The sequence below is a fragment of the Orcinus orca genome, chromosome 7 (assembly GCF_937001465.1).
Source record: "Orcinus orca chromosome 7, mOrcOrc1.1, whole genome shotgun sequence".
Classification (NCBI taxonomy): domain Eukaryota; kingdom Metazoa; phylum Chordata; class Mammalia; order Artiodactyla; family Delphinidae; genus Orcinus; species Orcinus orca.
In genome coordinates this window covers 59202367-59274049 of record NC_064565.1, presented here as the reverse complement: position 1 = coordinate 59274049, position 71683 = coordinate 59202367, and the positions used below count along the sequence as shown (strand labels likewise).

At 44.2% G+C, this 71683-nt stretch overlaps 1 protein-coding gene and 1 long non-coding RNA gene across 4 annotated transcripts; one reads left to right on the top strand and one right to left on the bottom strand.

The window, feature by feature from the left end:
- Positions 1–23209: 23209 nt before the first annotated feature.
- GAD1 (glutamate decarboxylase 1) lies at positions 23210–64257 on the bottom strand. Of its 3 annotated transcripts, none has more exons than XM_004267286.3 (17): positions 63414–64257; positions 61798–61942; positions 58371–58433; positions 52596–52754; positions 51014–51256; positions 46321–46411; positions 39425–39537; positions 38166–38281; positions 38006–38085; positions 37727–37781; positions 36318–36434; positions 35013–35077; positions 31505–31583; positions 30224–30373; positions 28010–28117; positions 26233–26322; positions 23210–24651 (listed from the first exon to the last, which is right to left on the bottom strand). In XM_004267286.3, the coding sequence occupies exons 2-17, from the start codon at positions 61877–61879 to the stop codon at positions 24478–24480; spliced, it is 1785 nt and encodes a 594-aa protein (XP_004267334.1). In that variant the 5' UTR covers positions 61880–61942; positions 63414–64257; the 3' UTR covers positions 23210–24477. The 3 variants fall into 3 exon arrangements, with proteins under 3 accessions (XP_004267334.1, XP_049568221.1, XP_049568223.1); XM_049712264.1 differs by lacking the exon at positions 63414–64257 and adding an exon at positions 63057–63188; XM_049712266.1 differs by lacking the exons at positions 61798–61942; positions 63414–64257 and adding an exon at positions 58805–58919.
- Positions 59341–61120, top strand: LOC125965002 (uncharacterized). The gene is made up of 2 exons (XR_007478419.1): positions 59341–59586; positions 61031–61120. It is a non-coding gene; the product is annotated as an uncharacterized LOC125965002 (long non-coding RNA).
- Positions 64258–71683: the final 7426 nt, after the last annotated feature.

Here is a 71683-nt window from a genome sequence, read left to right as displayed (position 1 = left end):
TACACACATATTAATAGTTGCAGGAAGGTAACTTGACATCAGATTTCAGAATTTCATGTGACCTCCCCCTGGTTGAAGTACTTTTAGATGGGGAAAGAATCTTTTATTCACTCCCTAGAGGTAAATGTACAGAGCAATTACCACGAATAAAGGTAGCACAGGGCCTGGCGCCAGAGACTATCATAAAAGCAAGCTTTGCTCAGATGTGCATTGAACGTATAAAGTTGAGAGGAGGAGCTTAATGGGACTGAAAGCAAACTTTAAATTCCTAACACTTTGGCCTGGGGTCAGTTTTGAATGAGAAGTGTGTTTCCTTGCATAAAAAAATGTCTGGGGATAAAACAGGTAAACAACAGGAACCTACTGTATAGCACAGGGAACTATATTCAATATCTTGTAATAACCTATAATGGAAAAGAATCTGAAAAAGAATATATATGTGTATATGTATAACTGAATCACTTTGCTGTATACCTGAAACATTGTAAATCAACCATACTTCAATAAAAAATGGAAATATATATATATAATAAAAACATATGCAAATAAAAAATATCTGGGGAGAGTCTATTACGGCCTAGTTTAAAAGGGAAAAAAGTAGAGAAGAAATATTGTTTTTGAGTACTTAAAAGTTAGAACTCTTTTAATGGGCCTCATCTATAGAAAATATTTTCTGAGATGTGGGCCGTAGTAATACATTCTAGTCTGGGGTCAGATAGCTGAAACGAAATGGTGGTGGTAAGGTGTGGGCACCATAGTCAAGGAACTTTGAAGGGAGGACAGGGCCAGGTTTGTTTGGGGTAAGGTAAGGGGAGCTGACTTAGTTTGAGTCATCTTTGTGGCCTCTTGTGCTTTCACACGATAAACACAATCTCAGAACTCTTCCCTTTAATTCCACTGATTGTTCATCTAATGCCATTCACGAGTCAAGGCAATCCATCTAAAGGTAAATGTACTTGTATAGGCAGATGTTCCCATTAGAGAAATAAAAAACAATGGAAGAGTGTGTTAATTTTCACAGCCAACAATATTGGCCCACATTATTGGACTATTATTATAGTTAGTTTGCTGTCTATTTATGTGTTGGTGACTTTTTTAAAAAAATGATAGCATCAAGTATAATTATCAAGTAATCTTCAGGGCATAAAAAGGAGCTTCATCCAACTCCTCAGTAATAACACTCACTACTGTACTCTCTAAAAACAATTGGCTAGCTACTTGCAGCTTCCAAAAAGCTCCCAAATCTGGAAAACTGCAAATTACATAGTAATGACTATTGAGGTTCTGTGGTAACTTCAGTCATAATTTCAATGTAACTGGTAGAGCACAAATGATTATGAATTATGTGATATATACAACCTATTTACAGGGAACTCACATAGTTATTTGTGGTATGAATAAAACAAAGCTTAAACTGAATGTTAATTTTAATAAAAATCACTTTTAAACTTCATTTTTTTTTTTTTTTTTGGCAGTACACGGGCCTCTCACTGTTGTGGCCTCTCCCGCCGCGGAGCACAGGCCCCGGACGCGCAGGCTCAGCGGCCATGGCCCACAGGCCCAGCCGCTCCGCGGCACGTGGGATCCTCCCAGACCGGGGCACGAACCCGTGTCCCCTGCAACGGCAGGCGGACTCTCAACCACTGCGCCACCAGGGAAGCCCATAAACTTCATTTTCATTTGAATGGATACCATCTGTTTCAAGGTACTAGCACAGAGCAAAATAAAAATGAACTTCAAAAATACAATTATTTGTTGTTTCCCACCTTCTCAAATCTAATGCTGAAAGCTCATGAATGAAACAGGAGATGTTGATCCAGCATCACTTTCCAGGGCAGGGGATTATCAAAGACATCAATAGGCATTCATTAAGAATATTAGGACAACAAAAAAGCAAACAACCCAATCAAAAAATGGGCAGAAGCCCTTAATAGACATTTCTCCAAAGAAGACATATAGATGGCCAGTAGGCACATGAAAAGATGCTCAACATCACTAATTATTAGAGAAATGAAAATCAAAACTATGATGAGATACCACCTCACACTGGTCAGAATGGCCATCATTAAAAAGTCAACAAAGAACAAATGCTGGAGAGGGTGTGGAGAAAAGGCAACCCTCCTACACTGTTGGTGGGAATGTAAGCTGGTGCAGCTACTATGGAAAACAGTGTGGAGGTTCCTCAGAAAACTAAAAATAGAATTACCATATGATCCAGCAATTCTACTCCTGGGCATATACCCAGACAAAACATAATTCAAAAAGATACGTGCACCCCTATGTTCACAGCAGCACTATTCACAATAGCCAAGACATGGAAACAACCTAAATGCCCATCAACAGATGAATGCATACAGAAGATGTGGTACCTATATGCAATGGAATACTACTCAACCATAAAAAAGAACAAAATAATGCCATTTGCAGCAACGTGGATGCAACTAGAGATTATCATACTAAGTGAAGTCAGAAGGAGAAAGACAAATACCAAATGATTATCACTTATATGTGGAATCTAAAATATGACACAAATGAACTTATCTCTGAAACAGAAACAGCCTTACAGACATAGAGAACACACTGGTGGTTGCCAAGGGGGAGGGGGTCAGGGAGGGGGTCAGGGAAGGTGTGGAGTGAGAAGTTGGGGTTAGTAGATGCAAATGATTATACATGGAATGGATAAACAACAAGGTCCTACTGTATAGCACAGAGAAGTATATTCAGTATCCAATGATAAACCATAATGGAAAATATCAATAATATAAAAAAGAATATATATATATGTATAACTGAATCACTTTGCTGTACAGCAGAAATTAACACAATATTATAAATCAACTATACTTCAATTAAAAAAATTAGAAAAAAAAGAATATCAGGACTTTTTCCTAAGCTTACTAAGTAAGAAAGCTCTTGAATTCCAGTTTAAGTTTTCAGATTTTCGGTCATTGTTTAGCTTTAGAATCATCTGAGCAAACTCGAGACTGAGGTTTGATCACAAGTAGTTTTCTTGTGAGGCAACTCCAGGAAACACCAGTGAGGGGCATGAGGTCAGGAGGGCAAGGAAGTGGGCAATTGGGGGTTGGTGCCACTGAGGCATCTGGAGATGACAAGGAAGGAACCTCAAAGTTGTCCCAAACAGGGGGCAAGGAAGTTGGGGTATTTATTCACTAACACCTTATCTGGACGTGTCTAAGGGATGCTTCCAGGGCATTAACTCTCCAGGCTTGCCTTGTGTAGAAGAGGACAAGCTGGCGAGATTGCTTCCTCAGACAGAGGATCCCATTCTCCAAAGCACCCCTAAACTGAATGTTGTTCATATGCAGCAGACTTTTTACTAACATTTTGGGGTAACAGAGGGGATTTATATCTAAATGAACATATTTATTCTAAATACACAGAACATTACAGTGAATATTAAATACTGCTATTCTTTTTTTTTTTTTTTTTGCGGTACGCGGGCCTCTCACTGCTGTGGCCTCTCCCGTTGCGGAGCACAGGCTCCGGACGCGCAGGCTCAGCGGCCATGGCTCACGGGTCCAGCCGCTCCGCGGCATGTGGGATCCTCCCGGACCGGGGCACGAACCCGCGTCCCCTACATCGGCAGGCGGACTCTCAACCACTGCGCCACCAGGGAAGCCCAATACTGCTATTCTTAAAGGTCCTTGTCATCCGTCCCCAGAGAATTTCTCACCAGCCATCCTTTTCCTTACCATTTGTTATATGTTGAATTGTGTCCCCCCCCCCAAAAAAAAAGACATGTTGGTGTCCTAATCCCCAGTACCTCAGAATGTAACCTTACTTGGAGATAATGTCTTTACAGAGTAAATCAAGTTGAGGTCATTGGGGTGGGTCCTAATCCAATATGTCTGGGTGCTTATAAGAAGGGGACATTTGGACACAGAGACAGATGCACACAGAGAGAAGATGATAAGAAGAGACACAGGCAGAAGATGACCATCTACAAGCTAAGGAGATAAGCCTGGAATGGACCCTTCCCTCAGAGCCCTCAGGAGGGACCAACACTGCCAGTGCCTTGATTTTGGACTTCAAGCCTCTAGAGCTGTGAGACAATCAATTTCTGTTGTTCAAGCCACTCAGTGTATGGTACTTTGTTAAGGCAGCCCTAGGAAACCAATACACCATGGTACCCAGATCCACCCTCTACCAAGACTGTTCTCTTTCTCTCCTATATTCCTGCAATCTTGCTCTTTTGCACAACAGAGGAAGATTCTAATTTTCTCTGATTTTACTGTGAAAAGCAACTGAATTCTCTTTAACTAACTCTTTCCCATCTAGGTTAATCTGCAAGGAGCCTACTTGTTCATAACCAATTCCATCCATCAGGCTGTTTTTGTAAAACAAAAGAGTAGTTCTCTTCCTACCAGTCAACTTCTGGCCTACCAGAATAAAGACTTCTCTTTGCACCTAGATTTGGCCATATAACTATGCTCTGCCCAGTGGAATATGAACAGAAGTGTCCTCTGGTAGCTTCCAGGAACTTTTCAAGGAAAATGACAGGAGGTATGAGCCCTCTCCCCTCTTCTTTGTCCTGTCTTCCTTCTTATTAGTTAGATTATAGACTTTGGCTGGACATGGAATTGTCATTGAGGACCAGGAGGAAACCATTCCTTGGGAATGGAGGCCATGCCTTCTAAAACAAGATCGAAGGAGCCTGGATCCCCGAGGACTTTATGGAGCAGAGCCTGGACTGCTCATTTGGGGACTTTTACATATGAGAAATAAACTTTTTTTTTTAAGTTGCTATTTACCCACCCCCCTCCCCGCCATTCACAACTCAACCCAATCCCAACTGATACATTCCTTTAGCTACAGCTCTATCACAAATTAGAAAATTATTTAGTGTTCGCCAGTTGGAATTTCTTAGAGAAAGATAGATCTGTCTAGCCCCCTCTTTTAATGCTTGCAGCAGAGGTGACTGGCTTCCACCAGAGATTTTGTTCCCTTTCCACTGTGTAGAGTTGTGGTTGGGAAGGAGCTGTACAGTCTGGACTTCGTTTCCTAGTCTACCTTGCATGTAAGTGAAGCTGTGTGTGTCACTTATGAACCAAAGCTCTTGGGAAGCACCTGTTCTCACTTCTGCATCCTTTCTTCCCCTGTGAACCAGACAGAAGAGAACTCAGGCCACCGGAGAGGGTAATTAAATGGGAGGAGACTGGTATCCTGAGTTACCATGTAGAAAGCTGCCTGCCAAATATCACATAGAATTGTAATATGTAAGAGAAATAATTAACACAAAATTGTAATCAACAATAAAATTTAAAAAGAAAAAGGAAGAGAAATAAGCATTCTTTGGGTTAAGCAAGTGAAATTGAGAGGTTTATCTGTTACAGCAGTTAGTGTTACCCTACCACAGTGCAAATCTGTACCTCAGGGTCCCCCGTCCTGACTATAGATTGGCTGCCTGTGGTAGACTATATCACTGTTTAGCAATATCTGGTTTCCTTCCCTAAGGAAGGATAATACTTCCCACCCTCTTGATTCCAGGCTTGGCCATGTGACCTGCTTTGGTCAATGAAATGTGAATAGAACTGATATGCTTAATATCCAGATGGAAACCTTTTTAAGAGTCAAAGCATGATTCATCACCAGAAAGGGAAAGATTAGCAGCTGGCCTGCAACCCATTCTCTTTCTCCTGGGGATACCAACAGGTAGTAGGGGGGATTCAAAGACAGAAACTATTCCTTGTAAATGTGCTAAGCACACCTCCTGATGGCAGATAATGGAGCGTCTTCACCTATAGAATGTTATTAGCAGGAGGGACTTGGTCTGCTTGGTTCCTTACGGTCAACAAATCTGGAATTTATGCATTCACGGGGCATGGCCCACTGGGAAACTCTCAGTCAGCTATGTCATGACTAGAGTATAAACTGGAGATATTTCCTAGCTGAAAGCCTCCCTTTTTCCAAGTGATGCCCTTCTTAAAACCTAGATTTAGATTTTAAATCTAAACAAGAATATTTTCTAATCCAGAAAGAAAGGGAGAAGTGCAGTGACAGTCCCAAATTTCTCCATGTTCACTTGTAACTTGGAATTGCCTATATCTATTTCTTTTTGAATTTTAGAATTTTATTTTATTTATTTTTTATACAGCAGCTTCTTATTAGTTACCTATTTTACACATATTAGTGTATATATGTCACTCCCAATCTCCCAGTTCATCACACCACCACACCCCGCACCACTTTCCCCCCTTGGTGTCCATACGTTTGTTCTCTACATCTGTGTCTCAATTTCTACCCTGCAAACTGGTTCATCTGTACCAGTTTTCTAGGTTCCACACATATGTGTTAATATACGATACTTGCTTTTCTCTTTCTGACTTACTTCACTCTGTAGGACAGTCTCTAGATCCATCCACATCTCTACAAATGACCCAATTTCATTCCTATTTATGGCTGAGTAATATTCCATTGTATATATATACCACATCTTCTTTATCCATTCATCTGTTGATGGGTATTTAGGTTGCTTCCATGACCTGGCTATTGTAAAGAGTGCTGCAATGAACATTGGGGTGCATGTGTCTTTTTGAATTATGGTTTGCGGTACACGGGCCACTGTTGTGGCCTCTCCCATCGTGGAGCACAGGCTCCAGATGCGCAGGCTCAGTGGCCATGGCTCACGGGCCTAGTCTCTCCATGGCATGTGGGATCTTCCCGGACTGGGGCAAGAACCCATGTCCCCTGCATCGGCAGGCGGACTCTCAACCACTGCGCCACCAGGGAAGCCCTGTTGGAAGATTTTTAATCACAGTTTCTATTTCATTACTTGTGATTGGTCTGTTCATATTTTCTATTTCTTCCTGGTTCAGTCTTGGAAGGTTATACCTTTCTAAGAATTTGTCCATTTCTTCCAGGCTGTCCATTTTATTGGCATAGAGTTGCTTGTAGTAGTCTCTTAGGATGCTTTGTATTTCTGTGGTGTCCGTTGTAACTTCTCCTTTTTCATTTCTAATTTTATTGATTTGAGTCCTCTTCCTCTTTTTCTTGATGAGTCTGGCTAAAGATTTATCAATTTTGTTTATCTTCTCAAAGAACCAGCTTTTAGTTTTATTGATCTTTGATATTCTTTTCTTTGTTTCTATTTCATTTATTTCTGCTCTGACCTTTATGATTTCTTTCCTTCTACTAACTTTGGGTTTTATTTGTTCTTCTTTCTCTAGTTTCTTTAGGTGTAAGGTTAGATTGTTTGAGATTTTTCTTGTTCCTTGAGGTAGCTTGTATTGCTATAAAGTTCCCTCTTAGAACTGCTTTTGCTGCATCCCATAGGTTTTGGATCATCGTGTTTTCATTGTAATTTGTCTCTAGGTGTTTTTTGATTTCCTCTTTGATTTCTTCAGTGGTCTCTTGGTTATTTAGTAACGTATTGTTTAGCCTCCATGTGTTTGTGTTTTTTATGTTTTTTTTTCCCTGTAATTGATTTCTAATCTCATACCACTGTGGTTGGAAAAGATGCTTGATATGATTTCAATTTTCTTAAATTTACTGAGGCTTGATTTGTGACCCAAGATGTGATCTATCCTGCAGAATGTTCCGTGTGCACTTGAGAAGAAAGTATAATCTGCTGTTTTCGGATGGAATGTCCTATAAGTATCAACTAAACCTATCTGGCCTATTGTGTCATTTAGAGCTTGTGTATCCCTATTAATTTTCTGTCTAGATGATCTGTCCATTGGTGTAAGTGAGGTGATAAAGTCCCCCACTATTATTGTGTTACTGTCGATTTCCTCTTTTACAGCTGTTAGCAGTTGCCTTATGTATTCAGGTGCTCCTATGTTGGGTGCATATATATTTATAATTGTTATACCTTCTTCTTGGATTGATCCCTTGATCGTTATGTAGTGTCCTTCCTTGTCTCTTGTAACATTCTTTAAAGTCGATTTTATCTGATATGAGTATTGCTACTCCAGCTTTCTTTTGATTTCCATTTGCATGGAATTTCTTTTTCCATCCCCTCATTTTCAGTCTCTGCGTGTACCTAGGTCTGAAGTGGGTCTCTTGTAGACAGCATATATATATGTCTTGTTTTTGTATCCATTCAGCGAGCCTGTGTCTTTTGGTTGGAGCATTTAATCCATTCACGTTTAAGGTAATTATTGATATGTGTGTTCCTATTACCATTTTCTTAATTGTTATGGGGTTTTTTTTGTAGGTCCTTTTCTTCTCTTGTGTTTCCCACTTAGAGAAGTGCCCTTAGCATTTGTTGTAGAGCTGGTTTGGTGGTGCTGAATTCTCTTAGCTTTTGCTTGTCTGTAAAGCTTTTGATTTCTCTGTCGAATCTGAATGAGATCCTTGCCCAGTAGAGTAATCTTGGTTGTAGGTTCTTCCCTTTCATCACTTTAAATATATCATGCCACTCCCTTCTGGCTTGTAGAGTTTCTGCTGAGAAATCAGCTGTTAATGTTATGGGAGTTCCCTTGTATGTTATTTGTTATTTTTCCCTTGTTGCTTTCAGTAATTTTTGTCTTTAACTTTTGTCAATTTGATTACTATGTGTCTCAGCATGTTTCTCCTTGGGTTCATCCTGCCTGGGACTCTCTGCATTTCCTGGACTTGGGTGGCTATTTCCTTTCCCATGTTAGGGAAGTTTTCAACTATAATCTATTCAAATATTTTCTTGGGTCCTTTCTCTCCCTCTTCTCCTTCTGGGAGCCCTATAATACAAATGTTGTTGCGTTTAATGTTGCCCCAGAGGTCTCTTAGGCTGTCTTCATTTCTTTTCATTCTTTTTTCTTTATTCTGTTCTGTGGCGGTGAATTCCACCATTCTGTCTTCCAGGTCACTTATCCAGTCTTCTGCCTCAGTTATTCTGCTATTGATTCCTTCTACTGTATTTTTCATTTCAGTTATTGTATTGTTCATCTGTTTGTTTGTTCTTTAATTCTTCTAGTTGTTCATTCTTTAATTCTTCTAGGTCTTTGTTAAACATTTCTTGCATCTTCTCGATCTTTGCCTCCATTCCTTTTCCGAGGTCCTGGATCATCTTCACTATCATTATTCTGAATTCTTTTTCTGGAAGGTTGCCTATCTCCACTTCATTTAGTTGTTTTTCTCGGGTTTTATCTTGTTCCTTCATCTGGTACATTGCCCTCTGCCTTTTCATCTTGTCTTTCTGTGAATGTGATTTTTGTTCCACAGGTTGCAGGACTGTAGTTCTTCTTGCTTCTGCTGTCTACCCTCTGGATGAGGCTATCTAAGTGGCTTGTGTAAGCTTCCTGATGGGAGGGACTGGTGGTGGGTAGAGCTGGGTGTTGCTCTGATGGGCAGAGCTCAGTAAGACTTTAATCCGCTTGTCTGCTGATGGGTAGGGCTGGGTTCCCTCCCTGTTGATTGTTTCGCCTGAGGTGACGCAGCACTGGATCCTACCCAGCTCTTTGGTGGAGCTAATGGCAGACTCTGGGAAGGCTCACGCCAGGGAGTACTTCCCAGAACTTCTGCTGCCAGTGTCCTTGCCCCCACGGTGAGTCACAGCCACCCACCGCCTCTGCAGGGGACCCTCCAACACTAGCAGGTAGGCCTGGTTCAGTCTCCTGTGGGGTCACTGCTCCTTCCCCCTGAGTCCCGATGTGCACACTACTTTGTGTGTGCCCTCCAAGAGTGGAGTCTCTGTTCCCCCCTGTCCTGTCAAAGTCCTACAGTCAAATCTCACTAGCCTTCAAAGTCTGATTCTCTAAGAATTCCTCCTCCCTTTGCCAGACCCCCAGGTTGGGAAGCCTGATGTGGGGCTCAGAACCTTCACTCCAGTGGGTGGACTTCTGTGGTATAAGTGTTCTCCAGATTGTGAATCACCCACCCAGCAGTTACAGGATTTGATTTTATTGTGATTGCGCCCCTCTTACCATCTCACTGTGGCTTCTCCTTTGTCTTTGGACGTGGGGTATCTTTTTTGTTGAGTTCCAGTGTCTTCCTGTTGATGACTGTTCAGCAGTTAGTTGTGATTCCAGTGCTCTCGCAAGAGGGAGTGACGTCCTTCTACTCTGTCATCTTGAACGTCCTTCTACTCTGTCCTTCTACTCTGTCCTTCTACTCTGTCCTTCTACTCTGTCATCTTGAACCCATCTTGGAATTGCCTATATCTTTTGAATTATTAATACATTTTAGTATCAGGTAGGATCTATAATCCCTGCGTGTTTGGTCTGACAATTCAACCCCTTGTATTATCTCAGCCATTTTCTTGTTTTTGTTTTTTTGGTTTTTGTTTTGTAGTGACCAGCAATGCTCCAGTAGGTGGTTGTCCCTTCAACCTCTCCTGGATTGAGGACAATCTGGAGAGGAACCCCCACCTGACATGTTATGGGCAGGGAGTATGATCCGGAAATAAGCCTATATTCTTCTCCCATCCCATGTTCTTTTAAGCCACTAATAACGTGGGTGTTGTTTCTTAAGGTAGCATAACCTAAACTATCTAGACTGTCCTGGTGTCAAGCACCTGCCCCTGGCCAAGTGCTGGGTTGGAATAACATGCTTAGGCCCATACCTTCATCAAGATTGTCTAGGCAGGACAGTCCCAGAGAAGGGGATGTGGGCAGGTAAGTATAGGTCATGTTTACTGCCTTACTGCCACTTTATTTCTGACCACTGGCACTCTCCAAAGTCTTCTGCAATAGGACTGAGCAGATGTATTAGTCAGAATTTTTTTGATTGTGAGTGTCATAAATTCAATTCAAATGAAACTGGACCACTATCTTACACCATACACAAAAATTAACTCAAAATGGATTAAATACTAATACATTAAATAATGTAAGAAACCATAAAACTCCTGGATGAAAATATGGGTGGTAAGCTCTCTGACATTGGTCTTGGTGAGGATTTTTCGTATCTGACACCGAAAGCAAAGGCAACAAAAGCAAACATAAACAAATGGGACTATATCAAACTAAAAGGCTTCTGCACAGCAAAGGAAACCATCAACAAAATGAAAAAGCACCCTACTGAGTGGGAGAAAATATTTGCAAATCGTGTATCTGATAGGGAATTAATATCCAAAGAAGTATAAAGAAGGCGTACAACTCAACAGCAGAAAAGCAAGCAAATTGATTAAAAAATGGACAGAAGATCTGAATAGACATTTTTCCAAAGAAGATACACAGATGACCAACAGACACATGAAAAGATGCTCAACAACACTCTTCGTCAGGGAAATGCAAATCAAAACCACAATGAGATATCACCTCATACCTGTGAGAACAGCTTTCATCAAAAAGATAAGAAGTAACAAGTGTTGGTGAGGATATGGCAAAAAGGGAACCTTTGTGCACTGTTGGTGGGAATGTAAATAGGTGCAGCCACTGTGGAGAGCAGTATGGAGGTTCCTCAAAAATTTAAAAATACAACTAACATATGATCTAGCAATTCCACTTCTGGGTACTTATCTGAAGAAAAGAAAACTAACTCAGAAAGATAAATACTCCCCCATGTTCACTGCAGCATTACAATAGTCAAGACATGGAAGCAACTTACACGTCCATTGATGGATGAATGGATAAAGAAAATGTGATATATATATGACTATTATTTAGCAATAAAAAGGAAGGAAATCTTTACATTTGCAACAAGGATGGATATTATGCAACATGAGGGCATTATGCTAAGTGAAATCAGCCAGAGATAAGTCAGAGAAAGACAAATGCCACATTATCTCACTTATATGTGGAGTCTCAAAAACAAAAACAAAAAAATCCCTAAGCTCATAGATGCAGAGGACAGATTGGGGGTTGCCAGAGCTGGGGGTTGGGGAGTGGGAAAAATGGGGAAAGGGGGTCAAATGTACAAACTTCTAGTTCTAAAATAAATAAGTCATGTGGATGTAATGTACAACCTGGCAACTATAGTTAATACTACTGTATTGCCTATTGGCAAGTTGCTAAGAGAGTAGACCTTATAAGTCCTCATCACGGGCTTCCCTGGTGGCACAGTGGTTGAGAGTCTGCCTGCCGATGCAAGGGATACGGGTTCGTGCCCCGGTCCGGGAAGATCCCACATCCCGCAAAGCGGCTGGGCCTGCGCGTCTGGAGCCTGTGCTCCACAACAGAAGAGGCCACAACAGTGAGAGGCCCGCGTACAGCAAAAAAAAAAAAAAAAAAAAAAAAAAAAGTCCTCATCACAAGAAAAAACATTTTTTGTAACTACATGTGGTGATGCATGTTAACTAAACTTATTGCAGTGATCATTTCACAATATATCCAAATACGGCATCATTACGTTGTACACCTGAAACTAATATGTCAACTATACCTCAGGAAAAAAACACCTCAATTCACACCGGCTGAAACACTCCTTATACCCACACTCCTATGGGCCCCAGAAGTTTTGGCCAGGCCCAGAATGTGCATGCAGTGTATAAAATACAGAACGGGTCAGAGGACTGATGGTCCCTGGCTAGAATGAATATACCGTATTTCTGCTGGCCGGTGCCACTGCCTTGAATACTAATGACCTTCTAAATGTCAGATCTCTGTCTTGAGGACCAATGAGTTCCAACCTGCCTCATCAGGCACCCCAGATTCCAGACCCTCAGCTTGTTGCTGACCACAGCTACGTGTAAGCCCCCGTCAGCCCGCAGCTTCTCTGGTTCCCAGCTCCTGCCCTGAGTCCGGCAGCCGCGGAGTCCCCTTTGTTTACCCCAGCTCTCGGGGCTCTCTGGCTCTCCTGGGCCACTCTCTGCCAGCCCGAATCATCTGCTGCCTCCACCGCAATGTGAGGGGCAGCTTTTGAGAGGCTGAAACACCGTTTACACCCCTGCGTCTGGTAGGTGAAGCAAGGAAATAGGAAGTCAAACCTGGGCTGGCCAAGGAAGCCGGCTGAGTGTGAGTCCGCCGTTTGCCCACTAGGTGACGTCTATTGAGCCTGAGGAGAGAAGGAGAGCTTTTCTGTTAAAACAGCACAAAGGAATTGTTCTGCTGCTTTTCTTTTTCTTTTCTATTTTTTTCCACCCACCACCATCGCCACCGCCACCACCTCCAACCCTAAAAATAACATGAAAACAAGGCACCTTTCTACTTCTCCCTCCCGGGAGGATTCCAGCTTCTCTGACTGCCCGGACTAAAGTTAAGGCAAGAAGGCTGTTCTTTTCATCAAGTCCGAAACGACGGCCCAGTGAGTTTCGTGTGCTGTTAGGTTGTAATTGGAGCCCGCTGAGAACCTGTAACCCTCACCCCATTCCATTCCTTCCTTTCACCTGATTTTCTCCAAGGCCCACAACTAAGTTTAGCCACAGGTGTTATTTTTCTTTTCTCTCTTCTCTCCTCTCCGCTCCCCTCCCCACCTCCCCTTTCTTCTCGTCCCTTCTCTCCAGGTGTTTTGTATTTTGTTGTTTTCCTTCTAGGAAAGGGTAGGGCAGCTTGCCTACTATCAGGAGAAAATAAGATTCTTGGTGCTTATTCTGCCATTACTGTAAATTCGTTGTAAAGATTTCTAATAACCCTAACTCTGGGGGGGGGGGGTAAAACATGAACCTGTTCTATTCGTCTTCCAATCTGTAGCCCCAGATGTTGAAACTTCCTTTCTCACTGTGTAGGGGGTCCCTTGGCAATAGCGTAGATTCCATAACTTACTTTTCACTCTTGATTATTAAAAGACAGTCCAGCTTTTCAAAGCTGTCCACTCCCCCATCCGTACAGGCTGGCGGCTCACCGGCCTGACTGGGAGAGGCAGGGCCGTGAACTACTGGTCCTTCTTCCTTCTGCCCTCACCTCATCAGGGAAGGGCTTGTATCTCCTCTGGGAGGCCGCCCGCCCTTCAACCTCCAGGCTCCAGCTGCTCCAGGGTGTTGGGTCTCAGCTCACAACCCTGACAAATCCCTTCTCTCCTGTCTGGAAAGGTGGTGGGCTTGGAGGGCCGGTCAGCAGCTACGGCTGCTGTTAGAAGGACCAGTTCTACCACATCCCAGTAAGCTCTGGGCAAGGTGAGCGACCTGGCGGTGGTTTAGCATGTGAAGTACTTACGGCTTTTTATCTCTCCAGTTGGATCCTAAGTACCAATTTTGGGGCAAAGAGAAAAATCCCACTTGTTAACCTGCCACAAAGTACAGAACCATCCTTCACACCCGCTTCCCTCCCCCTTCCACATGCTACGAGGACCAGCAACACAGGCGGACTCTGAAACAGCTCACCAAGCCACATCCTCCTGCCATTTGTTCACGCCCGCTGGAGTGGCCTGAGTAGCGCAATGATGGCCAGGTTGTCCTGGTGTTGGAGCAGAAGCATCCGGAGCCCTGGCAGCAGGATACCTTTGTCCTTTTTCAGCCTTTTCTCGGAGGCCTATGAAATGTACGTATGAGTGGGGAAAGTACCCTCAAAAGTTAACCACTCTGAAGCCATGTCATGGGAGTCTTTGCTCTAGCCAAACTTCACCCAGTAACTTGAGGTCCAGGCAGAAGGCATAGCCCTTCCCACAGAGCCACTGGACTCTAGTCCCCAAACACCCCCATGGGGGTTCCACTCTGCTATGTGGCTCCACAGCTATGCCAGCTTGTGTTCTAAATTTCTCAGTTTGTAGTGAAATGAATTCTTTTCTTACCACCTCCTCTTCACAGATTTCTGGTATCAGTTCTTAGGAATAACGCAAGGTCTCCCTCTCCGAAAAACTAATCTCAGTAAGACATTCCCTGATGAACTTAACAGATTCCTTGTCACACCAATGAGTTGGACCATCAGCTGTCTCTTTTCCTCAGATGAGGATTTTGTCAGGAGGTACCTTGGCCCCAGTGCACATTTAACTCATGGTGGATCTTACCCATAGGCCCCCCCCAAATCTTCACATCCTTATCCCTGGAATCTATGAATGTGTTACATGGTAAAAGGGAGTTTACAGGTGTGATTAAGTTATGGATCTTACAATAGGGAGATTCCCTTGGATTTTTTAAGTGGTCCCAATATATTCACAAGGGTCCTTATCATGGAAGGAGGGAGGCAGTGGGTCAAAGACGGAGATGTGAAGTAGAGTCATGAGCCGAGGAACTCAGACAGCCTCTAGAAACTAGAAAAGGCAAGGGAACAGCTTTTCCCCTAGAGCCCCCAGAAAGAATGCAGCTGTACCTTCAGAACTGCAAAAAAATTAACTTATGTTGTTTTTTAAGTCACTAAATTTGTGTTAATTAATTACGGTACCAATAGGAAACTAATACAGCCCTCCAGACAAGTTCAGCCATTATTAAAGAATCTTGGATAAACCTAGTCTAGGCTTTCAAGATGGGGCCTCTGTTCCATCTGTTGTGTCAAGGCCAAGATTGCTAAGGCTTCTCACATGTTGCTTTGCTCATTAAGTCCTTATTGACTAGGGCTTCATCACCTCACCTGTCAGCCTGTCCAGGGTCAAGAGTTCATCCCTGCAGCCCAGGGGATGGAATACCCTGATTGGCCACACTTGAGTCAGATGACCAGCTCTGGAATCAGAGGGTGGGCTCATTCCTCCCATTACATGGAGCAAGAATGAAGAAAGGATATCCTCTCAAAGGCAAATTAGAGTGTTACGATCAGAAAAAAAGAGAATAGATGTCGGGCAGGCATAAAACCCAGATGTCCACTATGGAGACTGAGGGAATCAGGAGACGGAGTTTTGAAGTGGTTTTACTGGAATATTCAAGCAACCTTGTATTATGAAAAATTCCATTCTTCAACCCAAAATAAAGTGAGATTCCCTTTATTAAACTGCTTTGCATCATTTGGTCAGATTAAAGGATTTTAAGATTCTTGCAGGTAAATTTGATGCATGTATCTAGTTTCTTTTATCTGTAAGAGATAACAGGATCCTCATAAGGCTTAGAAGCAGGGCCCCTTGATGTGACTGGAACATCTTCTCTTTAACAAAGTCTGCCTTATCTAAGAGTTACCTTTTCCAGCTTGAAGGCAGCAAATCGCCTGAATCCCTATGCTTTCAAACCAGCCTCACAAACGATGCCCAGGAAGCAATGTTAGAGAGCCCATTCTCAGAGAGGGGTTATTAATAAGCTTCAATAGAGAAAAGTTCAAACACATGCAGATCAAGGAAAAAGAAAATGACCCAAATGGAAGGTCTGAGATGTAAAAAGGAATCATGCACAAGGGAGTGGTAAATATGTGGGTATATCTAAGCAATAATCAATTGAATAAAACTACTAATAATGTATAAATTATAGGGTTAAAAAAGAGATACCTGAAATACTGGATAACAACGGCGTATATATTGGGAGGAGGATGATCAAAGCAAAAGAATTCTAAGGTTCTTTTGTGATTCATGAGGAGAGTAAAATTAACTTTTGAAATGGTAAAGTATTCACGCTAATATCTTTAGGGTAGACATAAAGGGTATCATTTATCAGCAATTATACCCTCATAAGTTACAACTGAAAAGCAAGAGAAACAAAAAACAAACCTCAATTAATCCAGATCTTTTACAAGAAAGAAGGAAAAAAAGAACAGAAAAGGTGGAACAAATGGATAGCACAAAATAAGATGGTAGAATTAAATCCAAATATATCAGTAATCACAATAAACGAAATTCTTCAGTTAAAATACAAAGATGGTCAGATGGAAAAGATGATAAAATCCAGTTATTTATATGTGACACACCTAAAGCATAAGGATACAGAAACATTATAGTTCAAGGAAGAGAAAATATGTATTAGGCAAATTATATTTGCCTGTCAGACAAAATAGACAAGAAGGCAAAAAAAAGTGGGTCACCACATAATGATAAAAGTTTGAGATCACCAGAAAAATATGACAATTATAAGCTTGTTTATACCCAATAAAGAGCAAAAATTAAACTACAAGGAAAAACAGACAAACATCATATTTAGAATTGAATGATAATAAATTATTGTGTGTCAAAACTTGTAATATACAGCTAAAGGAATGCTTGTAGGGAAATATATATCCTTAGATGCTTCCATTAGAAAAGCAGATACGTTCAAAATTAATGACCTAAGCACAGAACTTGAGAAGTTAGAAAAAGGATTAGCAGATAAGCCTCAAAAAATTAGAAGGAAATAATAAACATAGAAGCAGAAATTAATTAGGTAAAAAGCAATCATATGATTGAGACTATTGACCAAGACAAATATTTTCTGAACAGCTTAATGAAACTGACAAACTTCTGCTAAGGTTAATCAATAAAAAAAGAAAGAAGACACAAATTACCTCTATTAGGGGAAAAATGGTACAGATGCATATAAGTACAGATGCAACAGATTAAAGTATATAAGTACAGATGCATATAAGTACAGATGCATATAAGTACAGATGCAACAGATTAAAAAAAAAGAAGATATTGTGGACAACTTCATAATAACCTGAAAACTTCAAAATATGTATACATTCCTGGAAAAATGCAACTTGCAAAAACAGACTCAAGAAGACATGGAAAACTTAAATTGTTTATGTATAATACAACATTAATTAAACATTCATATATTAGAGACACTCTTAGCAAACTAGGAATAAAAGGAAACTTCTTTAACTCAATAAAGTGTATCTACAAAAAAAAAAAAAAAACCCTAAAGGAAACATAAAACTTCATGGTGTCTGGTGAAAACATTCCCTCTAACATCAGAAATAAGGCAAGATGCCTACTACCAACACTTCATTTCCTCATCATACTGGTTATCCTGGCCAGTGCAGTATATCAAGGAAAAGGGGAAAAAAGGTATAAGGAGCACGGAGCAACTAAGCCCGTGCGCCACAACTACTGAGCCCGTGTGCCACAACTACTGAAGCCTGTGGGCCTAGAGCCCGTGCTCCGCAACAAAAGAAGCCACCACAATGAGAAGCCTGCACTGTAACGAAGAGTAGCCCCTGCTTGCCTCAACTAGAGAACGCCCGTGTGCAGCAACGAAGACCCAACGCAGCCAAAAATAAATAAATAAAATAAATAAATAAAAATAAAGAGTAAAACAGAAAACAACACACACACACACACACACACACACACAAAGGTATAAGGATCAGAAAGGAATAAACAAAGCTGTCATTATCCATAGACGGTATATTTCTCTATTTGGAAAACACTGAAGAACTGAAATTATTTGAGTTTTAGCAAGTTTTCAGGATACAAAATCATTACTGAAGGAAGGCAGTTACATTTCTATTTATCAGCAACCATCAGTTAGAAAATTTAATTTAAAAAAGATGTCATTTAAAATAACAATATAAAGCACATAGGAATAAGTCTATCAAAAGCTGTGCGTGTCCATTATGGAACTTTACTGAAAGACGTTAAAGATGACCCAGTTAAATGGAGATATAAACTTTGTTTAAGGTTATGATATTCAATATTGAAAATGTTAATATTCTTCAGATTGATTAACAGATTCAGTGAAACTCCAATAAAAATTCCAACAGGATCTTTTGGTGGAACTTGATGAGTTAATTCTAAAATTTATATGGAAGACTAAAGGGCTAATAATAGCCCTTTCATTCTTGAAGAAGGACCAAACACAAACATCAATTCCAGGTGGATTAAGGACTTACATGTGAAAGGTATAAAACCATAAAACTTAGAAGCCAATATGAATATGAGAATATCTTTATGACTTTGAGATAGGGAAGAATTTCTTAAAGAAGGCACACAAAAAACCAAAAACTGTAAAGAAATATGTTGATAAATTCTATTACATTAAATTTAAGAAATTATATTTTCACAAAAAGACCATTAGTTAAATGTAAAGTCAAGCCCCAAATTAGGAGAAGATATTTATCAAACATACACTCAAAAGGAATTTGTACTTGGAATATATAGAGAACTTCTAAAAACTATAAAAAGGCAAACAACTAAGTTTAAAATTGGACAAAGGGTATGAATTAGGCGTTTCAAAGAAGAGAGAAAACAAATGGTTCATAAAATGTGAAAAGATACTCAATCTCATTTGTAATCAGGGAAAGACAAATTAAAACCACAAGGAGATACTCTTTTGTACCCCCCAGAGTGGCAAAAATTTGGGGCCAAGTGATGGTGAGGTTATGGAAAACGTGCATTGCTGGTTGATGTGCAACTTGGTTTGACCACTGTGCTTTACTCAGTCAAGTTCAACAAGTACTCTAAGACCCAGCAATTTCACTTCTAAGTATTAAACCTTAGAAAAACTTTTGCACATGAGCACCAGGAAACAAGTGCAAAGAATGCTCATAGTGGAAAACAGTATGGAGGGTCCTCAAAAAACTAAAAATAGAGTTGCCATATGATCTTGCAATCCCACTCCTGGGCATATATATGGAGGAAACTATAATTCAAAAAGATACATGCACCCCAATGTTCATAGCAGCACTATTCACAATAGCCAAGACATGGAAACAACCTAAGTGTCCATTGATAGATGAATGGATAAAGATGTGGTATATATATACAATGGAATGCTACTCAGCCACAAAAAGGAATGAAATAATGCCATTTGCAGCAACATGGATGGACCTAGAGATTATCATAGTAAGCAAAGAAAGTCAGACAAACACCATATGATATCACTTATATGTAGGATCTAAAATATGAATGAACTTCAAATATGAACTTCAAATATGAATGACACAAATGAACTTATCTCCGAAACAGAAACAGACTCACAGACGTAGAGAACAGACTTGTGGTTGCCAAGGGGGAGGGGGTTGAGGGAGGGATGGAGTGGGAGTTTGGGATTAGCAGATGCAAACTATTATATATAGAATGGGTAAATAACAAGGTCCTTCTGTATAGCACAGGGAACTATATTCAATATCCTGTGATTAAACCATAATGAAAAATATGAAAAAGTATGTATATATATGTATAACTGAATCACTTTGCTATACAGTAGAAATTAACACATTGTAAATCAACTATACTTCAATAAATTTTTAAAAAAACCTAAAAAACCAAAAAAAAAGAAAGAAGAATGCTCATAGCAACATTGTCCCTAAAGGCAAAAACTGGGGAAAAAAATCATATATCCACCTTCATAGAAGGAATAAACCAACTTAAGTATATTCATACCAATGAATAGCATCAAAGCCATAAAAATGAATGCATTACAGCATAATCAAAGATGAATCTCAAAAACATGAGGCTGTCACATAAGGCTGTGCCTGCAAGTTATGGGAGTGGGCTCAGTAGGTGCTAGAATCTACTACATGCTCCACATGCCAAGCTGAACACACTGGCACAGGGATGCCTATCCCTGAAGGAAGCGGTGCCTTTAAAAATTTTTTTAACTGTCCAAAGGCTCTTTATGGGTTAGCTCTGGCCCTACAAAATCATGTTGAAAGACAAGTCAGAAGTGTATATATTCTGTAATATTCCATGTATACAGAGTGCAAAACCAAATAAAACTAAACCATAATGATTCATATACGTGTGTTAAAACTATATAGAAAAACAAGAGAGTGTTTAACACAGAATTCAGAATAGTGATTATTTCTTGGGGAAAGGAGAGCAACCAATTACGGAAGAGTTCCTGATGGGGGTGGAGAGCTCTTAAGGTACTGATGATGCTCTAGTCCTTTGGCTTAGCAGTGGGTAGTCAAGTATTCTGTTATCGTCATTCTTTATCCTGTACACGTATATTTTAAAAGCCCTCCTTATGTAATCCACATAATTGATTTTAAATAAAAGAGATTCCACCCAGGAGTACTGCCTGGAGAAGGGGTATCAACATAAGGGCTGGACAGGGTATATTGCTAGGGGCCCAGAGCTGAGAGTCTGAGTCCTAAGTGGTCACAGGAGGAGAGACTTTGATGTCTCATGTGCGATGAGGTGGGAGGACTCCAATGGGATCCTTCGAAAGTGCTCCATGAAAAAGCAAATTAAAACCACAGCAAGATACCACTATTAGAGTAAAAACAATACAAAACAAAATGTCAATACAAAAACTTGTACACAAATATTCATAGTAGGTAGTGTTATTTATAATAGTCAAAAAGTGGAAACAACCCCAATGTCCATTAACTGATGAATGGATAAATAAAATGTATATCCATACAATAGAATATTATTCAGCAATAAAAGCAATGAAGTACTGATAAATGCTATATCATGGATGAACCTTGAAAACATCCTAAGTCACATGTGGTTACAAAAGACCACATATTGTGTGATTTCATTTATATGACATGTCTAGAATAGGCAAATCTATAGACAGAAAGCAGAGTAGTGGCTTCCAAAGGCTGGAGAGGATGTGTGTGTGGGAATAAGAAGTGTTTGCTGATGGGTATGAGGTTTCTTTGTGGGATGATTAAAATGTTCTAAAGTTGATTGTGGTGATGGCTGTAGAGCTATATGAATAGTCTACAAGTCAGGGAACTGTACACTTTAAATGGATGAATTACATGGCAAGTGAATTATATTTCAATAAAGCTGTAACAACAAAAAGAATGGCTAAAATTTTTAAAAATTGACAATACCAAATGTCAGCAAAAATACAGAGCAACTGGAAGATTTGTACATTGCTAGTGAGAATGCAAAATGGTACAGCCACTTCAGAACTAGTTAGTTTCTTATAAAGTTAAACATACTCTTACAATATGATCAAGCAATCTTATACCTAGTTAATTACCCAAGTTAAATGATAACCTATATTCACACAAAAAATCTGTTCACTAATGTTCATAGTGGCTTTATTTTAATTGCCCCAAACTGCAAACAACCCAAATTTCCTTCTATGAGGGAATGGATAAACAAACTGGTACATTCATACAAATGGAATACTACACAGTAATAAAAGGAACAAACAAATGATACAGACAACAACATGGATAAATTCCAAACGCCCTGTGTTAAGTGAAAGAAGACAGACTCGAAAGGTTACATATTATATGATTCTATTGCCAAAATGGGAAAAGCAAAACTCTAGAAACAGAGAAATCAGAGGTTGCCAGGTACGGGGGGCTCGGGGAAGGTGCTACGCACAAAGGATACGGGGGATTTATTGGTGTGATGGAACTCTTCCAAGTATTGTGGTGGTTACATGACTGAACGGGTTGGTCAAGACTCACAGAACACTATACACGGTACACTATAAAGAGTGACTCTTACTGTACCTTAATTATATCTTAATAAAAAAAATAAACCATTCCCCTCAAAATATTGTCCCATGAGAAGAAAATCTCAGACCAGGGGCGCGGATGTCAGATGCCAATTTAACAGTTACCTAAAATTGTGTCTTTGCTACTTTGACCCCTTCTCCCCCTAGACCTGACCCTAGATGGGAAAATACAGTAGCTAGGGAGTAGAAATGAGGCTGAAAGAGGAAAAAAAGCAGCTGACTTTACCCCACCACCAGCCTGGCACCCGCCCCCCCACCCCTCGCGCCAGGAATGGCAGCCTGAAAGGTACCAGAGGGAGGAAGGGGAGGAACTCTATATTGTATACAAATTTGAGGTCTTGCTTATTACACTGACCTGGACATTTAGTTGCTAAAATGAGACTGTTCTTGTGACTGAGGGGCCAGGAAAGCTGCGGGATCGGCCTGAATTCAAATGGAGGCGTGGAAACAATCAGCCCACAAGGGGATTTGAAGGAACAGTAAGAGAAAGAACAAAGTGACTTTATCATCACCTCCTTATGGAGCCCAGTTTGTTTAATACAATGGTTACTTGTACAATCAGTATGTTAATTACAAATGACTCATTTAATCCCTACAAGTGCCAGATAGGGAACTACTTGTATTCCAAATGAGTAAGATAGTATTATCATAGCTTAATAGAATATTGTAGAAAATGGACCCTATTTCTTAATGATCCAGCACCAAAATGTTTCCTGAGGAAGTGAACTGGGCCCACTGTACAAGCATAAACAGCAGGAAGGTACAATTCTGTGCTCTCAGACGTATTCAGATACCACAGACACCAAGTGATGGAAGATCCCCACGAGAAGGAAAATTTGTCTGCCATGCACACCTCTGCAACCCTACCTAGTGCTAGAACACTGCCTGCTACAGAGGAAGAAAACATTTGTTGAGTAACTGAATGAATGGAACTCCAAGATGCAGATAGGAAAATGAAAAACAGGAATGGCTTTTCTTTTTCCAGGTGTGAATTGCAAATTTTATTTAATTAGAATCCCAGTGATTTTTAGACAAGGGGCTTGGGAACCTAAGACTGTGGGTTGAGTTGCAACTTAATAAAGGTACTGAGCATCACCTAAAGTCAGCTAGTGGAGAGTGAATGGGCTGTGGTGATCCCCGTAACTATAACTGGAAACCTCTCTTTCTGCATGAAACAGATACTAAAAGAAAATTTTTTTCAAATTCTCCATGGAGAATATTTTTATTTGTTTATATTCTTCTTGCATACTCTAAAACGCACAGTGTGAATTTCCTTTCTTCAAAAACAGTTGTGAGCCTGGTCAGTTTATCCGACTTCAGAAGGTCTTCGGAAACATTGCCTTAGGTTTGTGCTAAGCAAGTCACAGAGATTGGTCATGAGCTACTACAAAATTACAGGGGATCTAGTTATTACGCAACAGTTACTAGAAAAGCGTAGAGAACACCAGACATATAGCCAGACAGAGAGGGTAATAGAAGAGCAGATGCTATGTAAGTAACAGGATGTCCATATATACGTTATGTACAGTATCAGAGTTCTCTTACAGACAGTAAACTTATGCTTAAATCATTATTTTAAGGGCACTCTAATATAAATACAAGTCTCACTAATTTTAATCTTTTCTCTTTGGCTCACAAGTGCACGAAAATACCATAATCAGTTTTTAGAACTTACTGCATTAATATATAAATAAGATACATTACAAATGGGAAGAAAATACAAGACACCTCTTTAACATGGTAAATCTCTGAATATAAATAAGCAAATATTTCATATACCTACTATTAAACAGTCAATGAAATCATTACATGTGTTCTTCCACTCCGCCCCGAGGTCAGACAACAGAAATATCCACAATCTATACAACTTAATCTCTAAAAATACAGCAATAGTACACCTGAAACAATCAATGACTCTGCTACTGTTTTCCCCTCACAGGATACTAATGGGAAGGGCGGGACTCTTGTCAGCCAGTGGTGCTTTTTCTCATCCATCATCACTTCAGGCGGGAGAAATACCGACAATGAAGTCAACTCCTGCCAACAGCATTTCCCTTGGTCCCCGGCACCTGACATTTTGAAAAACATCTTTCCTGGGGTTGTTGCGCAAGCTGGTTTGCAGCATGTTTGGTCCTCAGTAACTGCTGAAGGTAAAGTGAATTCTCTTGGAGTGGGAGACATGCTGTGATCTATTACTAAGCCACACTCACTATACAGACATATATTTATAGAGACAGGTATATATAGCTGTACATATATACTGTGCTCCTAATGTGCAACTTTTGAAAAAGAACATCATTTCCTGCTAACTCTAACAAGCTTAAGTAAGGTTTTAACAGTATTCTTCAAGATATTATGTTTTCCCTCAATGAAATGGCCTATGTGTTTCAGCAACATATAGAGTTTGTTCTAGAATACCAGAGGGGAAAGGGAAGTCCCAGAAACTCATGTTCTATGGACGGCAATTACAGATCCTGGCCCAGCCTCTCTATTTCCTCAATGAGGAAGTCGATATCAGACTGGGTAGCGGCTGGGTTGGAGACGACCATCCGGAAGAAGTTGGCCTTGTCCCCCTGAGGCTGGTAGCCAACCATGGTCGTGCCAGACTCCATCATCAGGGCTTTGATTTTCGGGGCCACCTTGTGAGGGAAAACACAAAACAAAACTCAAGACTGATATTCCATGCTCTTTTTCAAAATGCAACCCATTTCTTAGTTGGAAAAAAGAGCAATTTTCTTTTTATTACTTGTACAAGTTTCTTCCTTGGCTAATATCTAGTGACTAATTTTTTAAATTGACATGTAGTTGATTTACAACATTGTGATAGTTTCAGATGGACAGCAAAGTGATTCAGTTGTACACACATATATATATATTTTCTTTTTCAGATTCTTTCCCATTATAGGTTATTACAGGATATTGAATGTAGTTCCCTGTGCTATATGGTAAGAACTTGTTGTTTATCTATTTTATATGAAGTAGTCTGTATCTGCTAATCCCAGACTCCTAATTTATCCCTCTCCCATCCCCTTTCCCCTTTGGTAACCATAAATTTATTTTCTATGTCTGTGAAGTCTGTTTCTGTTTTGTAAGTTCATTTATATCATTTTTTTAGATTCCACATTCACATTCCATGTGATATTTATCTTTTTCTGTCTGACTTACTTAGTACGATAATCTCTAGGTCCATCCATGTTGCTGCAAATGGCATTATTTCATTCTTTTTTATGGCTGAGTAATATTCCATTGTATATATGTACCACAACTTCTTTATCCATTCCTCTGTCTATGGACATTTAGGTTGTCTCTGTGTCTCGGCTATTGTAAATACTGCTGCTATGAACATTGGGGTGCACGTATCTTTTCAAATTAGAATTTTCTCTGGATATATGCTCAGGAGTGGGATTGCTGGATCATATAGTAACCCTATTTTTAGTTTTTTTAAGCAACCTCCATACTGTTCTCCATAGTAGCTGCACCAATTTACATTCCCACAAACAGTGTAGGAAGGTTCCCTTTTCTCCACACCCTCTCCAGCATTTATTATTTGTAGGCTTTTTGTTGATGGCCTCTAATGACTATTTAAGTCTACCCAATCACATATTCCTACAGAAAGTACTGCGCAACTGAATTTTGAAAGTCGGACATAGGACAATGATGATAAATTCAAAATCAAAAACAAAAAATTCACATGGGCAACAACACAAATTAGGGCTTCTGTATAATCCAGTGCCTAGGATACTGTCTGGCACATGGACTCTGCTCAACAAATATTTGCTGAATGGTTAGATGAATGAAATATTATATAAATTAAATACAATACAAACAACTATAAGTAATATATAAACTAGATATAGAAACCGACAACTAGAATGAATCAGCATTAGAACAGCCTTGAACTTAGTAAAAGATATTTTAACAGACATAGTTTAATATGAAAGTTCCTAGGAATATGTATATTATTCAACTGCGCTGCATATGACCCCTCTAATGACGAACACCAGCCTAAGGCAGGGATGCGTCCTCCAGAGGTTCCCACTGATCTGAGCCACAGTGAGGGGACAATTCAGACCCAAGAAGACTGTAACAAGATGTCTCCCTACCACCCCAAGCCTTTAGCTTTTATTTCTCCTCCGTTAGAAAGGCACATCAGAGTGAGGATCTTCTGACTAGCCAGAGAAATTGCAGAGGGTTAGATGAGACAAGGAGTGATTCCATACCTTGTGTAGTTTTTCCCGGCGCTCAGGGCTATCCAGAACGCCCCTGAGGCTTTGTGGAATATACCAGAAACAGACATTCGTGTGCTCAGGCTGTGGAGATTTTCACAGACAAGCATGCGTACAAACAAAACAGAAAAATTATGAGAACTTGAGAGAAAGCTGTCCCAAAACCCCTATGGACCCTCGGCGGAAGTCTCTCAGACAAACAAAAAAAAGGATAAAAAAAAGGCTTCATGTTACTTCTATACTTGGGAGAACAAAGCCTGGTTAATCCCATCATATCTGACAAGAGAACTGTTTCCCATAACCCATTTTCTAGATGACTAAAGTTACCCACCTTTCAACACTGAAATGTTAAAAAAAATTACATTTGGGTCATTTTAAAAAAGGGTATTATCCATCTTGCCATTTTGTAGTGCCTCACGTATAGAAGATGCTCAAAACATAGTTAATTTTATTGGTACTGAATATTCTGAGTTTATCAATACTGAACCTTCTCTGAAGACTCAGGATTATCATAATGAAAATTAAAACTGGTTCTAATCTATAAGACAGGGCTTATTGAGATGCTTAGAACTGTTTAGTGTTCCTGCCCTAAAGACTCATGCTTTTTAAGTCCTTCTGTATTCTTGCTATCATTTTTCAGTTTCCTTCCTAGTTGCTGTCTGCCATCACTGTGCCTGCCTCTCATGGTCTAGAGACATTACATTTGTTTTAACCTGCTAGTAGAATGTTTAAATTAGTGTAAATGATGAGAGTGAGGTCCCAGAGGTGAAACGCATGAGCACTGTATGATTGATTTGAACTGCTCAGGGCTCTTTTGCTCAGTTGGTGACTCTCCGGTGTGTTCCTAGTAGTTTAGGTGCCTGATAAATAGACTGAATTGAATGCAGGTGGTGTTTTATTACACTGAATTATGAGTGGATGTCCTTTTGTTCAGCACTGGCTCCTATTCCAACTTTCTTTTTTTTTTTTTTTTTTTTTTTTTGCAGTACGCGGGCCTCTCACTGTTGTGGCCTCTCCCGTCGCGGAGCACAGGCTCCGGACGCGCAGGCTCAGCAGCCATGGCTCACGGGTCCAGCCACTCTGCGGCATGTGGGATCTTCACGGACCGGGGCACGAACCCGTGTCCCCTGCATCAGCAGGTGGACTCTCAACCACTGCGCCACCAAGGAAGCCCCCAACTTTCTTTATTCAACTGCGAGCTCCAATAGGGCAGAGACAGTACCTGTTTTGGTCACTACACTATAATCCAGCTCCTGGCCTGGGGCAAGGCACACCGCAGGCACTCAGCCAACACTGGTATGACAAGTACCTTATTGTGTGCAATACGGATCTGAATTCAGGGCAGAGACAACTGTATCTTGCTCTCTTCATAAAGAATCTATTGTAAAGTAGAACTTCATTTTAGAACCAGTCTTGGAAGACAAGGATATACCCATCCTATAAGCTTCTTGGAACTGAGGAACACTTTATCGTGGAGGTACAACACCATAATAAGACCCCAGAATTATACAGGATTCAGACCTGCCAAGGAAACACCTCTTGCCTACGAAGGGCTGGCTGAGAACTATATCTTTTCTAGAAGAGGTGAAGGGGAAAAGTCATCCCAATGCTACCAGAAGAAACATTCATGGACACAGAGGGAAGTAAATGAAGAGTGCTAGAATGAAAATTCAGAAGCAGCTTCTGGCAATGGGGGACACTACAGCTTCAGGGGCTTCCCTCAAGAGATTTTCCAGAAATGCTATACATCTAGTCCAGGATGATAACTTACCTCACCATCAAAAACCATCTCAAATTCCTCTCTGTTTTTAATCTTGGCATAGAGGTATTCTGCCAGCTCCAAGCATTTGTTGATCTGATTTTCAAAGCCCACTGTGCCCTGTTTTAAAAAAGGAAAAGTCATGTTTGTTGGTGACAGGCTGAATTTCCCTGTGATGGCATCGAGAGGGCTATGCTGTCTTTGTCTATCGGAAATATATGTAAGAGTATTCTTGGAGATGGTTAGCAAGAACCATCTCACTAAATATGTATGGCTTTCTCATAGCTCTGCATGCGACAAAGTGTGCCTCCTCTCTTTTGAAGGCACTCTAGTCTCTGGGCAGTTATTCTCAACAGGGCTTTTAGCTTCTTGCTAGTAATTCACAGTCTGAAGCCCATTTCTGGTTTGCTTTAGGATAATGCCACCCAAACTTGTCTATGGACTGAGGCCAGTCCATAAAATGTAACCAGTCCATGATAAGATGAGTCCAAAAATTGAGATTAAGTAATACGGAACTTTTATGGTCACTTGACAGAGTAATTTTATGCCTACTGAACTGCATTTTTAAAACCGGTGTTCATACTTTGTATGGCTTTTTATTTCACCTTTCTAGCCATTCATTTATTGTAGTGTACAATAAATGAATTAAGTGAAGACCAATTTATCGTACTGGTCTATGAGAGGTTAAAAACACCCCAGCTGGTTCTTCACCACAGATAGTTGGAGAAATACTACTTTAGAACCCACCTTCCGCAGCAGGAAGTCCTGGCCAAACACGTCCCCCTCACTCCCAGGCAGGCTACCTTCCATGTAACACGGTATTACCCCTTTCTAGTGAGAGGCAGGCAGGCAGGCAGATGGGGAAGCACTGGTCTCAGGATGTGCCCTGAGATGGCAGTAGCTCCATCTATTGACAAACTGATTGAGCATGAGTTTCCAAAGCCAGCATGGCTGATTAGTAACAGCAGCATGGGGGGGGTTGAGTGGGTCGGTGTTAACAAGGAGAGCAGATGCACGAGGCCTGTGGGTTACTAATGTGTCTGGGCCAAGCCCAACACTGGCAAAGCAGCAGCTGCCGCTGAGCAGTGCTCGGGCCAGTCCACTTTCTTCTTGGGAAGGAAGCCCGCACCAGGTCCCACGTCGGTAACCAATAAATACTCTTTGAGCTAAACTTCCAGCAGACTGTTCAAAGCGGTTATTGTCAGGCAAAACCAAGGCACAAATTACTGAGACAGGCCATGTGGTTATCATATTTCTGAATGATAGGGCTCTTTCTCTTGTTGCAATTTATGACTATTTATATGCTTAAAATACCTATGATTACTTTGTGGTAGAAATCAAATTCAGACTGTTTCTATATTAAGACAAAATAACTTAATGAGGAAAAAAACTAATAATCCATCAAATTCTTCTTACAGAACAAACATTGGACTAGATGTTTGGCTGGAAACCCTTTTTTGTTTTGGTATTAGGTGACCCGATCTTATATATGGAAATTTATTTAAATTACTTTAACAGTAGAAAAATAAAACAATGGCTGCAATATAAAGCTGTGAAATAAAAATTGCCCTTACTTGATTGCATACAAATACTTTTGAAATAAATAGTCCCATGGTATTCCTCTCCCTCACCCCCACTGGGGGAAGTTCCAGTAGTTTGCTTTTTTTTCTAGACACAGAAATGCATCCTGAAAGACTGATGAATGCAGACATAGCATGCCTCAGTCTAGGATTTCTTAGAATAAAGTATGCATTTTCTAGAAGAGAGTATAGAAGTACACATAATGGGAAAGCCATTATTTAAAGAGAACTTAAAACTGTCATATATATCCCATGATTTGAGGCCATATAAAGGAACTCAGGGTTCTGCACAGAATAATGTAGTAATTTTATCTTTATCTCTTTCTCTACATCTGCACTAAACAATTTCAGCATCCCTAAGGACTGCTGTGGAAGTCCTTATCTTGACAAAATTTTTAGTGCTTATAAGAGAAAGTGATAAGAAAAGTCATGCTAATTCAAATTGAGGAGACTGAATGGAAGGAGAGAGAATTTGACATAAGGGATAAAGTGATTTCATTTGCAAAGAAAATACAGTTAACTCAATTATCTAGATATTGATTTCGTACATAATGGATTATCTGGGATATATCTTTGCCTCACTTTTGCCAGCTAGCCTGTGCAAATTACATTTCTGCTCTATTTCCTGTAATGCCCTCCTTCGTACCTTTGCTTTCCACATCAGCCAGAACTTGAAGATGTCCACATGGCGGCCACACTGAATGGCTTTATCCCCAGTGTCGTAGGAGACGTCATACTGCTTGTCTGGCTGGAAGAGGTACCCTGCACACATCTGGTTGCATCCTTGGAGGATACCCTGTAATGGAAATCAAGACAGGCGCGCATCTGTATTCACAGGGCAGAGGTGTGGGCGGTTTTGAAACAGGGCAGGCCGGACTTAGGGTCACATACAATCTCTCTTCTAACGTCTCATGAGGCCGTGCACTTGTTCTGATGTCCTTCTCCAAAACCACCCTTGGAAAACCCTTCGCCCCTTCTCCTCTATCACTCTGACTGGAAAACGATCTTTTGTCTCAGATGCCAACAACAAGAGCCCACCCTACTGTCCCTCTAAGGAGCATCTGGAAACGTCCATGGGTGCTTTCGGTTATTTCACAGACTGGAAGTGCTAGGGCATCAGTCAGCAGGGGTTGGAGACATAAACTTCCTGTAGAGGGTGGGACAGTTTCATGCGTAGAAGAATTTTCCTCCGCCAAAGCACCCCCTAAAAAGTGTTCCAATCCTTTCCGGGAGCTCCTATGAAGTTAACAGGCGCTCTACTTAGGAGTGGAGTAAAAAGCTTGTACAGGTACGGGCCCCCACGGGTTGGTGACAGGCCTTTGAAGACGCCTCAGTGTGCAACAGTTTTACTGGAGGAACAAGGCCCTCCACGGCAGGGCCCTATTAGATTCTTAGGAAGAGAATATACTACCTATTGTTCTAAGTGCCTTACCGGCATTTTGTCAGTGCGGTGACATGGTTAAGAGCTCAAGCTTTGGAGCCAGAGTACCCAAGTCTGAAATCCGGCTGACGTTTGCTAATTTGGGCAAGTTATACAACTATCGTCATTTACAGCAGCTTTTTGGTCAACATTCCTTGTTGCCCTAAGTTGACATTTGTAGTTGTGGTTCCAAATAAGTTGTTTCAGCTCTTGGGACCACAAACTCAAATAATGCCCTTGTAGTTTCTATCACTGGCAGGGCCCTGGGGGCTGAACAAGGAAGAAGGACAGTTCAGAGCAAGGGCCAACAGGATATGCTGGGTTAGCCGAAGGCTAACATGCGCAGGTGGGAAAGAACAGCCATGGCAGGCCCAGTGGGGCTGTCAATCTTGTGAGTTCCTCAGCCAGTACTGTAAAAAAAAAAAAAAAAAAAACCCATGCTTTTCTCTTTTTGTGCCTTCTAAAGGGTGTGCAGGCCACCAGCTCATCTTTGGGGGAAGGGCAGACCTTTTCCTTGACCAGGATGGCGGAGCACTGCAACAGCACGCCCATCATCTTGTGAGGATTCCAGGTGACTGAGTTGGCCCTGAAAGAAACACATGATGCTCTGAGGAGGAGGTGCAGGAGTCGGCAAGAGGCAACCGTCCTCTTGAGGAAAACATCACCCACCGCAACTCAAGTCAAGACAAGTTTTCGACACTTCGTCCCCTAAATTGACTAATCAAGTGGTAAACAAATATTTTGCAGGCAGTCTCAGAGCACTAAGTGGCAGACTGCCTCTTCTAAATAACTGTATTAATACTACCTAACATTTATGAACATCATTTATTATGTATCCTATTGTTCTAAGAGTGTTACAGGCATTTATCAGTGCAGTGTCATGGTTGAGGGCTCAAGCTTTGGAGCCAGAGTACCCAAGTCCGAAACCTGGCTCTGACATTTGCTAGTTTGGGCAAGTTACATAACTCCTTTGAGCCTCAGTTTTCCTGTCCGTAAAGTGGGGAGAACAGTATCTGCCTCAAGGAATTGAATAAAATGAGTTAGTAAATATATAATGCTAATAACCATGCTTGAATACTTAATTCTCACAACAATCCTATCATATAGGGACTATTATCACCCCTATTTTAGATAGAGAGACTGAGGCACAAAAGGGTTCAATACATCACCCAAAGTCACACAGCTGGGAAGCGCTGGAGCCAAGATTCAAGTTCAGGGAGTCTAACTGTCGAGCCAGTGTTCATATCCTCTCCACTAGACTGCCTCCCTCTAGGCTACAGACTCAGCTTCTTTCTGCCTTCCCATTCTTACTAATGAATTGGACTGGTGACGCTGACCTACCTGCTTATAAGGTAGTATGAAGACTGACACATAAAAGCAAGGATCAGTTGGACAATTCTAGACTTTGGCTACTTAGCAGCATTGTTTAAATGCTAAATAAACATAATCTTGCCTGTTTAGGCTGCAATGATAGCTTAACAAGCATGGTCTCCTAGCAACCACAACACTCCGTCAGACACAATTAAATGGTTAAGGAGCACACTAGCTAGGACATTAGGGAAACAACTGTAATGTATGATGATTAAAGCTTAGGTAGCTCCTTTCCAATGGCCTAGCCCACAGCTGGGCTCTATGCTTTAATACCTGTGAAGGATGTTTTCCCCAGACATAGCAATTGGCTCGGAATTATACTGCCTCTGCTCTCCCTGGAGCTAAATTCCTGCTGTGAATTTTTAACCTCTTCATCTTGCTTAGGTGCATAAGAGGGAAAATAGTTTAGTGTATACATGACCACAGGCGTACGCTGTATCTCAAGGAGAAGAAAGAAAGGCCTGATGTACTTTCCCCCATGTGCATAATAAAAACCTTTATGAAAGAGACTGTGAAAAGTTCTAAGAAAAGTTGACTAAATGTTTATTTCATTAAAAAACATCAGTGTCGGACTTCCCTGGTGGCGCAGTGATTAAGAATTTGCCTGCCAATGCAGGGGACACGAGTTCAATCCCTGGTCCAGGAAGATCCCACATGCTGCAGAGCAACTAAGCCTGTGTGCCACAACTACTGAGCTTGCACTCTAGAGCCCGCGAGCCACAACTACTGAAGCCTGCGCGCCTAGAGCCTGTGCTCCACAGCAAGAGAAGCCACTGTGATGAGAAGCCCGCGCATGGCAACAAAGACCCAGCACAGCCAAAAATAAATAAATTTATTTAAAAAAAAAATCAGTCAAGCCTTACTTAGAAGGTAGTGAATTTAATCCATTTTCTCATTGCTATCATTCACTGAATCATTAAACAATTACACATAGGGACTTCCCTGGTGCAGCAATGGTTAAGAATCTGCCTGCCAATGCAAGGGACACAGGTTCAAGCCCTGGTCCGGGAAGATCCCACATGCCGCGGAGCAACTAAGCCCGTGTACCACAACTACTGAGTCTGTGGTCTAGAGCCTGTGAGCCACAACTACTGAGCCTGCGTGCCACAGCTACTGAAGCCCGCGCGCTTAGAGTCCGTGCTCCGCAACAAGAGAAGCCACTTCAATGAGAAGCCCGCACACCGCAACGAAGACCCAACGCAGACCAAAACATTAAATAAATAAATAAATAAGTTTAAAAAAACCAGTTATACATAGATCTCACAAAATGTCTTAAATGTTTTTTGAATGTCCTAAAGGTCTGAAGTAAATGATTCTTTGGTGCTACAGGTGGAAAGTAATAAGACATGACGTGGATTCAATGTCCTTCAGAAGACATATGTACTTTAAAATGTTAGAAAAGAAAAAGTCTAGTGCAAAATTTTTCAAGTTTTACTTGACTCAAAGATGGAAAATGGAAATTGCCTGAGAAATCTAAAGTACAGCTGGACTGGCTTATCTACATTTAAGATCTTGTCCTCCAAGTTAAGGGTCATATAACTATGCTTCAACGAGTCAGTCTCACTCGCTTCAATACTGGCCTTTCAAAACTGAAATGCGGGCTTCCCTGGTGGCGCAGTGGTTGAGAGTCCGCCTGCCGATGCAGGGGACACGGGTTCGTGCCCCGATCTGGGAAGATCCCACATGCCGCGGAGCGGCTGGGCCCATGAGCCATGGCCGCTGAGCCTGCGCGTCCGGAGCCTGTGCCCCGCAAAGGGAGAGGCCACAACAGTGAGAGGCCCGCGTACCGCACACAAAAACAAAAACAAAACAAAAAAACACAAAAAACTGAAATGCAAGGGAAGAGGCACAGGAGAGGTAACAAACACTGAAGCCACTGGAGTGCTTTCCCTGACGCCTGCTCTCCGTCCACTTCTCCACCCTCGGTCTGCTCTCACTGCTCTCACTTTGCTCCAGCCACAATGGTCTCGGTGACAGTCCTTCCTCCAACTTTCTAAGAACAGTCCTACCTCAGGGTCTTTGCATTTGCCCTTCCCACTGCCTGGAACACTCTTCCTTGTATTCATGCTTCCTCTCTCCCTTTATCCCAGTATCTGCTGAACCGCCTCCTCCTCAGAAAGGCCTCCAACTACACTGTCTAAAATAGCATGGCTTGGCAGATGAAATATCTTTGTTCATGAGACAAGTTAGGTAAGCTGAGTGTCTTACCCTTTTCCCAGCTTAATGGGAAACGTAAGCTTAGTGAAAATAAAGAATGAAATAAATCACCACCCCTTTCTGTGCCCTTGACAAACTCCCACTTAGCCTCCAAATCCCCACACTGGTAAGTCTCTCTTCTCTCCTACCCGGGCACCTTGCAATCACATCTATTGTTGAGCATATCACATGGTGTGGTAACTATCTGCATACTTGTTTTTTTCTCTTTCCAAATCGTGAATTGAGGTGAGAACTCATTTGACTGGGAAATCCATCATCTTTAATTTCCCAGTGCCTGGCATACAGTAAGTGCTCAATAAGTGCCTACTGAACAAAAGTGAGCTTAGAGTGAATAAGACGTTGGGAATCAGGGCAGGGACATTAGGGACTCAGCGGCACAGCGTGTTGCATGGCCTGAACGGAGGGAGGCCCTGTGCTCAGCCCTTACCTTTCTATGCCGCTGAGTTTATGGCGGTGCTTCTGAGACATGAGCAGCCCGCCACCCCAGGCAGCCTGTGAGGACAGAGAAAAAGAGAGGGAGAGGGAGGTGGCGCCGAGGAGTCCACGCCCGGTCACTTCACATCTCTAGCGAAACATGAGCGAGAATGTAAACAGCGAAAAGCGTAAGCTTCTCTGACAAATGGAACCCACGCTGACTGTTCCACCAGGGGCAGTTGTGCTTATTCATCGTTTATCACTTCTTCAAAAGTTCCTCCTGGTTAACGTCAGAGTCGCAGTGCAAGTGATACAGGTAAATAGGGGCTGAGTCTGTGGTGCTGAGACCCAAGGCCCAGATGCAAGTGATACAGGTAAATAGGGGCTGAGTCTGTGGTGCTGAGACCCAAGGCCCAAAGTGCTCTGGAAAGCCAGGGACACTTGAGGAGACAAGGGGCGGAGCTCCGGGAGCGACACAAAGGACTAGGGACTGCTGTCTGATTCTGCCCAGAGCAGAATTCGAAGGGCTCCTGAAAAACTCACTAGGCAGCAGCCCTGGTGGGCTTGGAGGTCCCACAACCACTCCTGCAATAGCAAGACATTTTTATGCATCCTCTGATGCATGGGGATCGAATATCTTGGGACACCATGTGACACAAGAACAGCCTTTGTTATCATTTGTCCAATAGCAGGGCAGATCACCCCACTGTCTAGTTGTGAGAGGTTAAACCCATAAGAGAATGGAGAGAGAAAAAGGAAAAAACACATCCAGTCACACATGTGAAAATGTACCTCTTATGTTCCTAGGAAAATTTGGAACTAAATCTCTTAATTGATAACACCTTCCATATGCTGCCTTATTTTTCCTACATGTACCAGATATGCATTTCTTTCTTTCTTCTTTTCTAACTTTCTCCTTCCTTCCTTTTTTTTTTTTGGAAGAAAAGTGTCATAGATGGCTGGACTGAAGGCAGATAGCTGAGTGCCCAGATTCAGACTCATGGCCACTTTCTATACATTGTATCTTACATCTTTTCCCTCTGAAATCTTAGACATTTGTTCAGACAAAAGCTTTCCGGGAAAGTGACAGAGATGAAATTCTAGGATGAATCACAGATGACAGCAATTGGCCAGTAAGGACTGGGTGAGCCCCAGAGGATGGACAGGCGTGTGGTGTGCACCTGTCATGAATGGCCTGCTAGGGGCCAGAGAAATGTAGTGGGGAGAGAGGCAATGGGAGAAGCTGGAGGCAAATTATAAAGCAGAGCTGCTTCCACCCCCCCGACGGGACCAGGCCACTCTGAGTTACAGCGCTTACATCGACATGCAGCCAGAGGTTGTATTTCTCACATATATCTGCAATCTCCTGTATGGGATCAAAAGCGCCATAAACAGTCGTGCCGGCAGTTGCATTGACATACAGAGGAATGTATCCCTATAAGGTAAGAGGGACAAGCTGATTAGTCTTTCTAACCTCCCTCCTTTCCACATGAAGGAGAAGAATTACTGTAGCATTTATTTCCAGCAGAGATCAGCTAAGCTGGTGTGTTATCAGATACTATATCTGGGACTATTCTCTGTTAGCTCATTCACTCATTCCTTCATTTATTCAACAAATATTTTTGAAGACTTTCATGTGCCAGGCCCTGTTGTGGATGCTGGGAATACAGCAGTGAGCACAAAAGACGAATATTTCTGTCCTTGTGGAGTTTGCATTCTCGTCGGGAGTGACTGACAGTCAACAAAATTAAATAAGCAAAATAAATAGCATGTTTAGTAGTGATAAGTTCTATGGCAAACAATAAAGCAGGAAAGAGTAATAAGTGGAGTGATGGGCAGGTATCTGAGTGTCATCTGGACATTCTACATTTTAGAAGCTGTGCTGTTCTAAGTGTATTGAGGTAATAATAATACTGAAGTAATAATAATAATACTGAAGCATTGTTTGGTTATTGAAAACAGGTCTATACACTGTTTCCCTAAGAGTAGATACAGTAAAATTTTGGTGTGAACAAGAAATAAATGAGAAAGTGAAGTAATAGAGCTCAGACAGGGTTGGGGAAGTCTATGAGTTCCAGGAGTTCCTCCTCTGCCCCTTGCTCAGTCCTAGCGACATTTCTGTCTCCTCTGCTGAGACCCGGCAAACAACCATAGTTAGAGAAGGAGGTACAAGAATGTAACCAAAACAACAATGAGTTGGTAAATGGCCTGACAGCTACTTGGCAGTGCCTCGTGCATATATCTGTTCTATGCGATTTTTCTGTTTAAGAGAATTTATTGAGGCTGGATTCACCAAGTATCATGGGCCAACTGCCAGGGCATGCAAGCAGTTTGCTAAATAGAATCCTAACCTTAAATGATACTTGTTAAAATGAGATTATACTTAACAAGTAGCAAGTGAAAACCTCAATTAGGCGGCATCTTCATGAGACGCGGATAGTGGATTTACTGAAGTACATCAAACTAGTCATTTGGCACAGTGAAGACAGAACAAGTGGTTTAATGACTGAATTTTCCACTTTTCAAAAAAAATTGATATTGTGTAGACACAGCTTTAAAGCCATGTCATCACACAAGTTGAAAATAAGCAAACATCTGAGAAAAGAACTTTAGAAACACAATAAAATTATCTCTTATATTATCAAACACTTTTATTGTCTAGGCGGAAAGAAGGTATTTTAAAAAATCGATATTCACCAGAGTTTAGATGCACCGTAGAGTACATACCTTTTGCTTGGCTTCAAGAATTTTTGCCTCTAAATCAGCTGGAATTATCTTCCCCCTGTAATTATTGTAAAAGGAGAGAAATTAAAATGAACAATCAGTGAGATTGCACATGGAAAAAAACTTCAACAGCAGCAAAAAGTAATTTAATCAGATATTTTCAACAGACCATTAGCAGCTTGGCACACTGTACTGAGTCAGTCCTTAAGCACAATAAAATAAATTTAACAGATGAGCACATTTAATACATCAAGAACCTAATATTCACTCTCCCCTGCCTACCTTTCATTGCACTTTATCAAAATCACATTGTCGGTTCCAAAGCCAAGTGCAGCCCCAGCTTTCTTTATGGAATAGTGACTCTGCAACAGAGGCTGGAGGTTAGATGTTAGACAGTCCCTTGGAAAACACCACAATCCATGTGCAAGAGCACCCAACTCACGTGTTCTGAGGTGAAGAGGACCAGCTTGGGTACGGCTGCCATGCCCTTTGTCTTAACTTCCGGGAAGTACTTGTAGCGAGCCGCCATGATGCTGTACATGTTGGATATGGCTCCCCCTATCGGCAAGCAGACACATTGGGAGCTGTTGGGACTTCCTCATTACTGTTTCTAACAAAAAAGGCTGACGTGGTGTCTCAAGAGACAAGTGAGGTCAGAAAGGGGAAGGACAATATCATGATAGGTTTTGCTGGCTTCCCTATTGCCAGGGCTTCCCTCTGGTCCCTTTGCCCTGGAGATACAAATAATCACACTTATTACCAAAGCCATTTAGGCAATTTGGCTGGAGGTGATTCACGTACTCTGGTGCCTGTCCCACCTCGAAGCCTAGACAGGAATATAAGGGGTGGCAGAAGCAGCAGCTGCAAAGAGATAGGTGAGTTACAACCCTCCTGCTTCCATTTTCTGCTCAATCTATTTACTGAACAAAGATGAATCTTTTCTCTGAGTCAGAAAGACAGAGGAAGAGACAGTAATAGAGCCTATGGAAGGAAACAGTGACATTGCCTGGATACTCTCCTCAAAGAACAGCCCAACTGAGTTATTGAGTCATTTAGAAGAACTCCAAGTGTATTAAAATAAAACCAAACTCGTGTTTACTTAAATCAAGATGCAAGGAGAACTGAGGTAACCAGGTACGTCTGGCCAACACAAACAAGTCATGTTTGCATCAGTTACCTGACAAACAGGCAGATTCATGGACTGATTCAATTGCCTGAACAATTGCAATTTTTATTTTTTCTCTTCCCTTTGTACACAGTCACACTGTCTCTGACACCACTCCAAACTCCCTCCTTTCTACAAGATTATCTGTCCTTGTTTTAAAGATTCTTATTGTATCTATATTGAACTAGAGATTTAAAGTAGATATACTATTTTGGCCAAAACTGATCTGTCCACTGATAATCTTGATTCTCTGATCCCCAGCTTAATCAAACTGCTATCGACAGACCAGAACTGTTTAGCATGATTTAGACACAGCCTTTGCCAGTGAGTACAGGTTTAGGCACAGCCTTTGTTGGTTAGTACACATAGAATGTAGCATGCTTGCTAGCCTTCACTCTGACAAAGGTAAGAAGGCAGGACTATTGGAAAAATTGTTATTCTTCTACAAACTCACTTTGTGTTCAGTGTTCTCATGGACCCCAAGGATCCATACTGCAAACCTTGAGGAGAGCCGGGGAAAGAGAACAGAAACCTACCAGGAGAAAATATCCCATCACCATCTTTACTTGACCATCCAATTATCTCTCTCATCTTCTTAAGTGTTATTTGCTCCATGAGGACAAACACTGGTGCAATTTCATATGTAAACCTGGAAAGGCGGTGAGAAAAAGAATGAAAATAAAGAAGTCAAACCACTTATTTGGGGAACACAGATAACTGGTTTAGCATTTGGACTTGGGTTCGAATAAAAGATGTTTAAAACCACTAAAACAATTTCCTGGAAATGCACTGTCATCAATCATAAAATGTCAGAAACCAGCCTGGGTTACCGAGAGAGGTGGTGGAAGTACCTGCTCTGTGATTCTTCACCAACAAAACAGACTTTCATCTCAACGGAATGTCTTAGGTGTGGTCCACCCAGAGAAATAGAAGGAAAGAAAATGACTTTTCTGGGTCCCTTTCACCTCTAAGATTATAGGGTGATGCAAATGCTAATTGAAAAAATGTATTCTAAATTCTATATAAATGGTTTGCAACATTTAAAAAAAAACTGATTGCCAACTTCACACTTGTAGAATTTATAAAACCCAGAGCCAAAGTCTATATTTTAATTTTTTTTGGCCGAGGTAGGTGGCTTGCAGGATCTTAGTTCCCCGACCAGGGATTGAGCCCGCGCCCTCAGCAGTGAAAGCACGGAGTCCTAACCACTGGACCATCAGGGAATTCCCAAAAAGTCTATCTTTTAAAAACAATGTAAATACCTGAAAGCTAACCATGAAGATAATTGGAAGTATTGACCTAGGTTTTAAAGATCTCAATATAATTATCTACATGGTTTTTCTACTGATAATCCCTAAGGACAGCAATGCTTCTATAATTCTCTGAAGTCGATATCTGTCAAGAATAATTGTAAGTGATGATTTTCTAATTACCAATTACAAAAAAAACAAGAAGAATGTCAACTGGCATACACAGCTAACTGTGGGCATCAAGATATTCTGGTAGGTTAGCTTTGTCTTCTAATTAACTGACTTAAAAGTAGCAAGCCATGCTCTTCTCAAAGCCATTCAAAACACAGTCTGGTGACTAATCATTGAAACAAAATCATGGTACCAAGGCAAAGGGCTTAAGAGAAATCAAAGAAGGTCCATCTACAGAAAATTAAACCAGAAAACAAAAAGATATTTACTGACTATGAGACTTTGTCTTTCTTCTTTTTGCTTGGCCTTCTTAAGCATTAGAGTCTGTGGGCTCGGCTCAGACAATGCTCGCCGAAGGGAGATTCCTAGATTGACTCAGCCAAGTGATATGGGGAGACTTCATCCCTGGTTAGGGTGTTTAGGCTGAATGCCAATGCTGGGAATTAATGGGAATTTTTGCTGGCTTCATGATTTAGAAAAGCTATTTGCAAGGATGAAATAACAATTGTTGTACAAAGACCCAGGTGAAGGTACTAAATTTTAATCATGGAGAAAAATAATCAAATTAATCACATGGTGGTAAAAGAGGACAAAAAGATCCTGAAGGATCCTCAGGGTATATCTCCTCATAGAAGAATTTTGTTTGCAAAAAGAATATGTCCATTTTCCTTGGGAGGAACCTTGAAATTTAGGAGGAAGACCCTTGGAAATCATGTGTTCAGTTACCATCACCTCTGGAGGTCACAATCATGCTTTGGTTCTGCTCTGAGCCCCATCACCGTAGCAACCAACACTCCCTCATGTCTGATGGCCTGATAAAGGAAGAAGAAGAGAAGGGTTCCTGGTTTAGCCTGTGCTGCTGAGTGTACCAAGGGGCAAACTCATGATGTGGTTCTAACCATTCTTGAACAAATGCGTTATCAACAGTGCCACTGATTGTTGGAAATGTTGGAATGGCAAAAATGTTCGCATGGTGAAGAGGTACTGGTGGCAGTGTGTGTGTTTAAGTCTCACAGTACCAAATGAGAAGGCTCTCTAGGGTAAGGCAAGGAACCAATGGAATCATACACCATAATATCAGAACCTTATCAAGGACTGGATGAAAGCTGGACCAGAGTCAAGTCAGTGCAGGAACCACATGGGGAAGGGAGAAAGGATGGGGTTGAAGGCCAGAGGGTTGGTCCACTTCAGGATTTGAATCAATTTAGGGCCCAGGTTTGCATGAATTAGTCTTCTTACCAGGAATATGGCTATTACTCTCAGGATCAGGAGGAAGAGTCTAGAGAGTTTGATCGTGAGATTATCTGATCTCATCTATCTCAGGTTCCTTACTTATGCCAGGTTCCTGATTCTGAAACCTTTCTTTCAGTTCTGTTCAACAAATATTTAATGAATGACTATTTTCTTCCAAATGGCTTTTTACGTACTGCGGAGACAAAGATGTCATAAGACACAATTCCCAACCCTGAGGAGGAAGCTTACTAGGATGAATCCAGCATCTTGGCCTTAGCTGCATCCTATTTGACAGTCCCTGCCTGGGTCTGAAGGATCAGTTACCCCACAGCTAACACCAAGCTTATTCCGATTCGTGACCTTAGTCCTGACACCCTCTCCTAGAAGCTGGTAGATTGCCCCACGGCTGTTGATCCTCAGCCAGATCTGTCACATGGGCTAACGTGGTGCCCCCATTCCTGGCACTTCCTCTGAACTTGCCTTCTCATCCTCGGCCATGTTTACAACTGGGAGTCTGCCTGCATCCAGAGCCTTAGAGAAGACCTTGAAGTTTACCCTAGAGCAGTGGTTCTTAACTTAATTGAGATCACAGACACTTTTGGGACTCCTAGGAAAGCTATGGTCCCTCTCTCCAGGAAGAAAATGAGGATATGCACATCATTTTGTATACACTTGTAGGAGAGTCTCCTCTTGCAACTGGGACTCCAGGTTTGGTACCCCTTCCGTAAATGACAGATGAAAGTGGATAAAGGCAAGAGATGAAAGGTCAAATATGGATTCAGAAGAAGCTAGTTTGATGCTAAAGTCATAGTACAAGATGACATTTCAGAATCGGAGGATAAGAAACTAAACCTGCTAAAAGCTCTAGGTTGAAGCATAAGAACATGGGATTGAAAGTAAGGGTTTAAAAACAGTATGATTGTGACATTCAGGGAGTGACACTAAAGGAGAGTTTTTATATTCTAAGTAGGGTAGTGAGTCAGCCCTGTTTTAGTAGTTCAACTCACCTTCCCAGTGGGATTAACAGAGGCAAATTGATTGTTAAGCTGATTTTCTCTGATGGCAGAATCTGCTGGTTGCTAACCAGTATCAAAATTTCCCTTCCTTCATTCAATTTTATTTGGAGTTGCAGTTCATCCAGATCAAAGACTGTATTTTCTAGCCTCCCTAGGTGTGGCCATTGGATTAAGTTCTAGCTAATGAGATGCTATGAGAAATGTCTTGTGGAGCTTCTGAGAAGGTTTCTTAGAAGGAAAGAGTGTGTTTCCCTTTTGCCCTTCCTCCTTCCCTCTTTTCTTTCTTTCCTTCCTTCCTCCTTCCTCCCTCTGCCTGCATTCCTTCCTGAGATCTGGAACACATAAATGATGGCTGGAACTCCAGCAGCTAGTTTGCACCATGAAGTAACTTTGAAGATGAGAGCCACATGCCTCAGTATGAACCAGGAAGGCACAAGGATCCTGCATCCCTGGTGACTGCCAAACCAGGAACTTCTTTAACGAGAGGAAGAAATAATTTTCTATGTTGATTCTCTAACTTGACACTCCTCTTAGATTTTATCCTCCTTATGGATGTGGTGGGTGGCCCATCTCTACCTTAAAAGATAACACACCTGAGGGGGAGCTTAGTGAGCCCCTTTGGTGTCCAGAGATGACGAGAGACAGAAACAAAAGAGCTGGGAAGTTGAAGGGAGGGGTTGCAAATGGCAACAGTGACCTATGGGTTGGCTGCCTTTCCTGGGTGTGTGCATTGTACCTTGTATACACTGGGCACTTAAGACTGGTGTCTGTTTTAGTCTTCAGAATCACTATGTAAGGTGGATACAATTATTCTTCATTTTTCTGAAGAAGAAACTGGGGTTCAGAGAAATTCAGTGAGTTGTTTCAAGATCTCACATGTAGGATGTTTCCAAGCTGGAATTCCATGTCCTTTACATCACAGCTGCTTTTCTATGACAAATGAGAACTACTTACTGCAGGCTCCTCTGTAACGACCTGCCTACTAGTGTAAAATGACTGATAACCCCCATAGAAAATTTCTCCTGTGTAATTTCTATGAAAATAAAGTGCTAGATACTTGAAATCATAACCTCCTAACAAAGGGCTGTGATAGATCTTGCCACTAGGATTATGTATTATCGTCAGGTGCTTGAGGGTAGGCTGCTGTTTACACCTGCTCGGTGCCCATGTTTTGGAAGAAAAGAGCTGTACATGCCATGGCCAACTACACATTGGTGACGTTTTCTTTGTATCGTCACTGAGTCCTAGCTTGGAAGAATATATCTCAAAGCTGAATGCACAGGTGGGTGTGAAAGCATGGGCATAAATGTTCCTTCTATTCTAACCATCAGATACCTTACACTTTGCCACTTGGATTAAAATATTGGATAGTTCTTTTAGGGAGAGTATACTGAGGAATGTAGTTATTATTCTCTATTACCAGTGCCGTCCAAACTCAATGAAGTACAGGTCCAAAAAATGAGTGTATCACTAATTAAATCCTACTCTGCCAAAAAAGATCCTTTTGCCATTCTTTCCCAGGCCTATTGTGAACACTGTTCCCAGCTGGAGAAGGACTTGTCACAAGGGAGCAAATTTCTGCATAACCTCCTGACAGTGCTGCCACATTTCATGATCTTCCAGGGGAACTGGCTTAGAACAATTTCTAGATAATAGTTATTACTTCTTCAGACAATGCCTTGTCTCTAGAACTGACAGAAACTATTTCAGTATTTTAAATAACCTTTGCTATCGATCTGTTGGAATCGGATCATATTTTATAAATATCCACTGTTCAGTACAGCTGCAATTACTATGTGCCATTTAGTTGGACTGACCTTGACCTCAGATGGTTGGACAATATTTTAGCGCTTCATATGGCTGAGCTGAGGTAAGGGAAGAGTAAGGAACTTTCATTTTATGAACACATACAAAAAAAAAAAAAAAGGAGAATTTGTGAGATTTCCCTGGTTAAAGAAAAGTCTTTTAGGAGAATATGTGGTCATAAATGGTTCAACGGGGTGAATTCCTTCTATTTACCTTGAGACTGAGCTATATATGTTAGGAAGTCACAGCTGAGAGGCCTACAGAATACACACTTAAAGACACTGGGTGAATTTGGTGCCTATATTAATAAGGGTACTTGGGCCTTAATGGGTATGCACCTTTTACTCTATTTTTCTCATTTATTTTCTAAATAGTTAAGTTTTTTTTTAAAAGCTGTACTTTCTAATTAAAATCATTCCTTAGTGTGAGATGTTTCAGTTAAACATTACTGTCTTTTTTCAAGTTATAATTAATATATTATGTCTATGCTTGCTGATATATTTTTATCTCACAAACCATAAACATAAGGACTGCAAAGGGGAGTTTTTTGTTTAGGAGATCATACAGGTGATTGTATCTTTGACCTGAATTCCTCCCAGCCCTTCAGAGCCTCAGTGATCCAACATGAACATTCTGTGAAGTTAACCTTGACTTGCAAGTAGGGAGCAGGAAAACCATTTGACTTCCATCAATTTAATCTTTTATGCCTTTTGGCACTAATGGTGTCACTTGTCACATTTGCTTTTTAAATGTTGTTGTTGTTTTAAATTAGCAAACAAAGCAGGAGGCCTTAATTAATAGAAACTTTTCTGAATGTAGTTAAGTATTTTGAGTCACAGCCTTAAACAGCTTTGGAACACACACAAATCAATATATAAGTTTAAAATGCCCTTTCAGGTTCTGTGGCTGGTAGTAGTTTAAGAAAAATAGAATACCTTGAACTTTAATAACTTACATTCTATCTTGACGTCAAATGGAATTTCTCATTTTAAATAATACTACCCTTTCACCTAAATTCATTTTTCAAATCTACTTTACCATGAACTAAAAAGTGTACAGTTATTTTCCAAATATTTCCACAGTGACTAAAACCCATATAATTCTTATGTAGTTATTTTTAACTTATTGCGATAACCTTGTTTTATTATTTCCCTCTGGACACTTTCATAGAATGTGGTACCACTGTCTGGATACATAGAGAGTGGTTAAACATAACCTTAGCGTTGAAAGAAAAGACAGTACTTAGTAGGCTATGATGCCCCTCCATCAACTTGTAACCTGTCCTTGTCTCCAAAGATGGCACGTTGTGTGTAGAAGAAACTGTGGGGTGATTACCAGAAGACTACCCAGGTATTACTTGCACACACAACCCTCCTACCGCCAGGACCTCAGAGACAGTTTCAAATAAATTTACAAGAACTTAGAAACAAACAAAGGCTTTGCCTACTCAAGTATGAAAAAAATTTCACATTCAGAAAAACAGTTATTTTGAAAGGGATATATAATTCCTTTCAAGTTGAACAATAGGCTGATCAAATTGGTTTGTGGCTTTATGGCCTCTTTAATTACGAAGAAAATATGACCTAAATGATAAGGAGCAATATGCTTGGGTGGGAAAATGGACCAAGATTATATCCCAGAACATGATCTCTTTAAATATATCATTAAGAAATATGGAATCTTTTAACATGAAGTTTCACACTAAACTTTGAAAGCTAGAGTCATGACTTCTTATGACCATGCTCTTATTAAACGGCATTATTCAATTAAAAAATAGTTTATCAAGTATCTACCTTTAACTCAGAACTGTGATAAACCTAAAAGATTTTAAGAGAAAAGATGACTAGGGCAAACTGTAATAAAATTATTATAGAACCATTGGAATTGGACTTTTAATACAACAAGCCATACTCAGACATCATGTTTGCTTACGTGGAAATACTATGTGGGACTTACATATTGGTATTGGCAGTTGATGTCAGCCATTCGCCAGCTAATCCAATGATATCCAATCCAGTGGAGAGCTGGTTGAAAAATCGAGGATGACCTAAAGAGGTAAGTAACAGACAAGCATCAAGGCAAATCCAGATTTTTCAAGCTGTCTTCAAATCAGAAGGTCCACTCCACTAGGCCACAGTGATGGGACCTCTATCCCAATGGTCTAATAGGGCTGCCCAAGAATACTGAAGGAAGGGCACGTTGACCCACCCTATACCAACCTTTAACATTGAAGATGTCTCCCAAACTTACATGTTTCTAAAGCATAATGCTTTTCAAGTAAAAGAAATCCAATGTCATAAAACAAGTAATCTGTCCAGTATCGTTGATTTCCAGATGAGCTCCTCTGTTGTATTTTTTAAAATACAAATCTGGATGTAGTGGTCCTGTTTTTCTCCATAAATATTTCAATTTTTAACTTAACACCTCAAGCTTTTATTCTCCAAATCAAGGTATGCTGAGGGAGGAGGAGAGGCTGCAGGCCTCAGAAGGGGTCAGTGGCTCCGTGAACCGAACCAAGCCCAGGGTAAGTGCCAGCTCTGAGGCTGATGCCGAGGCAGCCATCACTCCCTGGGCCTCTGTGTCAGTCAAATACGACGCCAAGCATTGGTGTGTTTTGCCCACATATAGTCAGGTGACTGTTAAACTAGATGTATTGCTGAGATAACCTGGCATCTGCTCTGTGAAACAGGGGCAGACACAGCCTCATTCACTCATTGAGTTGTTGATAGAACAATTTTTATTATTATGTAACTCAAAAGTCCTTTTCAACCTACTCTATGCTTTATCAGGCTTTGTTCTCAGCAAATTCAGGATTATTGCCAAATTTTGGCCAACTTGGCGTTCACAGAAAAACTCAACCCCATACAGCAGGCTTGGCCTGGCTGACACGAAGGCGCCAACGCAATAGATTATCTAGGGGTGTGTGACAGAGAACTGGTGTTAGAAAGATGTGCTGACTGCTGTGTTTCCAGAGGAAATTGCTTTTGCCTCTGAAATAACTGTCAGAGAGCTAATGTTGGAATGTTCCTGGTCTAAGTCCCCTCTCTGAGGAAGTATATCCTTCCCTCCTTGTGATGAGGACTCATTCAGAACATCTAGACTAGGACTTCTTATAGCAGAATATACAGATCCCTGCACCTCAAGAGTCCTCGAAAAATAATACTGATCTTTAGAAAGAATAAAAGAAGCATAAACAGTAAGTTTGGTGTAAATTCAAGGCCAGATTCCAGACATTCATGTAGATTACTCTAAATAGCTTAAACTGGTCCATTTTGCTCTACTCGGCTCAGTGCCAACAAAACCTATGAGATCTCCTACAACGTAACTAATTTTGTTGAAGTCCATTTAAATATAAATATGTATGTACATATATATAAACATACACGTGTGTGTGTGTATATATATATATACACGCACACACACACACAATACCCATTTGAAAACTTTTAACAACAAACATTTCATTTTAAGACAAGATTGAATGATAAATAAATGCAATCACACCATTTGACAATATATCAAAATCACATTGCATAGCAGAGACAAAAGATGGACACGGACAGACAGACAGACTGATACAAATACCCTCAAACAAAAGCGAAACAGTATCTCATGGTCTATTAAAATATGAAAGGACAGAAAGTCCCCCCAAACCTTACTTTCCTCTTATGGCTATAGCTTAATGTCCCCAAAATCTCATACCAGAATTTCTATCAAGCAACAAAATGACCTAGTTTAAATTTCAATTTCAACTGTCTATAGTCAACAAAAATACTAACAGATGATAGACGTGGTACTGAGCAGCACATGGCTTAGAGTCAGGTTGGAGAGAAAGAAAGAGTAATTCTTTAAAGTTTTTGAACAAATAAGCTTCAAAAAAAAAAGAGATGCAGGAAGAAATTTATTGATTAAGAGACATATTAAGCAATTGCAATGTGGGGGACTTTTGTGGATCTTGACTCAAACTGTAACAAAATAAAACTTTATGACATTCATGAGACAACTGGAAATTTGAACACTGACTGAATATGTGATATTAAAAAACTATAAATTTTTTTGGATGTACCAATGATAATGTGTTTTTTTTGAGTCCTTGAGGATAAAAAATATTTATGAATGAAATAATATTATGCTGGAGATTTGCTTCCATATAGTATAGAAGAGAGGGGAGTGGGTGGGGTGTCAGGTGAAACAACACTGGCAAGAGCTACTAATAGCTGAAGCTGGGTGTTGGGTATACTGGGTTCATTACACTGTTTTATTTTTGTATAAGTTTAAAATTTCCATGATAAAAAGTTCAAAAAAGGAAAACGAAGGAAGTCAGCATGTCTACTGTGACTGAGGGCTGACTAGCGTTTCTCTCAGTTCTTGGAGAATGTATATACATTGGTTCCTTTTTCGGAAGTCTTTGTTAATTTGTAGGGAAATTTCCAAAGGCCATCATCATCCCTCCACAGACGCCTCCCAGATCAGTATGTTTTCATTCTAAAACCCTATTCATTATTCTGGCTGTGCATTAATACTCTTAAGAAATATCTTCCACTTCCATTGCAGAATACCTGTGGGTTTACTCTATTGCTCCAGTAACTACATCTCAACTACAGACCAGCAACTAGGAAATGTGTTTTCCCATGAAAGCAACAGTACACTTTGCCAGGGTCAACACCCTGTGATGCAGGTTTCACATTGCCTGAAGACTATGAACTCTACAAATGCAAATATCTGCTTCTAGAAGCTGCTCTGAAGAACAGGGATGAATGGCTCCAGGCTAAGTATCTAATTGGATTCACACACTCGACTCTAGTAAGAGTCCATGCTTCTCTGACCACGTGATACTTCAGTTTTGTAGGCGATATGAGTTGCTATTATGACAAATCCATGTATTTTTCTTTGAGGGGCAACACTATTCTGAGCTTGGTGATAAACGTACATGGTCTCATCTCTCTGATAAAGTGTTTGTGGCGTGAACTGACAAAATAAAAATAGTGGACCAAAGCTAGTCAAGCTAAAACATACACAGAGAACTCTTTTTTTTTCCTAGCCAAATAACAACTTGATCTCCACCAGGAACAGATTAGCCATCAGACCAAGGTGAGATGTAACTAAATTGATGAGCATGTTTTTCTTTAAAAATCAAACACAGACTTTGTAATATAATTGAGTCTTGTCCGTCCTGCAGTTATTCAAGAAAGCTACACCTATACCAGTGGTGTTGGCAGACTTTAAAAGCTGTTTGGGATTCATTATTTAAAAATGCCTCTTTGGCCAGCCTCATTATTTCATTATAACCCTTGTTTTTGACATCCAATAGCCTTACTCAGTCCTATTACAACACCCTCCCCAGTCATATCTTCAAATGACTAGGAAGAGTGAGCAGGATAATAAAGGAGAGAGAGAGAAAGAAAAAAGAACAAGAGGCTACCAGGCATGGCGTCAGGGGCTCCTCTGTGGGGACAACCATGCTATGGACTGCCAATTCCTGTACATCAGTCTGCCCAAGGGCTCAGGAGAGCCAGGCTGCAGTGGGGAAAGACGGTAGGGAGAAGAAACCACTGCTTGATTCCTAGGCTTAGAAAGAGCCAGAGAGAGATCCCAAAAGTCCTTGAACTTGAGGCAACTGGAGAGTAACCACTTGGCCGGGATTGCTGAGTAGAGAGAGTTCCTATAACATGGAAAGGAGGCAAGAGGGCGTCCTCTGGGGCTCCCTGTTGGAGATAGGATTTGGTGCCTCAGGATACCTGAACTCCAGAGGATGGAGTAGAATGCAAAGGGTGTGTAAGTGTGTGGCTTTGGGGCCTAGCAAATAGAGGGGGTGGGGGGTTGAACTGTGTCCTGTAAGAGATATGTTCAAGTGTTAACCCCTGATTCCTGTGACTTTCTTTGGAAATAGGGTCTTTGTGGATGTAAACAAGTTAAGATGAGGCCATACTGGATTAGGGTAGGCACTAATCCAAAGAGGAGAGAAACCCAGACACAGACTCTTGGAAAATGTCATGTGAAGATGAAGGCAAAGATTGGAGGGATGCATCTACAAGCCAAGGAATGCCAAGGAATTCCCACAACCATCAGAAGCTGGAAGCAGCAAGGATGGCTCCTTCCCAAGAGTCTTCAGAGACAGCATGGCCCAGCAGACACCTTGATTTTGAACTTTTAGCCTCCAGAACTGTGAGATAATAAATTTCTGTTGTCTTAAGTCACCCAGTTTGTGGTAATCGGTTGTGGCAGCCCTAGGAAACTAGTACAGAAAGAAAAGGAAATGGGCCCAATTCTCCCCAGTTTCAGGGACAGGCAAGGGTCAGATTTATCAGAATGAAGTAGGCGTGAAAATGGAAGCGGGAGAAGAAGTAGAGAATGGATCATTCTGCTCTCTTTAGGTTGTGAATAGCCTCAAACCAAGAATTAAAACTCTTTATACAGAACTTGACACAGCACCATGTATCTGTATCTTTTAAATCTATTTTTACAACAATAAATAATGATGGGATTTTGTCACTGAGTCTGGTGGTTCTGAGGTCATGGAGCGCTTTGCTGCCTTCCTTCACCCGGGTTTGTGTTTCTCCTTCAAAATGACTTTGACATCCTGGCAATTGGCAAAGGTCTGACGCAGGCCGAGGTTGCCACTGCGTGTCCACCTGGCTCTCACCCTTACCTGTGCGGACGCCATATTTCAGGGTGTCTCTGCAGTCAACCAGGATCTGCTCCAGGGACTCAGGGTGGTCAGAGAGTTCCAGGTTGAAGCCCTCCATGCCTTCCAGCAGCTGGTGGGGGTGGTGGAAGTCCAGCACCTTGGTGGAGCGATCGAATGTCTTGCGGACGTAGTTGAGGAGTATGTCTACCACCTCCAGCAGGAACTGCACAGTTTGCTCCTCCCCATTCTTAGCCGGAAGCAGATCTGGTGGGGGGAAGCCCATGAGGGGTTATCACCTGACTCCTATCGGATTTCCTCAGTCAGCTTAGAAATCCCTAACATCCGTATCTTTATAGGACTGATTTTCTTCCAGGATATGCATGCATTGAGAACCTGATGTACCATCTCCCCAGAACAACGTACATCGGCGTATACACAGAAGCGCTGCATATATTCTCTGGGGGTTCACAGAGTTTCTGATAGTTAGGCTGCTCTTAATTGAAACGCTTTGAGAAGTCACGAGCAGCCTCCCCTGCAGTTATCCATTTGGGCACCTGTCAGGCGTGTGATGGACGGGGCAACTGTCTTGCTCCCCTAGTACCAGGTGTGTCTCTGTACATCTGGCTCAGATACTGGGCTTTCGGTTTGGTGTTATGATGTGCTTGATCTGTTGCTGGTGGCAGGTGAGGCTTCTGTGAGTAGAGGCTGAGGTCACACCGAAGAGGATGGTTCTTTATGTTGTCCTTGGACAGAAAACTAGAACTGGAAAGTGGGGCTCAGGAAGGTGGGAGAGGGAACTCCTGCCCCTCTCTTGACCTTACCTTTTAGGGCTTGGCCTCTGGGATGCCAGAAGGTGACTCTGGGTTCCGGCCTGTGTTAGGTAGAGTCAGGCTGGGGGGTAGCCAGGGGGGAAAGCTGTAGGGGGCCCCAACTGAAGTTGTCAGCCATAGCTCAAGAACAGACTGGCTGTATATAATGCTCTGTGTCTGTTCTTTGGATTCTCTCTCCAAGGTTTAGTGAATCTTGTTTCCTGTTCTGGTTTGGCCTCCATGGCTTGTGGGGAGTTCATGGAAGGGGGAGGGGGGAGGGGGGTGGGTTTACCTTTGAGCTGGTCATGAAAGACTGGGAAAGCAACTCCTGAGACTGTTGTTGTAGGGGCAGCGGTAATGAGTGAAAGATCTTCAAAAGGGAAATGACCTTCAGGACAGCACTTGGTCATGAGGCCCAGCTACACAGCTTCCTACAGGGTGCTTTTGTTGTTGTGGACACCACCCTTGGAGGATAAATGCTATGGAGGGAATCGCTGGATTTTCTTATATGAAAGATTTCTTTGGATTCTGAGATTCTATGACTGTGTATTTGTCCCTGCAAGTATCTTTAGAGTTGGCTGTTTTACAGATTGCCCTCATCCAGCTTTCAAATGATGGAGACCTGGGCAACAGGGAAGGAGGGAGTATATTATATTCAAATGTTGGGAAAGCAGTTTCATGATGGTTCAGAGAGAATGGCTTTTTTTGGTAAAAGAAGCAAGGTTTCAGGAAAAAGTAAAGAAACTCCAATAAGCAACCTCCTGGATAGCACTAGGGCTGGGGGTGGGGACTACCTCGAGCAAACAGGTTGGAGAAGTCGGTCTCTGTGCGCTGGAAGCGGCCATCCCTGTCGCTGTTTTCACAGGAAAGCAGATTCTTGGAGGACTGCCTCTCCTTGAAGGCACTCACAAGCCTGCTCTTCTCTTCCAGGCTGTTGGTCCTTTGCAAGAAGCCTGTAGCACAAGAAGCTGGGTCAGAGGAAGGGCACCAAACTCCCAGGCTCGGAGGGTCTGCTGCTGGCCCAGGTCGACTCTCCAAGCAGGGTTCTCACTTTTCCCTAACAGAAGCCGAGTGTCTGTTTTATATGTAAGGGCTCTGGCACTGCTCGCCTCCAGGCGGGGAAGGGGCAGTACCAAGTGTCATCAGTGGCGCAGACCCAGTCATGCAAGAGAGAAAAACAGTAAGTGAAGCCCATTCTCCTCTCTGAACATGACAGTGAACGCAGAATTAAGTCAATTGGACAGCTTCCACTCCAGTAACCAGCCCCAGGATGGGGTTTTAAGGGAAGGGACACAAACGGAGAGGATGCTGCCAGCTCTGGGTTTATGGGCTGTGCAACCAGAGGGAGGAGGGGGTGAGACCAGCACTGAGGATTGGGGAAGATGCTTTCCTTGGACTCCAGGTAAATGTTACCAGGGTTGAATGTAAGTTTAATTTTTCTCACCCAAAACTGAAGGGCAGCTTTCCCTGTACCACCCCCTCTCCTTAAATAAAAGTATTGGAGAAAGAGACAAGAAAGCCTAAAATCTTATGTGTGGTGACATTTAATTCCATAAATACTTATTGAGCACCTATTGTGGAAAAGGACTTTACTAAGCATTTAGGACAGGGACAGGTAAAGATAAATGAGACAGAGCCCCTCTTCTCCAGGAGCTTGCAGACTGGCAGACGGTGACCAACAACGTAATAAAGCTAGACAGCCATCCAAGAACTCCACAGAGATGAGCTCTGAGCCCAGGGTGGGAGTCAAAGCACCTCCTCCCTGCCCCTCAGAAGGAGCGGAAATCTCTCCTGCCTGAGGTGAGCAGTGCAAACACTACCAGTGGCAAACCCAGAAGCAGGCTGGGCTGAAAGGGCTGAGGCTCTGCCAACCAGGAGCACACTTCCTCTCTCAGTACCTCCACCTGTCCCTTCTGGGGCTCGGGACCTGCGGACCCACTCCTTCCCTCAGCATCTCCTCCAATTCGGCCTCAATCTTAGTCTGAAATGCAACACCCTGAAAAGAGGAAGGAAGTTCTAAGCTTCTTGGTGACCCCAAAGCTGTATTTGTAGATACCAAGATCCTTGGGGAGTCACATACGTCACAAGGCAGGCTTGGAGGAAAGTCCCGGGAGGTTCCACGAGAGGCAAGTTAATCTGGGGAATTTAGCTTTACTTCCCCAGGACTGCAATTCAGTGTTGAGGGGTGGAGGAAGGAGGGGTGCAGGGGGAAAGTTGCAGTGATTAGAATCCTCCCACACACAGAAGCAGGGTCTATTTTTGGAGGCAAGAATAGGAAGGCAGAGGCACCAGGCCTTTCATTGTTCTCAGCACCTTTAAAACTTATCACTAAAGCTCTAAAGGACATCAGAAGGGGGGAAATACACTATAATAGAGCTCCACACTTGGATATAAAGATGGGGGGTGCATCCTCCCCTTCACCTCTGCTCCTACTTTCTGAATTCCTCCTCCAAATCCCCAGAGTCCAAAATGAGAAGCTAGCACTCATTTGCCAGAGGGATGGCTTCTGAGTGAGACTGCCCCCCTCCACCCAAACAGGCAGCAGTGGAATTTGTTTCAGACAGGCTGAAAAGACCAAGTCCACATGCCCTAATGGAGGTGAGGTCTTGCCTAGCTGAACTCCTGCTCTTTAGGTCTCTGACCTCTGGTCGGTTTTGACTCACTCCCTGGGAAAGTCTCTGCCTTGAAACCCCTTAGCAACTCCTTTCCTAGGTGGCAAAGGACCTAGGACCTGCATTTGGGCTTTGGATATTATCTCCAAAGGAGTTCTTCTCACAGGCATTCCCAGAGGTGTCCTGATAGGAATGAAAGATGCCAGTTACGACACTTTAAACCTGCATCCCATTCCTGGACCATACTTCCTGGAGTGCACAAGGAATTCGTGTTTTCTATACATCTTATAACTATCCTATGCAAAGCACACTTACATTGCATTATAATTTGCTAATATTAATTTGCTAATATAAACACTTAATGGATATTATTTTTGGAATATCACCTTTCTGGAAGGTAGTTGTTTTCTAAAATATTGGGAGCCTCAAAAATAAGGTCAAGGAGCCAGGCCTCTCTGGGCTCTGAGAGGCTCTGGAAGTTCGTATGCTTCTCCAAGGATAATGAGGCGGTGGAGGACATTGAGGTCAGTGCTTCGATGACCTCCCTGGCTAGCAAGGGGTCCTGGAAGCAGAGGTCCCTGAGACTAAAGCAGACTGTACTCCCTTTTGCTCTATACCTCAGCTATAAGGACCTAGTTTAAGGTAACTTAGCTGAACATTCTTAAGAGGCAAAGAGGCAAGCGGAGGGGAGCTGAAGCTGCGCTGAGCTTTGGCCCGGTCGTAGCACCCTCGCTAGCTTCCACCTATGAGCCGAGGGGCGATCCTGCGGCTGGTCCTCACAGCTGCCCCCAAACTCAAAGGCCTAATCAGCCCTTTGAGGGGGGGGAGGTGTGAGGAACTAGAGCACCTGGTTCAAGCTGGTTGTTTCCAAGTGGGGTTTCAAACTGAGCCTAGCATAAGGGCACCTGGCCAAGGGGGCAAGTGAGGCTTGAAGCCCAACCCCCTTGCTGTCTCTCACCAAGCTGTAGCATGGAGTTGCATCTCTCTAGAGGAAGGGGCTCTTTTCCTGATTTTTCTGGGCTATAAGTACCCTGCCAGATCTCTCCCCCACCTCAAACTTTTTTTTTTTAATTTCAAGAGAAGCCATAATAAATACAGAATATTTGAAATGTATATTTAAAAGTTGGTGACTGACACAAAATTAAACACACGCACAAACACACACACTGCATGGGCTAAATAAAACAGCTCAGGGGCTGTAACTGGCAGCCAGTCTGGGACCTCTGAATACAGAAGTGATTGAGGCCCAAGGACACACTGGGAAGTTAGCAGAGCCCAGAGCCAGCACTTAGGGCTCCCTGCATCTCCTTCGATTTAGGTCATGCTATCATGCCTGTAGCCACCCGGCTCTCTACCTCTTGGCAAGACCCTGGGTGTCTTCTGGCTGACTGCTTTCCCACGGGATTCTGCCTCCGGAGCTAAGGGTTACACTGGTGAGACCAGGGGCCTTCCTTGCAGCTTTGTCTTCCTGGGGCGGGCGGGGGGGGGGGGATCCAGGAGAGGGGGTAGGAGAGGGGGTGGGGTGGAATCTTGGCAAGGGCAATGAATGGGTCCCCCAGGGCAATGGATCTGGAAGTGAGAAGATGACCATTAGTCCCTCAACTCTCTTAAGGTGAAAGGTCAAACCAACCTGGAGAGTGTCAGGTCAAGAGGGCACCTTTCAAGCCCGGGAAGGTCTGGGATGAAGGGAGTGGGGGAATCTATGTGTGGAGGAGGGGAGGGGTCTGTGGATTCAAGTCAAAACCAAAGACTGCACTTTGCCTCCGGTAACTAGACTAAAATGGAAAGCCAGAGTTGGCGCAAAGTATGAAAAACAAATCCTCCTGTTGTTTTGTTTCCTTTCAGAATCAAACCTATTGTAAATCTCCCTAACCTGTGGCCCCCGAAGCATGTGTATTAGCAGAAGGCAATTTCCCCTCAACACACTACCAGCCCTCTCCTGTCACAGGTGTTTCTGCTTTCCTGAAATTAATGTTGGGGAGGTGGGTAAAAACAGAGAAGAAACTCCCTGAGGATGGTAGCCCCCAAATGCCCAAGAGCTCTCCCTCAGGGGAAGCTGATGCAAACCTCTGTTCCCCAATTCCCGTACCCCTGTGCCTGGACATCTATTCCCGGACCCAGGGATGCTACTGCCCCTTTACCTTTTCGGGTCACTTCGGGTGTGTCACCGAAGCGGCGTTTAGACCTTCTCTTCTCCCCCGACCCTGAGGGTCTGCAGTCGGGGCAGCAGGGGGCACCGCCCAGGGCCGAGGCCGGGAAGCGGGGATGGGGATGGATGAAGGCCGCTGGCTAGGCAGGCCTAGGACCGCGAGGAAAGCAGCCCTCACCCCAAGCCTCCCCCCACCCTGTCCTCGACCGTGGCGGGCGCCCAGGGCTCGCTCAGTTCTGCTTGCCCGGCTGCATGACAATGACGGCTGCTGAAGCCGAGCGCCGCGGCCGCCAAAGGGACCTGGCGCGAAACGGGCCATTAAGCCGGGAATGGCGGCTGGGAGAAGGGGGCTATTTATAGAACAAAGCTCGGCTGCCGCCAGCTGCCCCCGCGCGGGGACGCGGCCCAGGCCTCGCCCCGCGGGCCTCGCGTGCTGGGGAGAGGGCCAAACCCCGGGGCCTCCCCGCCGCAGGGCTGGGCTTTCCCTGCAAAACGGCTAGGTCCTGGAGTCGAGCAGCCCTTCCTCACCGTAAAGCTGCTTCTGGGATCAAGGGGACAGAGCCCCAGAAACGCAGGGAGGGCGCCGCGCCGCAAGGCGGGGAAGGGAGGGTGACTCCCAAAAGCTGCCAAGTAACTCCTCTCGCTCCGGCCACAAACTCTCGCCTCCCTGGGGCCCCGGGATGCAGGGCAGCTGGGAAGATCAGGCCCGGAGGCCACCGGCTCGCCGGCCCACTCTCGGGCGCTCCCGGGGCTGGGCGGGCGTGCCTACGCCTGCGCCGCCACTATCTCCAGCGCGCAGCAGCTGACGGATGGCCTTTTAATAAGCCCCTCGTTAATCTTACCCCGCCTCTCCACCCCCTGACCGGGGACGTCCGTATTTTCTGGCCCGATAAGGCTAGAAATTTTAGACGGTGAAATGTAGCAAGGAAAGCAAGTTCTCATTGTTCAGTCGGAGCCACTCAGCTGTGTCCCTTCGAACAAATCTCCCTTTTTCCTTAAAAAAAAAAAATTACAGCCCTTGGGCGTTTTCATTTTAGATCCTTACGTCTCCGGAGAGCAGTTCTTTCTCCCGTCCAGCTCCCAGATCTATTTTCCTTCCTCTCTAGCAAATCGTGCCCGATACCCACTCTCCGTCTTGCGGCCCCACGCCCCCTCTGCCCCCTTTCCCTTCCCTCCTCTCCTTCAAGGGCAAGCTCCTCAAACCCTCTAGCTTGCACCGCCCGCACCTCCTCCAGGTAGGCCACCGAGGGCTGCAGGCAATCCATTCTCTTGACCTCCAAGGCCTCAAAGAACGAAATTTGAATCCGTTTTGACATCTCGGGCAAAAATATCCAGCCGAGGAAGCCACTTTCAACGCGCGATGGTGGAGAGGGAAGGAATACGACGCGCCAGCTACCGTCTAAGGCGGATGTCTCGCCTTGGGCCTGCTCTCCAGTAAACCCGGACCCTTTTTATGCCGCCTTCGCGTCGCGTAGGCAGAGCGCCTGGGTCAGAACAGCCAAAGTGCCGGGCAAGATGAGCGGGGCTGTCGCGCGGGGGCGCTGTGCTCGCGCCCAGCTAGGGGAGCCCCGAGGTCTCAAGTAGCCCAGGGCCCCCCATCGGAAAAGGTCCCTCGGGGGCACGTCAGGAGAGGGCAGAGGAAGGTCAAGGCCAGTAGAGGAGCGTCTCTGCCGGGCGTAGGGGCTGTAGACACTAGAAAACAGACCCAAGAGCCAGGATTCCCTTCCGCGTACGTCCCACTCTCCCAAACCCGCAAAGCCCGCTCGCCTCGCAGCCCCTTTGGGGCCCCAGCCGGCCCTTTCACTTACCACAGATCTTCAGCCCCAGTTTTCTGGTGCATCCATGGGCCACGCCGCACCAGGTGTCATACGCTAGAAACCAAGAGACGTGCGATCAGTGAGGCTCGACAGTCCGGCACCCGGTCGAGGGCAAAGGTTTTCTGGGGAGGGTAGGGGCAGGTCTTCGCCAGTGCGCCTCATTAAAAAGCTCTTTCCCGAAAGGAGCTAAGAGCCAGATCTTTGGGCCGATGGGGAGACTCGTGCCCCCCGAGACCCCATCACAGTCCCTTCCTGCTCCGACCTGAGGTACAGAACAGTGTCTCTGAGAGGCCACGCACCCAGCGCCCCACCCGCGGCTCCCAGCGACCACGATGGGGTAGCCGCCAAGGCGGGGTCGGAGTGGAACAGGGCTGACCACAGGTGCAAAGGGCCAGGCCCGGCTCCTCGACTTGCCCAACACCCACCCGCAGGCCCTGTCCCTTGGTTTCCGTCCCGCAGACTCGAAGGGCGACCACAGCGGCTGGGAAAGGGAACACAGAGACATCTGGGACCAACACATCTCATAATTTCTTGGCGGGTCTCCAGCTGAGTGGCAGCTTAAAATAAACTGGCATGAAATGGGGTCGCGGAAGAGTTCAGGAATTAATTGGGTGAAAAATAGTATTTGACTAGATGGTCGGGCTGGCATGGCCGCTCTTCAGTGGGACCGGGGAGTCGGCAAGACAATAGTGCGCCTCGGGTCTCACCCCCTGCCCCCTCTTCCCAACATGCCCCTCATTAACCCTTCCCTCGGACGTCTCGGATCTGGAGCAGGCGAAGGCGAAGGGAATCAGACACTTTTTCTCCAGGTCTGAATCGCAGATTCAGGCGCTGCCGTGTTCTCAAACTCCTCAGCGTCTATCCTGCCCTCGGGGTTCAACTTCCAGCCAGAAGCACGGCGGTGCCTGCAGAGCCTGTATGCGAGCCGGTGTAGTGGGCCTAGCCTGAAATTCCCCTCGGATTCCTCATAGCAAGGCGCCTCCAATCACTCCCATCCCCCACCCCATCCGGGCGGGTGCCTTCAGCCGGGCGCGAGTGTTTGCTGCGATAAGGAGAGTGACATCCATTAAACCCGAGGCACAACAGAGCGCCAGCGGGGAGAAGAACTAGCCCGACGTCAATGAGAGAGCGTGTCACAGATGGAGTTCCTGCAACAGACAGTAGTAAATCGGGGCGAAAGCTAAACCCTAATAAAAATGCCTGGCAGGTAAAGAGCTATTTTCATCCGATAGAGTGCTTTCATTTTAAAGGCCATGTCACCTAATCCTCATAACCCTAGGAAAAAAGAGGAGTGTTAATCTAAGACTCACTTTACAAATAAAAACACTGAAGCTCAGAGAGGCTAGGAGAGTTTTCCAAGGTCACTCAGCTGTGGCGTTGGAGTTCAGACCCATGGCACTGCCTTTTAGAGTTGGGGATTGCAGTGAAAGAAAGGGAAAGAGAGATGGGAAGAGGAAGTGAGAGAGATCCTTTGAAGTAGCCAGAGTAGGGAAGACCGAGTGGCTGAGAACAAGGAGGAGGCGTCGCCGGAGCAAGAGGTCGAGTAAGGTTGTGCGAATTGAGCAACGCCACCTCCCAGGAGACCCTGGCGGGGCAGAGAAGCAGAGCCAGCTGGGCGGGCGAGGATGTGTCTGCAAGGGAGGGCAAGGATGGGTGGAGAGCCAGGCGTGCGCGCACAGCCTAGAATGCTCACGGCGGCTGGGCTGTCGGGGCCGACGGCGGCGTTCTCAGGACAGGTGCTGCAGGCTTTTCCTGGGCCCAGCTGTTGGCTATCTTCCCTCTGCCCTGGCAAATTCCGGGCGTGCCCGGCCATGAGCGAACTCGGGTCAGCTCCTCTGCTGGGTCTGGGACCCGCGGTTAGGCACATGGGCTCCGCTGCTGGCTGCCTCTGGGAAGTAGGGGCGCAGTAGGGGTTCAGGACTCGAGGGTGGGTGAACACAACGGCCGCCCACCCCTGCCAGACAGCAAAGAAAGGGGCAGGAAATGTGGAGAGAACTGGAAAAGAAATCCATCAGGGCCAGAGCAACAGACAAAGGCGCGCAGGCCTCCCGTTTCTCTTGGCCTGGTCCGACCAGCTCTGGTAGCCAGTGCCCGGCTCTCGCGCCACCAAGGCTGGCGGCTCTCCTGAGCCCCTCTTTGTTGTGTGGGTAATTGTAGCTTGCCTGGGGGGCTGGGGGAGGGAGCTGCAAAGGGAACTGGAACGCCGCCTAAGAATTTAAGAGAAGGCCTCCAGCCGGGAAGCCAAGGGCAGCACCTAGGGGTTGGATAGAGGGCTTACCTGATACCCCCCCGCGCCAACCTTCGTTGATGGGAACAATTGATGTTTTCTCAAGCTTCTAGAAAGTGCTACAAAAGCGAAGCAATGAGCTCTCCTTCTAACCACAATGCCATCCCTAAGCCCTTTTATATAGAAATTCTGGGGCCGTTACTATCCGGAGCTCATGGATTTGGAGGGAGCGCATTTCCATCCAAAGTGGAAAAAGGAAAACAATTCCCTCATCTCCACATCCCTACAAAGATGCTGGAAATCAATCTGAATTAAAGACAGATTCTGGAAATGGGTTGAGTCGCCGCATGGAGCTAGGGGTGGGGAAGCATACATCTTCCCACCCGCTTTTATCTGGTTCCCCTTTTCTTCCTCTCTCTTCCAGAGGTGTTCATTGCTGACAGGTCTCCTGCCCTGGAGAAAAGAGAGGGCTGCTCTCTCCTACCGCCCTGTCAAACCTTCTGGACTCTTCCTGGTTCCCCACTTCTTGCCACTCAGGATGCTGCCCGCTTTTTTTTTTTTTTTTGTCTCTGAAATGTAAGTGTCTAAAATGTCGAGGCTTAATCTCAAACCATTTTATGCTCCTTTCTCGCCCCTGGCTTCTTCCTCACTCGTCAATAGCTCGACGCAAATTTGGAGCAATTAGGGACCCCGAGTTTTCTAAAAGCTGCAATTAACGTCGAAATTTCCGCTGATTATAGAGTTCGAGCACAATGCAGGGGTAAAGGAGGGGGGGAGGGGTCAGATCTCGGCTCAACGAAAGCCGAAGACAGAAGACTCTATTCCCGCTGAGACTCCCAGCTCCTCACACCGCCCCTTGCGCTGACCCCCGTCGTCCCACCTAGCAAAGAAACCACACACAACACAACAAAAACAACACTCTCGCCGCGCGTCCTTCCCCCGCAGCGAAGCCTCCAAGGATCGCCACCGCTCCGACCCTGCGTGGTTCCCACTGCGTTAGCGCCCTGGAATCGCCTAGCATCCCTGGCAGTCGAACGACCTTTGGTCGGGACCTGGGTCAGGGCCCCACTTCTTTCTAGCCTCCATCATCTCCGCGCTCCCCCTTCCCTTTCTGCCAGCGCAGCCTCCTCACGTCCCAGCGCCCCCATCTTCCCCGCAGTCCATTTGATAGGAAACTGGAGCAGGACCTACTTGTGGGGCGCAGGTTGGTAGTATTGGGGTCCGCTCCCGCGTTCGAGGAGGTTGCGGACGAAGAAGGGGTCGAAGACGCCATCTGCTCGGTTGTCCCCGGTCCTCTGCTGTCCGGGGTCCTCGGCCGCCCGGGCTTAGGAACAGGCTGCAAAGAGAAGCGAGAGCTGCACGGGGAGGGATTCAGGGGTCCGGCGCGCGGGAGGCGATTGAGCGGTCGGGGGCGCGGACGCTCGCGCTTAAGTCCGGGCTCCGGGCTCAGGAGAGAGAGGCTAGAGGAACGGCAACCAGCGGGCTGGGTCGGGGTGCGCCGGGCTGGGGACGGGGGGAGGAAGAGACGTGCACGCGAGCTGGGGACTCGGGCGCCCTCAACGTAGCCCGGGGCGGCTCTCCAGTCTGGCGGCGGGGCGACCTGGAGCGCAGCGCTGAGACTAGAGGAGCCCAAGGCCAGTGCAGGTCGCGCGGGTGCGGGGGACTGGGCTAGGAGGGCTAGGGAGGCTCAGTGCGCGGTTTTCCAGCCTAGCTGCGACAAGCACTATTGGGCTCTCAGCAGCCGGCGGGCGGGCGGGCGGGCAGGCGGGTGTTGGCGGGGAGGAGGGCGCACGGGGCGGGCACGTCTGGTTCGGTGTCTGGTTCCCCTTGTTGTGTCTGGCTGATTCCCTGGAAAGAAGGAGGCTAACTGCTCCGGGGACCGGGGACTTTGGTGAGACAAGGTGAGAGGGAAAAAAGGTCCACGTCTTTACGTTCTCCCTCGGACTTGGCTGGGGTAGAAATACAGTCACCTTGTAGTCCAGACAGCCAGAAAGCAGCGAGTCGGAACCTCGCTTGTCTCCCTCTTGCCCCACCCGCTTTGAGTCATCTCGAAGCCAAGAACGGGGCTCTATCCTTGTTTCTGTATTTCCTCTCCACCCAACTCTCTGAGGTCCCCGGATTTCTAGCTGTACAGACCCGGAGAGGGTGAGAGAGGCAAGAAAGGGGAACGTCACCGGGGAAACGAACTTGCGCCCAGCGCGCGGGAGGTGGCAGACAAGGATAAGTGCGCGGCGCCCCTGCTCCGCGCTCGGCGCTGGTGCGATGGCTTCCGAAGGCCAGGGGACAGAGAGTGCGGGCGAATCTGGGTACATCTAAGAGCCTGCAGAGTAGCGCCCGCCGGCCACGGCCTCCAGACCCTGCATAGGACTCCGCATCTAGCTCCGCGCGCGCACTCGCCCAGCAGAGCAGGCAGCGGGGAGGCCGGGGCTTCTGGGGAAGTAACAGGTTACCGCTCTGAGTCGCGCCTTCGGCTGCTGCTGGCCAGGAGCCCATTGGTGAGACCGGCGCTCGCAGCCGGGAGGCGGAGGGGAAAATCGCTCTCGCTCCACTTCTGCGCGAGCCTCAGCCTCTGTGCGTCCCCGGGGCATGAATCTCGCTGATGGGGATAGGATGATTGCGAAGGCTGAGGTCTCTGCGCCGCGCAGGAACGGAGAGTCAGGACTGGGGCGGGTGGGACGCACTCAGCTCGGGAGGGTAGATGGCAGACACTGGGGTGGGGATTGGTCAAGAAACCGCGGGTGAAGAGGACCCAGCTAACAGTCGCGGCTGGGTACTGGGAAGGTACGGGCGGCCGCGCGCTTACCCACCTAGGTTGGGAGACAGCAAGCCGTGCGCTCCGGTCGCTCTTCTGCGTAGCGCCCAGCAATCCGCCCGGCTCGGCCCGGCTCTGCCACAGGCGTAATCTGCCCGGCGTCACCTCCAGCTGCCGCCTCTGTTTCGCTAGCACCGTCCCGCACGGGAGCTCCAGGAAGAGAAAAGAGCAATCCGAAGAGGCGGCTTCTTGGCTTCGGGGGAGGCGGAGGCGGAGTGGGGAGGCGGGGACCGGCTCAGCAGGGGAATCACGAGGCCGCTGCTTGCGGGGGCAGCTCGGCAGAGCGGTGGGGCTCCTTGCAGGTGCCTGACCGCCTCTGGAGCTTTGTAGGGCGATTATAAATCCAGATCACGGGTTTGCGCCCGGAAAAAAAAAAAAAAAAAGGAAGAAAGAGAAAGAAAGCAAGAAAGAAAGAGAAAGAAAGAAAAAGAAAGAGCCCTATGAGGAATCCAGACCGTACTCAACACGCTCTATTTTTTGAAATAGGCAGAGTGTCGGGTAAGGCGAGGCAAGAGAGAATTTCTATGAAGAATTCTGCCTCACTGAGCGCTTCTCCCTCCCTTTCTTCTCCCCCACTACCATATCTTCGAGAAGACAAGAGCAGTATCTTTGCCTCAATTACTCTCCCCGCTGTTCCTCCAGCTCTACGACCCCACGATGCCTCCTTGAGCGAAACCGCGTTCTGGGTCGTGTCCTTGCTGGCTCTCTACTGAGCCAGGATTGTCGTGAAAGCAAAGGAGGCAGAGACGAGGGGGGAACACTCAGACCCTAGAGGATTCCATCTCCTTTTCATTTCAGTTTCCTCATCCAGCTCAGAGCCTCCCCAAGTACTTCATCTGAGTTCAGCTACCCACTGCCTCCGCAGAGAAAAGGGTCCGCTTTCCAACCCACTGTACGCTCCCTCCTAGCTTTGGTTCCCTTGGTGATGGGGAAAGGAGTCCTCCTGATTGATCATATCTGAAGGTTAATAACACGCACGAGTGCCGCTCCACACACAAGGGGAACCCGAGCATAGAGGTGTCCTGGGGGTGGGGTGGGGGGAGCGGACCGGCCCTCTATGCCTAGGCCCACTCCCCTCCACTCCCCTCTCGATTTCATGCTTTTTAAGGATTCTCCTTTTGCAATATTTAAACGTATTTAACGAACTGCCTGGTTCGGAAAGCCCCTCACGGTAAAAAGACGTACACGGAAAAATTTCCACCAGATGGCGCTAGGCGGCCAGAGACCGAGAGGCCCTATGCTGGCCGGGTCTTTCCTCGTGCGCCAGAGCCAACAACTAGACTGGCTGGCGGGGCTGTTTATTCTCTGGCCTTTTCAAGCCATCCCTCAGGCACCGTCGTCTCTAATTTTTGTTCTCCTCTTTCCTCTACCTCAGTTTCTTTTTCTTGAGGGCAAAACAAAGTTGATCTTTGGGTCTGGGTGACACCGTGTAACCAGTGATTCCTTTACTCGTTTTCGCAGTGAGTTTTTTTTTTTTTCCTTTCCCTGTTGCGGTGCAGCAGGCAGGGGTTATATATGGACACGTCTGCGGCCTTGCTGGCCCACCGGAGTCCCGACCCTTCTCTCTGAATATCTTATTGCCTTTCACCATGACACAGTGGGGATGCCGAAAATCTTACAAAGCACTGAATATTCCATAAGGGAGATCGAAGATTCAGCCCTGAGAAGACGGAGTTCGATTAGTACGAGGGATCTCGTTGTGAGGTTTGAAATAACCGCGTTGCCCTTGATACTAAAGGAAATACTGTTGCCCTCTCTTCCATCTTACAGTAAGAACTCGGGCACTTTTTAAGGACGGAAAAGCATCCCGAACGGCGGGCGTGGGTAACAGCAGCACCGGGCGCCAGAGCTCAGGACTGGGCAGGGTGGGCGTGCCCACTCCGCGCAGGAAACAACCCTTCAAACCGCGCACCGCGCAGCTTCTCTGCCACGCTTGGAATGCGCGGTTTACTACGAGACTAGGCTCGGAATTCCACCCACGCCCCTTCCTCGAGCCTTCCTAAAAGAAATGGTTGCACCAATCAGGGAGCCCGGTGCTAGTGCTCGATCATTCAAGACGCCCTGGGGCAAGGAGGCCGGCGGGAGGAGGCAACAAATCCCCGCTCCTCTCAGGGTGTGCCGTACCAGGAAGACGCCCGCTCACCTTGTCTCCTCTGCCTTCTCCTAAGATCCGAGATTCCCCAGAAAGGAAGATTCGTTTACCTTAACCTGTGGCATCAGACTGAGAAATTTCCACCCACTCTCTCTTCTGACCCCGGTGTCCAAAACGCTCACCCCTAACGTTTTAGCCAATAAAATAATCTCGCCGGAGAAAAAAATCTCCTACAAGACTGTGTGTCTCAAATTAAAGCTGAGTCCGTCCAGCTGCAAGGACATCCCTCCCTTTCTCCTTTATGTAGGGGGAAAGGGAGGAATGAAGGCTCTTGCTCGTCCTTAATTTTAAAATGTTTAATATTAGTAATTAATTAAACGGATGTTTATTAATCACCTACTTTGTGCCAGGCGCTGTTCTCATGGAGCTTACACTGTCCAGCAATTATATTATCCCTGCACTCATGAACATTCCAGTTAGGCGGGAAGAGTAACAGAGTTGGGGACTTCATGGCTTTGATTTAGTTTCCAATTATCTCTCATTCCAACCCAGACTCTTGGGCTCAGCGGAGATGGTAAAGAACCGAGGGCCTGGAATTCCAGTTTCAGCACAGCGAGTTCGGACTTAGGGCACGGCTCTTTCAGCACCAAGGACAGAGCCCACGGTTTGGTCGCTTAAGCCTCCGGTTAGTCCGCTTAGGTCTCCAGCATTTTAGGAAACCCGCCCAGCTCTCCCCATCCGCCTCCCCGCAGTAACTGCTGGGTTTTGTTTCCCTTGTTGGGGCGCGGTGGTGGTGGAGTATGTCGCCCCTTTCTTGCCTCTCCGGTAAGAATTTGCAAGGAGGGTCGTTGTGGTTGTCTTTCGGCTCTTCAGAATATTTGGGGATCTATATTTTTGTATTTTTCCACTCTTCTTTTTATCTTTTATGACTCCCGGGGGAAGATGCTTTGTATATTGGGGGTGGGAAAAAGATATCCTCTCTGGGGACTCTTCCCGGTGGTGAGGGGTGGCCCGGAAGGGAGTAGTATCCGCCCAGATGTTTCGTTTGCATTTGATCGAAGGTTTAGCGCTTTGAAGAAATGGGAACAAGACGTCCAGAGGCAGAAGAAGGAGGGGGCGAGGGCGACCCCTCTGGTCTCTCTCTGCCGGGCGTGGAGGTTTTGCCAGCCTGCAACCCAGGCTACTCGATTACGTCTTCCGAGGACAACCTTCCTTTAGGTCAAGGATGGTTGGGACTTGGGAATACGACCCTCCGCCCACAATGCCCTTTCCCCGGGAGGTTTAAAGGTATTCCAAGTGGATTTGGATTTGGAGACGAGCCTTTCGTCAAAGGAAAAAAAGCGAGTGGGTGGAGTAAGGAGTGGAAGGGGCACCCAAATGGGCTGCGGGGGAGATTTTTTATGCGTAAAATATGGTCCGCGTCAAGGTGAGTAAATATGAAACGTCAATCTTTTTTTTTTTAACGCATTTAGAATTTTTAGCCTCCAGGAAAGGTGGAGCCACAGTGTTGGTTCATTTCAGCCTGCTCATTAAGGTCTATTTTAAGCATCTAATTTACGACCAAAAAAGAGGGGGAAAAAATGGCAGTGCTCACCTTTTAAACGTCTGTCTCCTGAGACGAGGGCTGTGGGCAGCGTTAACCGTACACTCGGCTTTTCGTAAGTGGGAGCGAAGGTCTATTCGGTGTGTTTGTGTACTTTAAAGATAGTTCCCCAAATCATTCTGGACTTTCTTTGGGAACCATAGCTAAATCAACACCCCTACCCGCAACAGACGACGTCACACTCACTCCTGGAAGATGGGAAAGGGTTAAAAGTGTGGCGAGAGAGGGAGAATTCCAGCCAGAACGCCGCCAGAGAGGACTCCGGAAATTACAACCTTTTTTTCTAAAGAACAGCGCTGAGTTCCTCAGATAATCGTCATATGGTCCCTTCCCCCTTGCTATTCAGAAGATGAAAATATTCTAATATTAAAGAAATTAATCAAAGAGGACAGAGTAATTTGTATTGGGGCACATCTTAAGACGCCCAGTTCTCGCTATTTCAAACACGACGACGGAGGGACCGCCAGGTGGCGATAGATTACAATTTCTGAGGGAACAACGGGTTCCTCAAGGGAGCAGTTCTTGAAGGAAAACTGCTGGCAGGCCCTTTCCAGTTCACACTCATACTCTGCCATATTTCACAAAGCAGGGCCTTTTTTTTTTTTTTTTTAAATGCCGAGAGATGCTGCCGGAAGTGGCTGGAAACACTCAGAATCTCTGTCCCTTTGGTGAAAGAGGAGGGGATGCAGAGTATCCAACTCTTTCCCACAGAGCTGCTCTTTAAAGGTAGCCTCAGGACAGGAACTCTGGTATTAATTAGGCAAGGTGTTCCACTGCGAAACTGGACACCAGGGAAATAACAGGTCTGGATTGCAATTCTGACAGCTTCTAAGATGTATCTATGTTTTCAGTTCTCTCAACAAAAACTATGGCAAAATCGGTCCTTTCCCAAAAGAGTGGGATGAAGAAAGATGATTTCCCAAATGAGATGCTTTTTAGTGAAACAGAGTATGGAACAGCGATACAGTTGAGCCTTGAACAACCTCCGGGGGTTAGGGGAGCCAGCCCTCACCACAGTGGGAAATCCACGTATAACTTAGAGTCGGCCCTCCATGTACAGAGTTCCTCAACATCCACGGTTCCTTTGTATCTTAGATTCTGCATCCACACTTTCAACCAACCTGAAATCATGTAGTACTGTAGTATTTACTATGGAAAAAAGTCCGCATCTAAGTGGACCCTCACAGTTCAAATCTGTGTAGTACAAGGGTCAACTGTATTTTATCTATTTTTTTTTTCAGTGTAAAAGCTCTTGAATGATTTAGAATAACAGGTATTTAGCCCTTGCTTTCAGATGTAGGTGCCTAGGACTGCTGTGTATGAGAGGTTCTGGAAGGTTCTGACTTAGTTGTGGAGAATCTGATAAATTTCTATTCCTGATCAGATTCCTTCCCTATCTGGCCTAATCCTTGGCCAGTTACTCGGGAGAAAACAGAAGCTTAACAGGTGGGATTCATCATTGCTGTTCTAGCTCAGTTTCTTTCTTGTCAAGAACTAACAAGTAAGAGGTCACTGCAATTTATTCACACCCAAGGTTCTCACCTGTGTCAGCTGCAAATCAGTGCCTTGGGTTTTCCCAATTAGTTACCTGGAGCTCGTTCTTTCTTACTTTCAGGTGCAAGGCTGAGGTCTTGTTTTCTCTGCCTTTGGATGAGTCAATGATCCTTTAGAACTGCAACAACTTGAAATCTCAGGAAGTCCCTAAATATGCAGATTAAATGATAGTCAATATCTTTTCACTGGGTCACATTGTCTCAACTACATAGCTAGGGATAAACCACAGACATGCACTGAAGCACAGGAAGACTTGAACTGGTAAAACTTTTGTTTACTTCCCTGAATCAGAACCGTATACTCTCCCCGCCGTCACCACTGCCCCCCCCCACCGCCACACACACACACCAACCTTGATATTGGACTTGGCCATGCGATTTGCTTTGGACACAGGAATAGAGCTGAACTGCAAATCCATGAGTTTTGAGGTAATGTGTGATGCATCATTTCTGTGGCAGTAGCTGACGAGTACAGCCTCTCACACCAAGGCTGCCAGGGAGAACCAAGGTGGAACTCAGAGAAAGGTCTTGGCGTTGGCTGCCCAGGATTGCTTACTGTGGGTGGGCCCAGTCTGGCCTAATAGCGGTGGTGGAGGGGGTGGGGCACGTTAGCGACCTCTGACGTCTCTGTCTCTCTCCTTCTCTGTGCCTGTCTCTCACTTTAGAATCATGACTACAGAAATAGTTATAGAGGTGAAAAATAAATCTCCTGGAAATTATGCGGTGTGTTTATTGTCTGAATTCTCATTTAAGCATCACCTGAGATCGTCTGCTTTGCAAAGAAACTGAAGTCCAGAGAAGTTTCAGGATTTCCCAGAGCACACACTTAGTGAGAATCAGGCTGGAAACTCTTCTCCCTTCCATCTCAGTGCCCTGTGCACTGCTCAGTGAGGCCTCCCAGTTCTGCCACATAATAATCATTTGGCCTTGGAAAATCACTTAATCTCTCTGGACTCCCATAATGGCAGGGTTAGGGTATCAGATGAGACCAGATAAGGCTTCATTCATCTAAAATAATTAATTAGTAGTGTTTCATGACTCTTCTCACAGGGCAATGTTCTCCTGTTGTGAATGCTATGGACTCAAGGACCTCTTGAGGTCTTCAAGGCAGCTTGTTACAGGAAGAAAATCAATAACTTTAGTCAGACTTGAGTTCAAATCTCAATTCTACTTATCAGCTATTATTTAAATGCTCTCAGTCTAAATTTTCTCATCAATAAAATGGGAGCTAACATTAGCTTTGTGGGCTGTCTTATTTGATGTCCATAAAACCCATGTTCACAAGTTCAGTGATGCCTGGTTTATGAATTTCAATGTATGTCAACTCCGGCTCCTGTTCTTTCCCCTTAGTTCAACAGTGATTTTGATCCATTTAAGTGTTTTCTCCTTGGATGTATAAGCTAAGCCTAATATGTGTTTTGTTTTGTTGCCCATTTCAGTAGAGCTTCATCATCCCTTGACACGGACTTGAAGGCTTTCTCTTCAGCGATTTAGAGGCCTTTTAATCTACAGAGAGTTTTGATTCCTAGAGGAGAAAATTTTCTGATGGAACATTCAGACTCAGCTGAGAAGGGGTGAAAGGGAGCCAGTTTTGTGCCAATGTCTTCACTCTGCCCCAATGACACTGACCTTCTTGTTGTTTCTTAAACATTCTTGGCATGTTCCCATCTCAGGGACTTGGCAATAAATATTCCTCTGCTTGGAAAGCTCTTCCCTCACGTATCCATAGGATTTGTTCCTTCTCATTCTGGTTTTTGCTCAAATGTTATTTTCTCAATGACCTTCCTTTATCCATTTAAAATTACAAATCTCCCCCGGTCATAGAAATCCCTATTCCACCCTATTTTTTTCCTCTAACACTTTCTTTTTTTCTTTACCACTTGACATATTGTATATTTTACTTATTTATTGCTTCTTTCTTCTCACTAAAATGTAAGCTCCATGAGGGCGGGGATTTCTTTTTAAACCAATGTATCCCCAGCACAGAATGGTTCCTGGAGCACTATAACCACCCACTACATATTTGGCTGGTTTTTATTTTGTGCATCTGAATAGACAATATATTCCTAAGATCTTCAGGTGGCCATCTGGAAGGCACCTAGTGCCTGCAGAATGACTATGGGCAGTCGTTTTGCATCACTTTCTTTTCTTCATCTGGATTCAGATAAGGAGGTGAGAAGAAAAAGTAGACAAGGAAGAAATAAGTCCCCCAAAGTCAGAACCACCTAGGAGACCTCAACTAGCCTATGAAGGAGCAGCCAGTTACATTAGTATTCAAACCCCTGCCTTAACAGGTGGCAAAAGATCTCAGTTTTGCAAGTTTGTTTTGAGACAAGTTTCTCAAAAGTATTCTTTTAATTCCATTTAGTACGTAGGATTTTTTAATATTTTTCCTCTTATTTTCTTTCATTGGTGGGATGTGAGCTAAGGGAAGGTGGCTGTAGGATGACGATGTTGTCTGCTGATTTAAGTATTCTGCCCCGCCTTTGGCTCAGTTCTTCAGATGCCAACAGGATGAAACTGAATTTGGTGCCTAGTATGATGGGAAAGAGATTTTCTTCCTAACACACTATCCAGTGGTAGACAAGGAACTGTGAAATGCATCATCTTAACAGGATGATTGTTTTCAAGTAATCCTTTTCATGGAAAGACATTCAGAATAATTTTTCTTTGAGGCAAAGATACATTTAGAGACCTGGGGGCATGAAACGCCAAAAGTCTTGTTACAGAGTAGAAGAGGGGGCAAGCTAAAGTGTTTGAAAGGCAGGGGAAGGAGCTCAGGAAAGTTAACCAACTATTAAACTTTTTTTTGATACAGTTCTGCAACAATAGGAACTATTGGGTTGGCCAAAAAGTTCGTTCGGAAGAGGTTATGGCAAAACCTGAACGAACTTTTTGGCCAACCCAACACATAATCAATTCTAAAATAACAAGGTCTTTTGGAGGCTATAGGTGATGATTTGCAATTGTTTCTACTTAATTTATCCAACTGGGCATAAGAGTAAGCAAGTTTGTGA

Bases quoted from the DNA above. Each gene is read 5' to 3' on its own strand.
- GAD1 (XM_049712266.1), bottom strand. From the start codon at position 58,904: ATGAGATGTGTTGGTCCCAGATGTCTCTGTGTTCCCTTTCCCAGCCGC. The intron at 58,434-58,804 runs GTGGGTGTTGGG...CTTGGTTTCTAG, and splicing joins CCAAGGGACAGGGCCTGCGG to CGTATGACACCTGGTGCGGC. The intron at 38,086-38,165 runs GTGAGTTGGGTG...CCTCTGTTGCAG, and splicing joins TCCTCTTCACCTCAGAACAC to AGTCACTATTCCATAAAGAA.